At 37.8% G+C, this 72089-nt stretch overlaps 1 protein-coding gene across 1 annotated transcript; it reads left to right on the top strand.

Annotated features, from left to right (window-relative positions):
• Positions 1-696: 696 nt before the first annotated feature.
• On the top strand, positions 697-50137 carry OLFM3 (olfactomedin 3). The gene is made up of 6 exons (XM_041483140.1): positions 697-983; positions 37675-37821; positions 40206-40361; positions 43434-43653; positions 47343-47449; positions 48791-50137. The coding sequence occupies exons 1-6, from the start codon at positions 915-917 to the stop codon at positions 49466-49468; spliced, it is 1377 nt and encodes a 458-aa protein (XP_041339074.1). The 5' UTR covers positions 697-914; the 3' UTR covers positions 49469-50137.
• The last annotated feature ends 21952 nt before the right edge of the window (positions 50138-72089 follow it).

A 72089-nucleotide genomic window follows, 5' to 3' on the forward strand; every position in this document is an offset into this window, starting at 1 on the left:
AAAGCTCCATTTGTCTTTTAGCAGTGGTCTTAGCTCCTCTAGGCAAACGACACCAATCTTGTAGACTTGGAGACAGAAAATCATGTTCTGTTCACATTTGCCCTAACACCCTCTCAAACTTGGGATTTTGTTTTGTCTGGAGTTTGGTGCTTTAACACTAAAGTTTTGCTTTTTTAAGGATATTCCCTGCACAGGCGGACAGCAGCCAAGCCAGAGCCCTGCCTGGCGAAACAGCACTGTCTTGACTGCAAAGATGCTGGCTGATGTAGGGAAAAGGAAAACTCCTGATTGCCCTTGGGAAGGCCTTCAAGGGTTCCTCTCAGCAAATGAACTCCACCTGCTGCATCTGCTCAGGCTTTCCCACCTCAGCTCACAGGCCAAGCCAAAGAGACACGATGGTCCTTTGCTGCCCATGGGCCAGCTGGAAAGCACAGGTGGCTTTACCCTCACCAGAGCTCAGCCAAGCCCTAACTTGACTTTCTAGACGGAGATGCGAAAGGGATTCCCCTGAGGAAAAGCCTCGTCCCGCAGCTCCACACATCAACCCACCCTTGCCATGGTGCCAGGCGCTCGTTTCGGGACAGCGGCTCCTCCCCGTTTACAGCTGCGCTCCACAGAGGAGCGGGCCTCCTCCGGCCACTGCCGGGGCGATAACCCACTGGCCGGGGGGAGGGGAGGGGCGGGGTGGGACGGGGCCGTGGTGCCGCTCCGCCAGCTCGGGCAGCGCCGTCCTCGCCCGCCCTCCCCGCGCCGAGGCTGCCCACGGAATGAGCGTCCCCGGGGCGGCTGCCGCTGCCGCCTCCACTCGGGCTCCGGCGGGCGGGCAGAGAGCGCGGCTGCCGGCGCGGTCGCTGCGGCGGGAGCGGAGTGAATGACCGAGAGGAGCGGCGCGGAGAGGCAGCCCCGGGATCAGGATGCGGGCGCCCGCCAGCATCCTCAACCTCCTGCTGCTGTCCTTGCTGGCCGGGCTCGATCCCTCCAAGGTAGGAGCCGGCCGGGCGGCAAGTTCGCAGCGGCGGAGCCTGCCCGCGCACGGCTTCTGCGGTAGCGGGCGATGCGCCGGATGGCTCCGGGGAGAGGCGGGTGGTGTCCTTGGCTGCCCGAACGGCCGGGAGGGAGAGGGAGCCGGTGTCGGGAGCGGCTGGCCCCGGTTCCCGGCGCGGGCGCGGTGCCCGCCGTCAGCGGGGCCCTGGGCCCGGGCGCGCAGGGCAGGGCAGGGCAGCCCGCGGCCCCGGCACAGCCCCGCTCGCAGGAGCGCGCTGTGCCCGCCGCAGGGGGACGGGGCTGCCGAGCCCGGCCGCTGTCCAAGGCCGGTCGCTGTCCAGCGCAAGCCAGCGGCGATCCATCCCGCTCCAGGCAAAGAGGCATTTATAGTGCTGGGGGACTGCAGCAGTTCTGGGGAAGCAGCGAGGCGCTGGAAGCAGGGATCGGCAGCCTCCGACTGGAAATGCATTTGTTTAGAGTGAAACTGGAGGCGTCACGTGAAGAAGACACAATTTAGTACTACGGCCACGCTTCGGGCTGCTGCAGTTCTGTTATTTACAAACGTATTCGAGTCACCAAGAGATCACAGCTGAAATTGAAATAATGCTAAAAGTGAACAGATTTTAGCCGCACAGCCTGGCTGGTGAAGGAGATTTCAGATGAAGTCGTTTAGAAAACCGGAACTGCACTCTACCACTTACAAGCAGTAATGACTGAAAGCCCCCGGGTCTGCAGATGTCTGTAGTGCTGTATTTTATAGATGTAGAACTTGTCTCATTTGTCGGGGTTTTTTTGTGGCATACAGTCTTGTAATTGTGAGCATTATAAAAATGTGACACGAGAAAACATTGCTATAGCATTGCAGTCCGTTACCAGCAGCACTCCATGCCGTGTTGCCACAATTTACATTGCATGGCGGTGAATGTCATATTAATGGTACCAGTGAGGTACCAGACAAAGGTGTGAGGCAATGCTCAGCTCTTCTGGCAGGTTTTCCATTTGAAATAAAGATACCAATCTGTACATATACTAATATGTACTGAATAGCCAACAATATGGAAGGGATGCTCCTCTTTGAAAACAAAAACAGAACCTAAAAAGCAATTCAGTGGAAATCTGATTTACAGCTGCAGGATTCTGACTGCTTTTCAATCAGTAAGATATAGTGACAACTTAAAAAGGCAGGAGGTGATAGAGGATTAATAACATTAACTAAGAAATTAGTTCTATCAGCTCTATTAAATAAGAGCTATTTGGAAGTCAGGTATTGCCTGTAAGGAGACTCATCAGGCAATGCACACACAGGAGTTTCACATCTGTGTGAACAGCAGCACATGGTCTCATCGTAAGTACAGGTTTCTACACACTGTTACACTTAGCAAGATCTAATAAAGAGACTGCATAAAAGCAGGAAAATCAAATTTATATCCTTCTCTGTCCACAAGAAAAGAGTACAAGAGTAAAACCACTAATGAAGCCAACAGATCTGCCAGAACAATTCTTTTTAGTTCAGACCCCAAAATAACACTGGGAAAAAATGTTCCATTTTCTGTCTGTCACCATCCAGCACTGAAAAACAGGATGAAGCACTGGAATGAAATGACACAAATGAACTTTGGAAACTGTGCTTCTAGCCCTTTTTGCTGTGCCATGCTGTGCAAAGGGCATGAAAATGGCCTTTTATTCATCACTCTGTGTGACATTTTCAGAGATATTCAGATGCATTTTCCAGGCTCTTTTAACTTTGTCAAGGGTCAGGAATAAAACAGCTCAAAAGTTCTTAAGATTACATTAAAATTGGAAATCTGTTTTTTATCAGAGCTCATTGGGTTTTCAGAAATTAAAAAAAAAGTGAGATCAAGTAGATCCTACACCACATTAAACATAAAAAGGTGTCACATGACAAACAGTAATTTTTGTTTACTATGAACAATATATTTCATATTTCTGTGGAAAATTATGTATGTAAAAATTGTAACATTTTTCTAGCAGAAAAGTACAAGTTCTGACTGAACACACTTCAGAAATGAAACTAGTGCTGAATTATTTATCTTGCTTTATGCTAAATTGAAGTAAAATAATAGTTTTCTGCCCTGCAGTTTGGGAAGCAAATCTATGATATGAACCTAATTAGAGGAAACAAGAGAATGGTAAACTCTTTCTTTTCCACAAAGAATTGTGCAGTATGCTCATGCCTAGAAAGAGAACTTTCTACCTGCCCTTGACACTCACAATCTACTTAGCTTATGGAGATGAATCACAACAGATATTTCTGGTATACACAATACATTTCTAGTCATGTCCTACACAATTTTCAGGTTTTGTTGATCAACTATTTTAAAATAATGCCTTGGGGAGAAAAAAAAATCTTTAATTTAGTACCAGGCTATCACTGAGTCAAGATTGCTGTCTTCAGGCACTCATATTATGACAGAGATGTTGTGCTCAACTTACTCAGTTATTTACTGATAGTAAAGTGTTTAAGTATCGCCATCTTATGGTAAAATATGTAACAAAAATTTATGTATTGTTTATTTCCCAGTCTCTGAAACATCAAGATTTTGTTTCAACCATAGTAATTTATTGTCCATGCTCTTGAATTCTTTCTTTAAAACTTGATATAAAATATTGATCACCTTTAGAAGTTCTTCTTTAACAACTGGAAGACAGCTCACTAATGATAAATTTTAACACAGTGCTAATTACTGAATTTCAGTTTAAGATACTTATTAAATGTTATATTTGTTGACTTTATTCTATTTTTTCTCTGTATTTACATAGGATTTTCTTTAATTATGCAAGATAATATATTTCATTAAAGATTTATTTCCAACAGGGTTGCTAGACATTCAGCAGAAAGCCAGCTACAGTGAAAGGATTTTGATAGAAAAATCTTCCTTTCTCCTACTCATAAGTGCAGTGTCTTGAAAGAAGGAAGTATCCATAGGATACTAGAAAATTTCTAAGAGTTACTGCTAGATGGCATCTCTGTGCTGCTTTTCTCCACCTGGAGTTTTCTGTAATGACCTTCATAGTATGTAAAGTGGACTTCTTTTATAAGGGTTGCTTTGCTTATCATTTGATAATCACAGTGGTACAACCAAGTAAGCATTTTGTAGTGTGATAAAGCTGCTCCACATAGAAATCAAGCTCAGCATTTTTTGAAGTCTAGATGGCATTTTGTAAGTTTAATTTTATAAGTCTAAATAGATCTGATAAATATCTTCATGTTCCAGTGCAGTTAATGACCTTTAGGCCTTTACATTTTATAATGGCTTTATATCCTACATCTATTTATTTTCTATTGTTTGAATTTTGCAAAAAATATTTCATAAAATGACTGCCAAGTACAATCCCAGACAGAAACTAAGTACAGTATTATTAAGGACAGTTACAGAAATGAACTGTGATTTATATTCATTGCATGGAATAATAGATGGTTGGGAATATTAACATTAAAAAACAAAAGCGGGTTTGAAAGTAGTCATCTGTTTTTGAATGCTTAAACTTTGCATCTTTGGAATGGCTGTGTTTCTAGATTTTAAAAACCTATGATCTTCACACATAATCAGACTATACAAATAGCCACTAAAATCTTTATTTCTCCTGGATTTCAATAACTTGTCAGTAAAAAGAGTGCATGGCTTTAATGCTGATTAGCAACACAAATTAATTTATCCCTATTGCAAGAATTTACGAAAATACTATATACAGCAAAAGGTTACCACAATAAACTGTTTTACTGAAAATATGACTCATAGAACTACAATACACTGCTAAATTAAATTTTGTTACCTACTTGGAAATTAATTTACTTTGTTTCCTACAGTATTAGTAGTTAGTCAGTATGAAAATCATTCCTATTTATTTAACCTCCAAGGTTTAAGAATGCTCTAAATCATTAATTGCTGACTGTGGTCAAGTCTCACTTGGTGTCTGCTTTACTGTTTCAGAGGAGCCTGACTAGATAGCCATTGAAGAACATCCTATTACTGTCAATATGCCCTGGACACTCTCCCAGGTGTCATTCCACACAGGTATTCACTACATCATTTTAAGTAACATATATTAAGGCATTGGAAGACAATATGCAAAAGCGCACGTTAGTGACATCTGCATGAGTGCTAACTCCTCTGTTGCTATCAGATACCACATGGTCTTTAAGGGCTTTTTAAAACTGTTGATGGGAAGAGGTCTTTTTTTTTCCTCTCTGGTTAAAAACCAATTCCTCTGTTGCTCGTGGCTATTATGACTTTTACTCATTTGAATGCACTCAAAACCAATTATATGTTATAAAAAATCTCCAAAATAATTGTATATGTATACATATACACAGACATATCCTCACAGGAAACAATTATTTCTCCAGTAGAGGCATACTGCCTTCAGGTAACCAGGCTTCCTCCTTTCTTCTATATTTGGCCAAGTCATGAGCCAGGGAAACAGAATCAATTCACTAAGTCTGCAAAGAGGAAAAAGGTGAAGCAGAGAAGGCAACCGTCAGGAACAAGAAATGCAGTCTTGAAGCTATTAAAACAACATCAGCTCTAAAAATGGTGTTTCTAGTTGGCTGTAGATTTAATACAGTTGTGTTAAAAGTGCAAGTTCAAATATGTGAAATCCATAAGGGACCTATTAAGAAATAACAGGGAGTCTTCAGAGAGGCCCCAGTCTGTTTGGGGCACTGAAATCCCCTTTTTCAAAACTGCAGTATGACAGAAATGGTTCAGGGCATCACTTAGGCATTCTTAGTGAATCTTGACTGAAAGCCAGGGAAAATTCAAAAGCATTCTGTAAATCTTTGCAGCAGGAGTGTGGGACAAGTCCTGTCAAGGACCATCTTCAACAAGAACAGCAATCTATCCTACTGCTTCACTCCACAAGGCAGTAGATTTCTTGTCTAGGACCAAACCTAGAGAAGGCAAGGACTTTGTGTGCCTAGGTTTGAGTACAGAATTATTTTCATGAGTGAGAATTCAGAAACAGTGAAAAAGTAACCTTACTTTCAGAATTTCAGAACTTCTTAGATAATTTACATACTGAAAGGTTTATGGTGGAATACTTTCATACTATGCTATGCTGCCTTCAGCTTCATGACAGAGGTTTGCACATCAGAAAAGCTAAAGAAGCAACCAGGTATATTTTTTATAATTCAGTAAACAATCTTAAATTGGAATTTGAGTTATAGTCAAAAGTAGATTGAATACCAGGCATATGGATATAGCATTTTGTAGAGTCCTACCCAGCTACTTCTGCAGCTAAGTCTTTTCAGAAGAAAAACATTTTATGTAATTACTCATAAAATATGCAGTCCTCTTTATTTAAAACATTCTTTTTCCTCAGGAGGAATTAAAAAAACTTTAATATTCTGACCTCTTCTGAGCCTTTTTAAGACTTTTAAATCACTTAAGTAACTAACCTAAAGCAGCCCCAGATAACAGAAATGCAATGTTTTTCATGCTGTGTTCCCCTGAAGAACAGTCATCTGTCTGCTGCACTGCCTTCTAACCAAACAAATCCTTATAGCTGTGATTTAATAATTCTGTTTACTTGTTTCACTGAAAAGCATGTATCAGTCAGCATAGCAACAGCCTAAGCAAATTCTGAGAGCAAGTAGCCCTCTTCACTGCTGTGCTTTTGGGAAATAGTGTATGTACCCTCCTCAAGCTGCAAAGTAACCCATAAGGGGCAAGCAGAACAACTGGAAAAAACTAACTCCATTCTGAGTGAGAACTGAATGAACTCTCTTATTAAGTGCCATTCATAGTAAGGTGAATATTATCCTTAAATTATTGGAGCATGTTATTAAAAGATAGTTTGTAGAGATTTTCATGGATTTGCTTTCTTAGAACCACAGCTAGAGGAATATACTTCAAAATTTGTGTGTCCCTTTGAAGGGCACAGCTAAGCACGTTTGTAGTTTTTCATGTATGAAATTGTAAATGCTATTTGAGTTTGGACTTTGGATTTAAAATCAGATTTACATAAATATGAACTTCATTTAGAAGCATTTAGAATACATTAATACTTGTGATGACAGCAAATATTATTGATCTGAGATCTCATAAACACAAACCTATCACACCCTTCCTTACTCATATTAAATGTGGTTGTTCAGTCTCAGCCTCCCTACTACAATTAGTTTTTTTCTATTCTTTTTGTATAACCTCCTACATATTATTAAAACTATTTTACCTTCTTATAATAAGACTGTTTATTTTCAATATATGGTATTGGGATGTTTTTCCCAAGAAAATTCATAGAAGGCAGTATAGTTTTAACAAACTATTGTACTGAGTAACCATCAGTACACAGAGTAGGTGATGGTGCAAAGAACATAGGTCCAGTCCTGAAACCATGTGTGACAGGTTTCCATTTATAATGAGATCTCAGATCAATATTGTTTGCTGTCATCACTGGTGTTTCTGGGCACCTGCATAAGGAATATAGAGATGCATGTCAGGCAGAGTAGCCTAAATACAAAGATTGCCACTGACCTGTTTTCCATCCTGTCCCTAAATACATCATTTTCAAAACACTAAAAACATACATGTTAACAATCTCCCATGAGAATCAGCTTTAGCCACAAGCAAAGAGGATATTCTGCTGTATTTCTGACTTTCTAAAGCCTCAAGTTAACTTCTGACTCTTTAACCTAGAGGCAAATCCTACTGCCATCTCTGCCTGCCACAAACATGCGGGAATTTACTGACTTCTGGATACATCCTCAGTCTCCAACAAAAATTTTCTGAGTGCTCTTGCTTTTCTTCATGTCTAATATGTTGATATTAAAAAAAAATAGAATTTAGTATTCAACAAGCTCAGTATGTACGTACAGTAACGTGCAATTAGACTAGATATACAAAAATGTAGCTGGAAAGGCAAATGGGTAAACTGGAGGCTATATTCCATATATATCATACAAAACTTAGAGTTTTCAGTCTTACAGAAGTCTCCTGGCCCTGAAAAATACACTGAAACCAGTGTATGCAAAGCTGCAAAGAATAAGACAAGTTCCTCTAAGGTAGGAGCACATGTAAATAGTAGGAGTGGCTGTGTCTTTACCTTCTACTGAACTTTCATTTTAAACCCTTCAATTACATATGTACTGCATAATCCAATATTCTTTGATGTAACAGGTTCACTTATGACATAAAAAAATCTGCCAGCTGTGGCTCATACAAGGTTAAATGCCTGATATGCATTCTAATCCTTTTCAAGAGAAAGTTTATAAAAATAATTTTAATGACCTTCTGCTATACTAATTCTGCAGATACTGCTAAAATAAATACTTCCATATTAGCAGATGATACAGATATATATTTCTACCTTGTTTCCTTCCCATACATCTTGCTGTGATCAGCAGTCTGTCCAGCACAATTCAAGAAGCTCAGATTTCTGTGCTGTAGTGGGTTTTTTTGCTGATCTTTGCCCTCTGGACTTGCTTTCCCATAAAGCCACATATGTCTGCTGTGAATATCCTCACTGTGGTGACAGAGTAAAATAAGTGTATCCAAAGTTCTGGGCCTTGCATGTACATATGGTGCCCTGCTTTAAATGTTTGCTGTTATCCTTAGCTGCAGTGGATGTTGCTTTTACCATTCTGTGAGATCTCACAACACCAGCAATGTTCTGTCCTTTCTTTAAAACAGCAAAATACAACTTTAGCCTACAGAGACATGCATGTATATATAGTTCCCCTCATATCTGTCAGTGAAAAAGAGCATGCATCTGAAAAAAAAATTTGAAGGGAAATATTTACTGAATCAGTGTTCTCAGAATGCCCAATTTATGTAGACTGTGGTGTTTTATCCTTTTTAGAGACAAAGTTCTCCCTCTTTAAGGTGGTCTTTGTCATCTCAAGCACTCAGTAAAAAAACTGTATTGGCTAAAACATTTAGTCATCATTAGAAGTATTTCATGAAGCAGTAATTTGATTTTGTGAGCACCACCAGGGACTAGATTGTGGCATTTTAGGGCAGGCAGAGAAGTAGTTTCTTGTCCCCAAAACACCTTTATTTATACTTCAGTCAGTGCTAGCTTTCCCCCTCTTCCTCCTCCCGCTCTGTGCTTCAGACAGCAGCACATGAGGATGACCACAAATGCCACTCATCTGTTCTTCCAACTCCTTCAACATCATCTGTGTGTGCAGGGATGTACAGGCAGATCTGTTCCTCTACTTGTCAGACCAGACAATGAAATTATCCTGGTGGATATGATGCACAAGGGGAAGGACTGTGTTGGCTCACTTAAAGTTTCTTCCAGCCTGCATGAGAAGTAAAGAAACATTCTTCCTTTGGACATTTCTGGCTTCCCTGATGTCTTTGACAAAGCTACTGTACAAGAAGCCACCAGGCAAGACGGAGAACCTCAAATTTTGATTTTTGAAATCAATTTTGAAGAAAATGAAGGAAAAGAGATTTTCATAGATACGGCAATACTGGCAGTAGTTGAAATAGTCCAATTTGTCCAGCTCTAGATTTGACACGTGTGCAAGCTACACTAATGGTTAAGGTCACCACTGTTGTTTATACAGAAGAAAAATTTCCCCGCATGTTACTGGCATTCATATTACATTCACCAGTGTTTTCAGGAATCAAATTATTGCTATCCCATTTAGAAATAGCACAGAAATTAAGTAAGGTTAAGATGAGTAGGTCAGTGGGTCCATGTCTGTACAAGGGACATGACCCTTGTTCAGACCCTGACAACAGTTCATGTTTTCTCATGTGATTCCCCAAATCACTTTCTAAATGGATGGTAAGAGTGATGCTGATTACTGAAAAATATGCCTGATAGACCCTAACTTCCCAGTTCTTCTGTTAAAGAGACACAAAGTCACATCTTTTCTCCTTCAGAATTCTCCCAAACCACATGCAAGTAGATACCATCCAACACTCACATTCCCGTTCTCGTTGGCATTCTTGGATGCATGCTGTTTGTATTTTGTGATTTTCTGGTTTTAGTAGCCTCTAATACTTAAGTATGACCAATGTTGTTACCTTTTCACTTTCTAGTCCCTCTGGGCCCCTACCTTCAGAAACTATTCTTTTAGGCAAGTATTTTTGTGTTGAATTATCACTCTTTGTTTATCCATTGTCGTAAGTTTCTTACAGTTCTAGTGACTTACTGTATCATGTCATCATTAGTTTCCCAAACTGAGGCAGATTTTATGAAACTAATAAATGGGATATTTTTCTTTTCTAGTATTTCTGCTTCCTCTGCAAAAAATCTGCTATCGTTAGCTAATTTAATACCAAGGTCCTTAGGCTTCTCCTTTCTTCTCTCTCCAAAATGCTGATTGTTATTCTGTACCCACACACTTCTTGTTTGCAATCTTGGAATGCTTTCTGACCAGACATGTCCCTTAGAGATCCCCCTAACAGCTAGGGATTTGTGTTTGCCACACAGTTTTCTTTAGAGGATGGATTCTTTTTCTTGGAATTTTTTGATACTTTTTGGCTTTGAGAGATTGAGAGTTTTGCTGAGTTATGACAGATTCCTTCTATATTATTTCATATGCTGAATTTTGTTTTTTCAATTTTCTTTAATAGTAATTGAAATTATTTCCTCTGAGCAGCAATAAGAGCATGTCAAGTAAAATGCATTGTTTATCTAGGAAAAAAAATGTCCCAGACTTACAACAATTCACATAGTTGTGGTTCATGCCTCATATATGTTTGATTTTACTTAAAAGTACGTAACAGACAGGTCTAGTAACTAATTTATTGGACTGGAAAGACTTTCAGCTATCCATCCAGAGGCATATATCCAAATTCTCAATCAGTTACTCCAATTAGTATCAGCTTAATTACACTGCTTCATGTCAGGCATTGGGCAGGGTGGGAAGTGGAGGCAGGGAGGGTTCTTTACCACATCCTAAAGAAGCCATTTTTTATGTATTTTTTGTTTTGGGAATGCTTTTTGTAACAGAAGTCTGTTTGAACATAATTGACTGTAACACGAGGAACTAATGATCGGTTCACCTACCACCATAAACTTAAACACTAGGTAAAGAAACATTTTTAATAATCTACTTGGTTCTTTCAATTTTTTAAAATAATAATATCCAGTCAGACAAGGCACATTTGGAGATCAGTCATATTACTTCAGAGTCTCTGCATTTTCCACTGAACTCTTTGAATTCAGAACATTTTAAAAGTGGCACATCCTGTTACAGACATCTTCACACCAAACAGCGCATGTCTTCTCCATTTCCAGTAGGGCCCTGCACTTCTGCTTTCATTGGGAGCAGCGTGCTCAGACCCACAGACACTGATGCTTGGGAATTCTTGCCTGACAAAGCGTCAGGGGTGATTCCACAGTATAAGTGAGTGCCATGGTTTCTGTTCATTACAAGTCTCTATTTGGAGATCAACTTCCTTGAAGAGTAACTGGCTGAAAGACCAAAGATAGCACTGGAGGTCATGGGGAGTTCAGAACAAACCCTTAAATGCCTGAGTGTGGATGAGGGCTATGCCACTGCTGAGTGAAAAAAGAGCTCTAAATCCAACTGAAAGCTGCATGCAAGACCCCCTGCACTGTGTTGTCTCTGTTGTCCCTTGAGACAATAACTTCTGTTGTCACATGGCACCAAAATGGTTTGGTTTGAATTGTGTCATTTGGAACATACGTACATTATAAAAATGCACGAGATATGAGCCTCACAGGATAAAATGTGAAATCTATCTCAAATGAACAGGATGTGAAACTGAGTTTGTGATGAAACGAAGGATGAAAGTAATAAGCTAACTAGTGGACACATTGTGAAAAATGTTCAAGGTACTCTGGAAAGAATAGGCTTAGAAAGGGAAGATAACAAGAAATCCAAATGATACAATGTGAGGTTAAAAGAAATAATTCTGCTGGGAGCAGCCTGGAAACATTGAAAATGGGAATATCTGAAAAAACTTGCTAATACCTGAAGACTATTTTGTCTTTCATGAAGGCACTGACCTGTTAATAAAAATAAGCCTAACAGTACCCAAAAAGATTGGGACTGGGATATATTTCATTAAAAAATACACTGCTGAGTGCCTGAAGAAAGCCCTGTGGCTGTATCTCCTGCTGCCCGTCCATCAGTTGTGAGTTAGAGTGTTCCCATACCTTTGCCTGCATCTGCAGGCCTGTGCCCATCACAGATCGTGTGGACAGAAGATTATTGTGAACAAACACATCAGTGCAAGACACCTATGAAGAAAATGAGGATGAAAAAGCAAATCATTCAATATTTGTATTTCCTAACACCCTGCACTCAGTAGATAGGAAAGAAAACAGAAAATCTTCCATAAATAGCTATTCCAATTTTTAAACAAGTGTAGGTTAAAAATTGTTTGTACTACTTTCCTATCAAGCAAAATCAATGACAAAGCAGAATGTTAGGTGAATACTATAATTTTGAATACACATTTATAATTTGTACTTGCATTTGTGTAAGATAACAAATTTTTTGTACTCACTTAAGAAATACCAATATATTTATGGCTTATCAATCCAAAGTTGCTCAAATTTTAGCATTCAGATTTGTGAATTATTCATAAAATAGCTGTGCAGTAGGAATTATTTATAGAAATGCTGCTGAAAATAGCACTCTTTGTAGACTGATTTTAGTAAAAGAGAAAGCTAATTTTGTTAAATTGTTTAGATCAAATTATCTGCTTAGCCTTATTATTGAGAATACAGTGCAGTCTATTTTTAACTACACAGTAGGGCTCTCAGCACTTCTGAGAAGAGTGAGATAGAGCCTAACACATTCCACTGCTGCTGTTCTGGAGGCCTGCTGTGAATATGCAATTATGAATGGTTTCAGTGTATGAATTTGCTTTGAACTGTACTATCTTGTATTGTGTTTCTGGGAACTGTTAAGCCATCCTGTTCTGTTTCTGTTCAGAGTTCTTTCTTTTGAGGATATCATACATTACTGCAGAAGAAATAAAAGAAATCTTCCATAAGAGAAAGGGTAGGCAGAACAAACAACATGACTATTTTTATGGGATTCACAAGGGATTTGTATAGTACAATCTCAAGAAAATAGATTTTCTTATTCTATAGCTAGAAAGAGAATGTGTTGGAGTCTCAGGTACCATTAAAATGTGTTAGGAGCCCTAGGCCAGTGTTTCTGTAGAAGAACCAGTGTAGTTACAAACACTACCTGCACTGCAGCAGGGAAACTGTGGCAAAGGCTGAGGATTGACTTCTGGCCTTATCTCTGGTCTCTGTTTCTAATTGAGAGATGCTGCACCCCTGAGCACTGTCAGAAGTCAAACAAGTTATACCAGTTGAAGAGCTGATCCTAACTAAATTCCCATTAGTAATTTTGTGGTGTTCCTGAGTCTAGTGATGCGGCTGTCCCCAAGCCAGTAATTACTGGCTGTGCCTGGGCCTGACATCAGCACAGCACTAAAAAGTTAGATAAGAGAAAACCTGTCCACCATTATTTAATATCCTAGTCCCCATTTTCTTCCTTCCCTCCTCCTCACTAAAGGAATCCTAAGCTGAAATAACAAGAGACAGTTTTTGCATTATTTCTGTCACCAGCAGTTCTCAAGAGAAGTCTGGCTGAGGACCCATTCTAGTGCTGGAAAGAAGTCTGTTTTTTTGTGTAAGGGAATTCTTAATTGCCTTTTCTCCTCTCCTTGAAACCTTTTTAACAAAGAAAGTCATGCTGCTATTTACTCCCTGTTCATCATTAGCTAAATAAAGTTCATAAATATTTCATTCTGGTAAAATCTTAATATTCAAATAAACTAACATACTCCAGCAAACACATCAATTATTGCAGATAACTCTGACTTGATCAGGCATGTATAAATATTTTTTTCTGCCGTAAACAACAGTTATTTGTGTTTTATGTTTGGGAAGAGAAGAAGATAATACTGAATGTCTTCATTCTGTTTGTCTGGTGAACCAATGAGCAAAAGCAATTTCCAGAGGAAAAAATGGTGATATCCTTAGTGTAGGCACTTCATGACTAGGTACCATACTGAAGACAGTCGCTTCAGGGTTAGTCCTAGATATCAGAAGACACAATGTGCCTCTAATTTTTGAGAAGACAGATACACTTGCATATTACAGTGACTTTTAATGCTTAGAATCATCACTTGCAACCACCTTAACACTCAGCGTTGCATTTCATACACAGAAATGTTTATGGGACTAAGGATCATTTATATTCAGTAAGGATTTTGCTCGTCATTTTTCTATTAGTTATCATGCAGACGCTATTTCATTTTTTGCTAACACCAGGACTGGATATCTACAAAATACAGATATGGTAGTTTGAACTCACACTTCTGGGGGGATTTTTTAGCTCAATTTCCAGTTACTAATTTGAGAACAGTGCAATAGCAGAGTGTGAAAAAGAGAATGGTTCCATTCTTTCTGGGCACAGTGACAGACAATGTCTTTTACCATGCACACTTGTAACCAAGTAATTAAGTTTGGTAAACAGGCAATATGGAACAAAATTCTTAATCCTTATCCTGTCTAACTGAGGAAGAGTTTAGGGATTTAGCTCTTCGTAACAGTTGCTTCACATTATTAATATAAGATTAACTTTACCCTGTGTAATGGTGAGAGAATGTGTTGTTACCTAGTGTTTGGTATTTATTGTACTCTATCTAGAAACAAAATGCATTTATATTCTTCATACATTGTGAAATAACATATAAATGTGCTACTTCCCTGTACACAAGTTATATATTGATTATACCAAATCTGCACCTCACTGGCTAAATTTCACCACCAGTGTATTCAATTACAATCAACAGAGGTCACTTCCAGTTCTTCCTCCCTTGCTGTCACTCCAAGGTTTTAGCAATTTAACTGTAGGTTCATATTCGTGACAAGAACATGCATTCTTCATATCACATAGAAAGCAACAGGATTTTACAATTCATCTTTGTTGCTAGGCTGGACTGAACACATTAAAATATTGAAATTAAATATTAAAATTTGAAACATAATGAAATAGAAAATAATTCAGTCAGACCTGTTCCAGACTTAAATACTTCCTGTGAATTCAAGTTTGGTTGACCAAAGAACCCAAGCTTGGATAACCTAAGATTAGCCCTTATGAAGCAGTTTTGTGGTGTCCCTCTGAGAAGCTCCCATGGCCCTTAGGAGATGGCTGATCAACTGCACTGCTGGGACAGCTTTCCCCTCCATGGAGTTTCCACAGTGTGCCTATGAGGAAAATGTACTAATACCCTACTCTTTACTGACTGAACCTGAAAAGATGAAAGTCCCAAATGACACAAGTTGATCCCTTCTCCTTATTGAAAATTGTGTTCCAAAATCTTCAAGCTTTTTTAGCATGTATAGTTACAACTCATTTCCAGATGAAGTGAGACATTCGTTCTCTGTTTATAAAATTGTAAAGAAAGCCTTTGGAAACCGTATGGGTCATCTATTCCAAATTATGCCCTGGGATACAATTCGCAACGATCATTAGATTGGTTTACTATTATATGAACAGCACGGAGAAAGATTTGTTTCCCCCTTTAATCCCAAAGATGTTAATTATTGCTATTAATAAAAGAAAGTATTTACTATTCTTGTCACACTGCCTCATTTGCAATGGCTTATTATCTTGGGAAGAGAATTGTTTTTGTATTCCTCCCTATTCTGAAATTCTCTATAGCTCCCTGTGGGAAGAACAAAAGAACAGGACTCATTCTTCCTCAGCAGTCACACAGCTGATCTCACAATATGATATTGAGTTCATAATGCTTCCAAGTGTTTACCAAAATAAGAGAGAGAATGATGTTTGTTGTGTTTGACTTCAGATTATGAGATTTCAGGAGTATATACTCCTGTACCAATGAGAGGAAGGAAAGACTGATCCAGAGCTCATTTTGGTTTTTAATGTTCCTTGTTCTTTCCAATCTTATTCCTTCCCCATTTAGAAAAGCAATAATGTGGAAGAAAAAGTATTTGTAAAGGGACACAGGAGGGACCCTTCTTTTGTTCACTCTGACACTTACTTGGCATTTATTTTATCTCATTTTGGCAAAATTACATTGCAGCTGTCTGGAAGTGATATTTAGTCTGTTATGAACCCTGCATGAAGTATTTTTAGATTTGATTTTGGTAAGCCTCCTCTTAGTAAATTATTTCTAATTCACATGAGTTGCATGAACCTGAGAGCTCCATTAACCTTCATTATGCCTTCTCCTCACTTCGTAGTCTGAGCTCACATACAAACACAAAGAAAATATTGAAGAGAAACAGTGTCTTTAAAAAGATTCCAGACTTAAACTACTGATTTAAGGAGGCACAGCTACCTTATCTACGCTAAGATCCCACCATTGTTCTGCTTGACTGCTTTTGGTGGACCAGAGCCCAATCAATAGTTACTGACATTAGCCTCGGTTTCTTGTCAGCTCAGAAGAGCTCACTTTCTGTCACTCTGCTGCCCTCTAAAAGCATTGTTCATTTTAATGGTATTTTGGGGGATCCTATCCCCCCACTTTAATCTCAAATGGAAAGCAAAATAGTCTCTTAGGTACTTCAGAAATTTTTCTCCTTCCCAGTTCACTCCCTCCACCCAGAAACAAATCTTGTGCTCCCTACTTTCTTCAGAACACTCACAGAATCATAGAAGATAAACTAGAAACAGAAGCTTCAAAATGCCTTTAATCCATTCCTCCAAAACAGAACAATTTAGCATACTTGCATCATAAACTCTTAGCCCTGCATCATCCTAGAAATACAGCCAAAATTTCAGTGCTTTATACTGACAGATGATGTCATAAGTGCATTTTCTCAAAAGTAAAATGAACACATTTGTCTAAAACTAAGACTTCATGCCATTTGCTCTAATGTCCAAAATCAGTGAATTAATCATCTGAGCATTACACAGTTTTCACTCCTCCTAACTTGCAACTATGCATGGAGCTGGCTGATGGAATGAGCAGGTGTGATTGAGGAGATCTAAATACTGTGCTATGGAAAAGAAAGGAAAACAGTTGATCAAGTTAGTGCTTGATCAAATGTCACAAATTATATGCAGCCTGTAGTTCAAGAATGTTATTCTAAAGATATCTGGCATTCCTTATGTTCCCCTTTAGGCTTTATATCACTTCCAGTTCATTAACTCCTTTGTTAGTGTTGTCTCAGTTGCAAAAGATGGTAACTTACTTTGTGACTTTTAAAAACATGTTCTAAAGAAGGGTCTTGATCCTGGTTTCCTAGGAAACTTTTTTAGAGCCCTTCTATTTCAAACAACAGGATGCTGCTTGTACTAACACAACCTGAGCCTCCCTCCTTCAGCACTGTGCAAGGTCTGGGTTCAGAAAGTGGGGGTGTTGCTGTCCTCTGGAAGGGCTCTTCTCTTTAGTGCAGCACAGGATGGACTTACCTGGAAACGTTTACCTCAGTCTCCTGTTTCAGAAACTCACTAAACATGGGTATCTGTGAAGTCAATGGTACTTGGTCATGTAACATTGCAGTGAAATGTACTAATTGATTGGAAGTATGACAGAGTTTCACAAGTTCATATTATATAAAACTCTTTAAAAAGCTGCAGTACAGGTTCTTCAAATCAAAGTGTTATTTTCAAAGAATAACCATTAATTTGCATATTACTTCAGAGGCAGAACCCTTGTTCAGAGTCTGGCATGTATTCCTTTAGTTATAGGATATCCATGAATCTGTGTAATAAGTAGGCAAAAAAAGTGCTGAAATAACAATCAGTAAGGTTCCATAAGGTGAAATATGAGGTTTTCTCTCGTAATTTCAGGGATTAAATAGTCAATTTATACAGAAAATTCTGTCCAGTTGTTGATTAGAACAATAGATGTTTCACTGAGCCACAAAAAAATTTATTCATATTTACATACCTTTGTGCTTCAGTAAAACTAAATCAGCCCAGGGTAGTGGGAATCTTCCATGCATAGAATAAAAACCATCAAAAAGCACCACAGTACACAAGATTCTTAGTGATATGTCCACACTCCTTGTCTATTGATAAGGAACTCATGAGAGACAATAACCAGTCCTTTTCCCTTAAATTTGTATCTCAGTACTAGAGGCTGGCATTTCTGCTGCATTTTCCTAAAGATTACAGGTTTGCCTTTCAGGACCCTCTGACATGTATCCAGTGAAAACACCAGAGGAGGACTGACAGGGTCATCAATCACTCGCTACTGCAGCCTGGGCGTTGCCAGGAGTCCCTGCTTATTGCAGCATAACCCGGAGCTGAGTGCAGCCTGTGGTGCCAACAGATGCCTCCAGGAAGACAGTGAGGAAGAGAGAATCATGTAATCCAGAGTTTTCATGCTCAGACATGCCTTCTCAGCCACTGCAGGACAGCTAGAGAGTCCCAAAGCATCCTCACACAAATCAGAAAGCTCCTGTTTCTTGATTTTTGTTAGCCTTCACTCTTACACTTCCATCCTGCTCTCTGAAAGAGCTCAGATTTCAGCTGCGGTAGTTTTCTTTGGCAGACTGTAAGTGTATTACCTGTAGGAGCATCATACTAGACTGAAGAAAAGTCTTAAAAAAGGGTCACGTAGGACAAGGAATAAAGAATATTATCTTGTTCAGTTTAATCTGTTATTTTAATTTGTATTCTTCTTCCCTTCTTTCTTCTTTCATCTTATATTAGCATGTGAAGTATTTTTTTTCTTTTTTCCTCTCTTACAATAGATTGCAGACGACTGTTTGCCAGCCCAGAAGGCTTAAATTACAATATGAATACAGACTGTGAATTGCCTTAGATTCTTCACAATTACCGAAGACTGACTTCGTGCAGCAAAGTAACTGTCTGTATAGAATGCTGAAAGGCTTTTATCCTCATGGTTACATTCAGAATACATAAAACAGTGTACTATTACGTAGTTACAGACAGCTACGTTGCAGTTCTTATGCCTTTGGCATAAGCAACAGTGTTAAGTAATTTGCGAATATCATCAGTCCCTCAACATCTGATAAAGCACATTCTTGTTTAGGGGTGCTTTTCTTTTCTAAGATACTGATATTCCCAACTCAGCCCTTTCAGTGTCCATTGCATTTTTAAAGGGTCTGTGTTGTTATATTAGCCTCTCTATTTTCCTCAGATTGTCTTAGAGATAAATAATATTTCATTATCATCTCTAGAGGCACCTAATATTTAAAATTTTGCATGCAGACTGTAGGGTCAGTTTTCTCTTTTTTTATTATTTGTAAAGTTCCTTGAGAATTCTTTTATCTAATGGAGCAGCACTCTGTGCTCTGAAACAATGTTGTTTCCAATTCATTACATAAGGAGAAATGAGGCATCTTGTGAAGTAAGCATTAGAATATGAAGTCAGAAAGTCTGCACTGCTAAGCCAGATTGGTCTTTGGGGAAATTGATATTTCCACTCCACTAAAAAGCTATTATAATAACATTCTTTTGACTGCCAAGCAAGCTGCACTAGAGACTTCATTTGCTCCCTGCTTAATGTATCTGACTTCTGATACCTCACTTTTGAGTCAAAGCAAGAGATTTTACTTTTTTTTTTTTTTCTGTGAATCTCTTGCACCTGCTGACTCCCAGCCTTCATTCCTATACTGGTTTAATTAGTTTCTAGTATTCTTGCCAAGTCCAGGACAACATAAACTTGCAGCAATACAGGAACAATATCTTCTGAATTAAACACTAATTCCTCCAAGACCCAAAGTGCAAAGAGAAAGAGTAAAAACAATAAATTACGTTTGTATCTAGATAGAATTTGCATTATACATTATACAACCTTGGCTTTCCAGCTTTATCTCTAGTGCACAGTGCTACCGAGGTAAAAGCTGAAGCCTCATCTGCCTTGTAAACCAGGGTTTTATCTCCTCCATTCTGCCTTCGTGCTCTGGTGCATTACCTGATCTTGTTACATTTTGAAAGAAATATTTCCAAATCCAATATATTCTGTCTCTGAGACTGCTGATCAGCTCAAGGGATTTATAGCAGTGACATTTCCTGTACATCTGGGAATTCATAGCAGAAATTAAAGTCTTCAAGGATCTCTGAGATACTAATTTGTGTTTTCCTAGCTGGTCTACATGTAGTGCACAGTCCAAAATTTATTTATAGGTACTTCATTATACCCTCAAGGAACAACGAGGAAAGTCCAAACGAGGAAGGCTTATCACACTAGAAGGATTTAGCAAAGCTAAGTCTACAGCCTGATGCCTCAGTTACTTAATACAGGTACGCTCAAGCTCCAACTCCTAGGAGAGTCTTTGACCCTGCAAGGGAGGATGGAAAATCTGGAGCCAGAGTTCTGCAAAGAGATCTATATCTGTGAATCTCGTCTGAGCTCAATTGTTCTAACCTCAAAAAGCCAACTGTAGCACAGAAAACTAATACACATTAAGGGAGTGTTCCAGGTTCATGTGTGTATATGAGCCAGGTAACATTTTTAGGAAGTTGTATCATTTATTGAACTAACAGATAGAGAAAATGGTTTGCTAAGGGAAAAAATCAGCAATTTATATGGCTTAAGAAACCATAACCAGAAGTTCTGAAGAATCAAAAATATACAAGAGCTGCAAACACCTTCTGTATAGCTCAGACATGTAACTTAACAATAAACAGACATGAAAGACTGCCAACAGCAAAACATGAAGGTAGAAATCAAAATAAAACAAGATTGCTTGAATGTCTCCATTTAGGTGTGTTTTTGTAGCCTGCTTTCCAGGCACTAGAGCATTCCCACAGACTGGGTGTAAGCAACAAAAGCATCAAAATAAATGTATTTCAGGTCTCAGTCAATTTTTCTAAAGAAATAAAGTGCCTAAACTGATATTTATTCTAAATGCTTTAAAAAATAATTTGTTGCTTGGCCAAAAATACTGATTCTTCTTACTAATAAGCCATTGAATTTATGTGAAATAAATTGATTGACATGTTTCTGAGGATCAAAAAGTCATTTACAACCTAAGGACTTGTCTTTCACCTCTTAATAATTTATTGAAAGGAAACATTTTGTTTTGTATCAGTCATTTAATAAAATCCCCAATGATAAATTTAATATTTTAAATTCATCAGAATATTTTTAATTCATACTATGGATGAAAAATGGGCATGTCAAAAACTTTATCTACTGAGTTTCCCTTTAACTCATTAATTTCTCTTTGTCCTGAGTTCACTGAACTATGCATCAAAAATCTCATAGTCCAGAGCAGAGCTTAACAAAGTGAGCAAAGTTACAATGTGCTGTGTAATCTGTCCAAAGCAGGAGGGTTGTGATGGAGCTCTGGTGTAAATCATGCAAGTCACACTCAACCTTTAAAAACTGGTTTTGACTATAATGAGCACAAACTGTCTGCAGAGTGACTGTCATGTAATTAAGTTACTCCAGAGTTTAAATTTAGCACTTTATTTCAAAACTCTCCTTAAACCCCTCCAGGAAAATGTGGTATAAAATCACGTTGAGTTTTGTTGAAGTGCCCTTCAGGAAATTATTTGTATTGTCTGTAAAATGTGTGTGTGGTAGTAAAACAAAAACATCTTCCAACAGGGTTAATTTAGGAAAGTATTATTAACAGTCTTCAGGCTAAGGTTGTCATCCCTTGCATCAGATATAAGACCTGCAGAAGTCTGTTTCCTAAACAGTCTAAAGCAGATGAGAAGCTGCAACAAACTAATGCTTGGTTTCTTGGGGTTTATTTCTTTTGAAAAAGCCAGTGTCTTTTAAATTGTCTGTTACTGCCTGTTCATTGGGAAGCTTTCCTGTTATTCCTGATGATCCCCTGCTGAAATCCTGCATTAATGTGCCTGCCTGCCTTCCCCTTGACCACAGAAGTAGGAACACAGGAGATGTTTCCCTGCTGCAGCCATATTTTCATACTAGAGAATGTATTTTCACCTTCTTTTTTTTCTTCCTTATATGCTACATTAAAAAAAAAAACCAACAACTAATTCTTTCAAATAGCCCTATGGCATTCCATCTGGCCCCAAAGAGAAATATTTTCCCAAGGCACTGGCTGAAGTCGATTCCATCTGGAATCACTTTTCTCCTTGTTTGTGACAGATTGACTCTGTTGTATTCATAACAAAACAAATAACCAATAATTTGTTCCATCAAAAAGTAAATAAAAAAGTATGTGTGAAATACAGTATCTTCAGTTTCCCACTTTTGAGTTCCACAATGTTATCTTCAGCATCTTTCCATTTCTGTCAAACCATCTCTTTTTTTATAGATTTTAAATCATTCTAGTTATAAATCTAAAATGGATTTTCAAAGCTAACAATTATGAGCCTTAGTGCTTTTTTATTGCTATTTAATTGCCTTAACACCACAAGCGCTTTGACAAATTGGCAAAGGTTTTTTTTTCCAGTTTTATGTTGGTAGTTTTTACTGTTATTGTTTAATGTTTTGGTGCTTTTTATAGAAGCAGGAGATGGGAATCTTGGCTAGGAATACATTAATACAAGACAAAAACTCAGAACAGAATTTTTGCTTGGTCAGGACAGAGGGCTATAAAACACAGATGAGAACTTTATAGCCTGAACTGTACAGTGGCTTTGATTGAAATTTCCTGTTCTTGTTTTGTGGTCCTTGATATGAATGTGTGCATGTTTTTAAAATTGTATTTTCAGAATGAAAACACTTTCAGGAGCTCCAGCACAAGTTTTGTGTCCAAAGTTATTTTTTGCCCTTGTACAAACAGCTCTACTTTCTGTAGCACTGCTAGCCAAGCTGCAGAAACTAATTACTAGATTTAGTAGAAATATTTTATTAAATTTCTCTGCCATTTGCTAATAAGTTAGTTAAATCTTCCCGTAAAATTAATATCAAATCTTTAAGGTTATGTAAATGACTTCATTAATCAAAATCTTGGCCCTTTTTTATTAATTAGATCTAAAAGCTTATGTAAAACTTCACCAGCACTGCAGAATTTTATTCTCATAGGCACGTTGCTAAGCCATCCTTTAAAGACTCACTGACTTTGTGATTCTCAATTACTGAATTTCCCCCCATTAAAGCTAGAAAGAATGCCTGCATTGAACTTCCTGTAGACAGAAACGTTTTTCTCTGTAAATGAAATCTTTGCTTCTGAGCTGTTCACTGATGCTCACTCCTCACACATTTCATATTTTTCTCCTGTGAGATAATAGTGGTGTTTTAATTTTGATATTGTAAAGAGAGGATTATGACTGCACATGGGGATTAAGTACTGGAGATGATACAAGAATAGCCTAAAGTGCTGAAGAGACATTTAAAAATATAAGTTATGGAGAGTGTCAGTAAACAGAAGGCTTCTGATGGGGTATCACCTGAGTCTTCATTTATACTCCACTGTTGTCAGCTCACTAAATCCTACAAAACTGCAAAATTCCAGTCATGTCTTAAATTAGGAATTACCTTGTTTCCTTCGGTCAAAAACTGCAACTGTAAAAGAATGACTGTAATGTGACTTGATGTGCATTGTGAAGGTTGTTTTAGAATACATTTTCATCTTCATTTGGAAGACAAAAAGTGAAATTTTTGTGTGTGATAAGTCATTGATTGGTTTGGTGTCAGAACTGCCTACTGAGCTATAACAGCTTTGTTCCCTTCCACTGTCACAGCCTGGAGTATCAGACACTGCTCTGTAGGACTGCAAAGGCACAAAGCCCAGCCATTTCCACCAGCTCCTCAACTGCTGCAGACCTGGTCTCTAGCAGCTGAAAAACCACCCAGTATTAGTCCAAGACCACAACTTCCCAACTCAGAGAACAGGATTCAATTCCTCTTTTACAAGGAGGGGGTAAAGGATAGCACATGACAGGGTGAAGAACCATAGATGTTGAAATTCTTTAAGTACCACCATGCAAGCTATACTTACATTGTGAACATAGTTGTTTAGATTATGTCTCCAGTTTTAATTTTCCACAAGTTTGAAAAAATACCTACATTTATGTCAGTGTTTACTTGGGCTCCCAGTTTTCTGTGCTAGTTTTACAAGAACTTTCAATGTACACCACTTCTTGTAATCAAAAAATTTTGGCCTCTCCCAATAGATCCTAACTGCTGCCTATATGGATTTTTCTGAGCATTGTGCTGATACTAAAAGTCTACAGATTTGTGTGGCAATCACACCTGAGTCAAACCTCTGGTAGGAGTGGAGGAAAGGGAAGTCAGAATTCAGATCACTTCTTTCAAAGCAATGTAGAGATCTCTGGTTTTCCAAAACATTTGCTGAGCCTGAGATCCTGGAATATCATGAGCTGTATGAATGACAGAGCCTTTTTCTCTAAGAAGAGGCAATTAAGAATATTAACCTGTTCAGGATTTTGTAAAGTCTCAAGGAAGAAACTCAACCTTCACACAGCCAGCAGTGTGCCTGAGGTGACAGAATGACCAGGCTGAGGATGGGCACACTACCACGGCTGCCACTGTGCCCATGCATACATACTACATTTAGTTTAAAAGGTGCTTTGAATTGTCTTTTAGGCATCTTTCTTTCTGTATATTCAAGTGACAAGGTAGGAGCAAAGAGGCAGTAATCCCTCATAGCTCACCACTAAATATGTTTTTTCAGAGCTATTTTTTCCCCAATTCTTCCTTCCTACAGCTCTTTCTTCCCTCCTAAGGGTTTTACAAAGTTGTTGTAAACTTTTCATGTTCAGAGTAGATTTTACTATCTTGTTTTGCACCCATATGCAGAAATCTCAATCATCCAAATCAAAGCTTAGAAAATTGGCATTTTGTCATTTCAGGGAAATGGTAGCCAAGATTAAACCACACTTTATTTAGTTTTTTATTTATTTATACAAGCCACTGCTACTGCCTGAGAAATAAGAACACTGATCTTCAGACGATCTGGGACACATTTGGGGTTTTTTTTATACTTATATTTAGCGTTCATTGCTGTGCATTACAGAAATGCATTTCCCACAGTACCACCTTCAGACAACAGCACCAATTTAATAAATTTCTCTTTTTGCTCACAGGGGGCTGGGAACAGAACTTTGGACCTTCAAATTTGACGCTCAAATTCCTCATCCACAAGAAGCTGCAGTTGCTAATAGCATTCTGGCCCTCAGCAGCCCTATGGAGGGCAGCACCCATTCCTTACAAGGATGGATTTAACTCAACCCCTGAGGGTCACACACCCATTTAAATTATTTTAGTAAAAAAAGGGAAAAAATAGCGTAAAGGGGAAGATTAGTAAAAATGAGCAATTGAATCCCTTAAAGAGAAATCTTATTTAAAACTTTTATTTCTGTTCTATAAAACATAAATAGGAAATTAAAAAAGCTGTAAGAAAAACATATGCCATAACTTCAGTAAGGTTTGTGGTATGTCCTCTATTATTTTTCTTCAAGTAATACAGTTTTGCTTCCCAAATAGATGGCTTCAGTTCTTAGAATTATTCAGTTCAGAAACTTCCAGGATTGTTACAGCCTTAGAAAATAGCAAGTGGTTGCTTTCTATACCCTTATTTAAGCATAGAAGTATTTTAAAGCATCTGGGATATGCTTTGTGGCATATCCATCCATTGTTTTACCCACTACTGGAAAGCAGCATGTTTTACTGAGCTGAAACACAGCACCTGGCTCATTGTATTCAAAGCACTACACTGCATTTAGAGCAGGTTAAGTATCCAACTGAAACTGCAAGAAGCATTTGGCTCAACAAAACATAACTACTGGAATTTGGTCATGGCATTTGGATTTACACCTCTCAAGATTGCCCATGGAATTTTCTCAATATTCACTTACACTACTTGTAAGCTTTCATCCCGGTTTAAAAGTAAATGAGGCCTTCCAGGATGGTGTCAAAAAGCAGAATACATTAAGAATAGATTTGCTTGCAATGAGACACGTTCACAAAATCTTGTTATTTTAAGATTTTGCAGGAAATGTGTGGTGCATTCTCAACAGAAATGTAATTTTCTTTCTTGGAATTTCTGCCTATAGAAAAAGACCTTTATATCTCAGGAAGGAAATGTTGTTAATGCCACCATTGTTAGAAAATCCAAACAGGAAGATGCTAGAGCCTTTAAATGCCATTATCAGTGTCATGCTGGTTAAACCTATAAACTTGGTTAGTACTGTAGTCTGTGGGTTGCCAAACCACTGCTCAGCTTTAAACTTCTGAAGAATTTTTCCCTATTTCGTCTCTACAGAGTATGTGACAGAGATATGTTAGAAAAGGGTATCAGCATGATGTGACAGTTTAAGACACTTGCCAAAAGAATGTATGGAAACATGGCGGGATGAAGGGCAAGTCAGCAGGATAACCCTCCCCACCTTACTTTTTATTAGTCAGTCTTGACAATTATCTGCATTGGGAAATATAGCCAAGTGTTTCTGTAATGCAAAGCTGTAAATTTACAAAGAACAGACAAAGACTTGCTTGTCAGAATGCAGCAGAAATCAAACAGTACATGGTTCCTTTGCTCTCGGTTCCAAAGACAGCGCTTGGCCAAATGCAAATACAGCCATACAACATGCAGCTGCTAAATAAAACAGAGAGGAGCTGATTTCTGGGCTCTGAGGGACAGCTCTTTTCCACACAGCAAAACTACTCTTTCCCTCTTGAAATGCTGCATCCGTGTCCAAACCACCCAACTGAATCATGCCCAGGCATAAAAGGAAAAGGTAGTTAGGGTGTGTGGCACCAACAAACACTATGGTTTACTGTGGGCCAGCATTCAACCCCATACCACAACACTTTTGTATTTGTAAATGCAGACACACCCCACTAAGTCTTTTCCCAAAGACAAAATTCCCCTTTGACAGGGAATTTTGTTTTGTAAACCCTTTCCACTTTCTTCATTTCTGTCTTCCCACTTGCAAGGATTCAAGGAGGTTTTAAAAAGGCACTGAACAAATTTACCTGTATCTATTAAATGTGACAGGCAAGCTCCAGTTCAGAGGTCTGTAAGGGCTGACTGCAAAGCTGTAAGCTTGCATTAACCAGAGAAAGGGCCAGTTACACTGCCCATTCTCACAGTCTAAGTGCACTTTGGTTCTAAGTAGCTTAGACTCTGTTTTCAAACATCTAGTTGCAGTCAGGGCCAGCTGAAACCACTTATTTTATTAAATTACTACAGAATTTACTGATTTTCATGGCTCAAGCTCTCCCCAGGATTATATATGATCTAGCTTCATGGGGAATTTCAGTTTCAGCTCCTTTAATTTCTTAAAATTTACTGTCAATGAAAGCCAGCTCACCTACCTCATCCAGCCTCAACAGAAAAATATGTATTTTCAAGATGGAAAAGTAAAATTGTGCATTAAGTATGAGAATTAGTCCCGGAGGAATTCTGTATAAATTCTCATATCCAATCCATAGAGTTTTCAAAAGAAAGCAAAACTGTAACAAATTCCAGTCCCAGAACCATCCAACATTGCATCCTGCCATTCTGTGGGTGCTCAGAGCAAGATAAGGGATCCCAGAACCCTCTAAAAACATACAGATTTCCAGCCTCTGTTAAAAGAAAAAGGACTGTCTGTACAATCTTTAGCATTATCTACTAAATAGATGTCTCCATATATTTTAGAAAATATGCTCTTTCTCCCGTTAGATCCATCATCATATAACACATTCGAGGGAAAAGCTTATGAGGTCCTACTGAGTACCTGATATAAATGTTATTGAAAATTAAAATGGCAGGAAATCAACAGAAGAAGCTTTTCTTTTTATTTCACTTAGTTCTTCCCCACCCATTTGTTTTTCCTAGTTGTTGCAATTAATTGCAGACTTTCCTAAAGCAGACTGCCCATTGTGCTTCCTGTTTCAGTCAATTCCCATAATGAACTAATTCTTCTGTAGAGACACTACTTTGTTATTCTGTACACTTGGGATTTGCTAACAGCAGAACACAAGAGAATAGGTGTGAAAAAAACATGAAAATGTTCTTTAATGTCTTCATTCAAAAGAACCTCCCTGAAGCCTGAAAAATTAACAAGCAGATAGCTAAGACCATTTCAGAAAGGTCACCTCAAGAGCATTAGTACAGAAGAACGTAATGGACAACAGACTAAAAATCCCTTGCTCAATACTTCTCTAAGTGGAGACACCTGACTGCAGAATGTCACTGTATATGCACTGATGAGCTGTGAAAAGAGATTTTCTAGAAAGGGCACATACCTCTCAAACTGCCCTTAAAAAACCTGGCTATTGCTACTCACAAGCTGCACTGCAAAGCCACAGGGTTTTGTAGAACAAAACCAGAGTAAGATGAAGAAGGCGCAGTTCTCTAAATTCAGAGAACTGCAATTGAACTGATAGCACAAGTCTGTGCTTTCTCAGTCCATCTGCAGCTCTATGGATGGTAATTGCCATTCCAGTTCTGAGAACTTTGCTCTGTGCATGCATTAACCTAATGTGAATAAATAATCATGCTCAGGAACATGACTAATGAACTGCCATTTTTTAAACCAATGTACTACTGAGCACAATATATCACATGAAGATAAAGAACTAAATGCACTGCAGAACAACAGTGCAATGGGGGAAGCCTTGGCTTTTCTTCTTGAGCTCACTTTCTAAACTGAACCTGTCAAAGTACAAACTTCCTGAGATTTAAGATTCCTGATTTTGCTCTGCTTCAAAGAAATGTAGTTAAGCCACCTGAGCCATGAGTGTGCAATCACTTCAACATAAAATGCAAGGTTTCAGATGTTTACATGATAGCATTTACCCATGAACAAATTTTGAATTGTAAGATTTTTTTAAGGTAGCATTGTTTTTCACATACATTAAATATGCTGACATCAGGGTTAAGTGGCTATGGCTGAACTTCACAATTTCCTCTTTCTTACAATCAATGCTTTCCTCTGGCCAGGAGGTAATTAGTTTTTGGGGTGGGTGGCTGGGTATATTTTCACATGTTGCTGACTCAGGATATTTGCTCTGTTGCTGTTCCTTATACTGATGTTAATGACTTTTTACAGTACAGAGGTACTACTACTTCAGTTGTAATAAGGTAATGTTGGGATGTATTCTCATTTTCAGTAGTCTTAATCCCTATCAAAATGTAACAGGATCTCGAAGCAAAAGTAAATATCAGAGACTAGAAGAGCCTTTAGACTAATTATTAAATAAGGCTCTTAAATAATACTTTTAATGACCCTAGTAATTTGTAATATAGTAATTGAATACAAGACTAGCATACAGTAACATTAACATTGAAATTGCTACAGATTGACAGACTTTTATGTAAGATCAAAACATGGCATCTGTAGTTATTGTGGAAGGATGCTTCAGCTTTTACTGACTTCAGAAGTTAACTGAAAGAGGAAGTTATCATACCAGCATAAATTTAGTGTAATAAAGAATATTGTTCAGATTTTAGAATTGCTGTTGCATTCTAGCTTTTGTTCAGACCAGTTAGTCATAAACTAGAAATGTGAAATTGCAGCTTTAAAAAAAAAAAAAAAAAAAAAAAAAAAAAAAAAAAAAAAAAAACAGAAAATACAGAGCTGAAATGAAGCACAGATCATAAACTTTTGTTTCTACTTTCTAACAATATAAGAACTACTCTTCAGGTATTCTGTGGCTTCAGGTATGACCTCTGTATATGTGACCTCAGATGTAGTAGTAAAATTTTCTACTCTTTGCCATTTTTTAATTTACCCAATTATTTATGGTAAAATACAGCCAAAATTATTTTAACATTTCATTTCCTTAACAAAAAGACCATTTGAGCACTTACACAGTTCTGGTAAAAACACAAACAAAACATAGTTTCATTAAGTAATCCCACTGTTCAGGAAGGAAACATTTTTAAGACTGTGTTCCCATGCACATCTTCTCTAGCAATAGAAGCAAGGATTGCTCTGGAGCAATACTTGACAAATGGTGCACAAAGTGGGAAATCTCAGATCCCTGGAATATTGACAGTCCCCCAGAGCTGTCCCTGTCTGTGTGAGCACACCCGGGGCTGCCATTACATTTGCAGCTGCCGTGTATTGGCAGCCCTAGAAGAAAGGGGTTTCAGCTTCCCAGGGTGAGCCTCGCTCCTGCAGCCCCTGGGCTCCCAGACACTTGCACAAGCTGCCCTCATCCCTGCACTGCAGCACAAAGGGGCTTTAAAGCCCCTGAGCAGCTACAGCAGATCTGACTTCAGCAGCATGGGGATGCTAGAGCTGGTAATGTTAAATTATATAACCAGCCAAGAGGACTAGAGAATCACCTCCTGCTGAGTTCTGTAAAGATGTATCCAGCAGCAGTACTGGGAATCACATGGCAGCGAGCTTTCTCTTCTGCAGTTAAACCAGCTGCAAGAAAATAAAGTGCTAAACTGCATTCATGAATATTCTGTCACAAGAACCAAAGAACATATCATATGTTAGGAATAATCATAATAACAAACAGCATTCTTTCCAGGAGCTGGCAATACCCTGGATGAAGGATAATCAGTAATTTTTAATCTGGTCATCACAAAAGTCTTTTATTGCCTTTTGAATGTATTTTGTCCAATGTTAAAATTCAGGAGGAGACCAATACCATTCTTCTATAAAACAGCAAATGTTGGAGAGAAGAAAATCAAAAATGTCAAAAGGTGCAATTCAGTGTGGTAAAAAATTATATCATTACATTCAGGACATGTCCTGGAACTGAGGGAATAAGTGTGCTTATTAGACTTCTGAAAGAGGACAGGAGTAGAAAAAGGTGATAAAACTGATGAATTGGAATATTTTTTTTTTTTTTTTTGTATTAAAGACACTTCAGAAGAATCTAATAAAATTGGAAAATTATCCAACATTATGAAATGTTACCTAATCCATATTGGAAGTAATCAGTGGAGGTCCTTGGGAAACTGACAAATTGCCAATGAAATGTGACAGTTCAGCAAAAAGCCTCACTTTTGATGTCAGTCTGGACAGTTCAGTTTGCACTTGTGTTCAGGGGACAGCTTTGAGCCCCTCTCCACAGAAACATTGACTCAGGGAAAGGCTCAAATGCCTCCTTCCACTAAGCCCTTCATCAGGCTTGACTCAGCTCTCAGTCTCAAAAATCATCATACCAAGAATGGACCACAGGGACTCTTTCTACAGAGAAATGTACAAAATTACCACCATCAAGCAATCCAAGTTTACATGAACTTTATCTCCTGAAATACAGAAAATACTCTGAGCAAAACAGCTGTGATCACACAGTCTTTCTCAAATTTGCCATCTATGCACAACTTGTGGCAACAATGTATTTCAGAGTGTTTCACTGTATTCAGATCTCTTCAGTGAATTAATTTTTTTTTTAGTGTTTGAAACATTTCACAGCTCACCATACTGTGTAACTACCACAAGATACTTAATACCTGGATACTCATATTTTCTATATTCTGTTGTTGGGCGATTCCTTAAGTTTATATAATAGCTCTCAATGGGTTTTTCAATTTCTTTTTTTTTTTTAAATAAGTTTACATGTGTCTTCCTTAAACTGCAGAGATTTATGGAAATCATTCTGAATGGATATTGAAAGAGAAATGTCTAGCCTGAATTGGTGCACAGCTCTGAGAATCTGAAAAACTGTTTGCAGAGTTACATTAGCTTTAATAAATACACCCATGTTGACATACACCCATAAATATACATCCCTTCAGTTTCACTGCATGCAGGGTTCCTTCATAGCACTGCCAGAAGTCCTTAAGAAAAAGTAATTTGCTTTTCTGAAGCAAATTCAGAAATTAAGTCCATAAGTGCCCTGGGGAAAATGCAGTAGCCTGTCTCTCAGCAAACTTTATGCAAGTTTTCTCTCAAATAACTGCCATTAGAAGTCCTCGCTCAGCACTTCTTTTACAAATAATTCTTAAAAAGTAAAACTGCCCCTATGGCACAATGATTTCTAGACGGTTTCTTCTGCTTTTCTTCCCCTCCCCCCCCCACCCCAATATATGAGCAAGATAAATTGCAACAGAACCTGCAGCTCATTCTACAACACTAGGGAGCAGTAGATTTAACAGCAAAGCCAAAAGAAGTCTCAAAATGTGGGATCCCCAATTTATCTTCTGTTTGCATCCCAGCACCAATGAAGACATAGTGAGTCTGCCAACCCTGGGAGTAATGCAATAATTCTTATTACAAAAACTTGTAAACTAACAAGAACACTGAGAAATGTGACTCTTCACAGCCTCAATGGTCTTTTATGAACAATAAAGATCTTAATAACAAGCTGTGCAAATGATAAATTCTCTGATATTTGTAATTTATGAGACATCAGCAAATCACAGGAGGTCCAGAAAGGTTTCTGGTGCTTTGATGAGCAGGCTGACAGTTCTGCCCCTTCCCCGTGGACAAGTACAGAACCATATTTACTAACAGACTTGAGCATATTTCTGCCAAAGCACTGATGGGAAGTGGGGGGGTTATTTGTGCTCAGGCTTTTGCATTTCAGACAGGAACACAGTGCTCTGCCTGGACTGAACTAATTAAGGGCTAATTGACTGTCTAGCACCTATAAAGAGATAATTCACCCACGCCATCTCCCACTGGAAACTGCAATAACTATTAGCATAGAAAGGATGGTTTATTTAGTGGTCAGCATAAGACAGTCATAAGTGTTAGTAAGAGCAGAAAGAGGGCAGATGAGGATATGGATGATTTTAATGGATGATTAAATCTGGGTAGCTTGATCTCCTTTCATGCTGTGGCTGTTGTGTGCTGCAGTCACGCCTCTCACTGCCAGCCTGCACTGGGATGATAATCACTCACTATGAAAACTCATTAGCTCCACAGCAATGAGCCCTCCACTGCTGAAGCTTGGTGCTGTTCTTAGTACCATGGCAATGATCTCTAACTGGATGTCCCAAACTCTCCCTTCTCTGGTAGGACTAAATACCACCAGAATAACCACTTCAGATACTCTAGTAAGTAGCTGTTATATGTTGCAAACTATCTTAATGCTGAATTAATATTTAAGTGCCAGCAAAAGCGTTAGTTTCTTGCTTCTTTGTGAATCTCTTTTCTAATCTTCCTATCATCTCTTAATGCATGCTTCTTTTTGGGCATCATAAAACTGCACATTGGTGAGCATGTTGTGGTTCCCTATGAAAGGGAAGGTTTCAAAATAGTATTTTTAAATATGTAAGATCAAATGCCTTCATCTTGGGGATGAAATGCTAAAAAGCAATGTCTTTTCATTTGTCTAGACTGTTCTTCCTATCTTTACTGCTCCAGAAAAATGCACTGTGTTGTTTATAATATTATATCTGGCAGTAGCTTTCTTTTTGAAAATTGGATAATGTTACCTAGTAACTATTCACTACAATATGCAAAGGGTCTGATTCCTTCCTATTTTTCTTTATTGGAATACAGTTAAACAAATAAATAGCTGTTAGAAACAAAATGAAATTGGTACTAGGAGGTTAGATACCAGAATTTTTTAAAGACTGATAATGGCAATAATACAAATGACAGAAATATCACTTTGTATCATTGATGCTTATACACAGCAGCCTCAGTTAATAAAAACCTACAGGAAAGATGTGAATAGAAGCCTACAAAGTCAAGTAACTTTTTACTTTAGAGGGAGCACTATCCTGGTATTCCTAAATTAAATTAGAACATAATTTTCCTAAATGCTTAGTAAAACACTCTTGTTTATGTATCTTTTTGTATAACTGCAATCAGACGTTTACATAATAATAGATTATGTAAAATATAAATGTAATTATTCGCAAAATTCTCAAAACTCAGAATTTTGTAACTAAAAATTATGCATTTACTAACTAAAATGGAATAATTGAATATATGCATGCAGGAAAAATACTACTGCAGAAAATCACTGTATTTAGTTTATAAATATTAATATTACTACTTCAAAGTTAAATATGTTGGAAGAAAAACTGTTATCTTTTAGAGCAGCAAGATGAGAATACAAAGAAAAGCTCTATTTTCCTTAAATGTAATTTCATTTCACTGAGTCACAGTATATACTGCTAGTTCTTGTGGCTGTATTTTATAAGTAACATTTTATAAGTAAAAGTTCCCTATCACATTTACATCCAAGTTTAAAACTGCCACTGTGTAACTTCAAGAGGCACATTAGTTATTATGAGATATATATATATATATATATATAAATTATACACACACAAATATATGTTTGTAATGATCTGTTCAGATTCTAAGTAGAACAAAACTGCCATGCTCCCCTTGGCTACAATAGGGCACTGCTGACAGAAATGCCTTCTAAATAGTATTTCAAGAATGCTCTTTTCACCCATTGAGTTGAGCTATATGCATATTTCTTGTTTTGCTAAGGGTAGCAAGAGTGCCAGTAAAGCTGGGAAAGTGATAACAAAAATTTGATTATCTGAGCTTGGCAACATCTGCCAAATAAAGAAAACATGAATTCCAATCATGTAGGGTTCTTTTTACACAAAACTGAGCACCACAAATCTGGTACCTTTCTCAAAACTGTAGATGTTGCTTGAAAGAGTTTATGCCCCAAGTGCTCAGTAATACCATTTTTGATTTTTGGCTGCCATCCAGAGTTTCCCACTTGCAGCTTCTCCAGTGAACTCTGCAGCATGAGCTCTTCTCCAGAATTTCTCTCCTAGCACAAACACAGCTGATAAATTGTGTGTATTGTACAATGTAAAAAAAGAACAAAACCTCCCAATTTCCTGCCTTAGCTGGAGGAATTGTACAAGGATGTGGGGTCAGGCAAAGGGCCTCCTCATTTGAGCTCTGTTTCAGTACCAGGATTGAAATTGCAAGACAAACCAGAAAATACTGTTTATGTTTAAGCAAACATCCTAAGTAAGGTACTGTCCTTTGACCTGTCACTCTACCAACAACAGAGGCAGCTGTAACAGTTTTGTTAGAATATATGAAAGTGGAAGTGAAAAAAATAAATCTTTCAGAAGTGATCTAAGTCTTTAGTACAGCAGGCTGCCATGGCAGTGTTAATATTGGACTTTAGAGGGACTCATCTGTTTTCCCCAGATTTTCAAGAACTAGTAAAACTTACTATTGTTGTTTCCACTTGTTATTTCTTTTCTTTCTTGTTTACAAAGAAAGCAGGAAGCCTGCATTTGAAAAGTTGATGCAGTAGCTTCTGTAAGGTTTTGATGACTTTTAGCTCTTTTTCTGCACAACAGTTTCTCCTTGAAGTAGGGATTAAATTTCAAACTAAAACAATAATAGAAACACATGCATGTTTTTCTCTTCCATCACTCATATTACCCATCCTAATTAATGAAGGAAGCCTGAAATTCCAAATAGAGGAATGACAGAAAAATTCATTGGACTGTAGCCAAAATTGTGGTACTATATGAGTGGGTATTTATTCACAGGCAGTCAATAACCATGCTCTTGGTTAACCAGTCTCTCACTTTGAGAAATATTTTCCCAAAGAGAAGTTACCTTTTTAATCAGATGTATTTTAGACACCATAAAAATATCTGCTAAGTTAATCATTAAAGTGTTTTTTCTTTCCTTAGATAAAGCCTAGAGAGACACTTAGAACCTCTCTGGCATAAATAAGTACCTTTGAAAATTCAGACTGGATTATACAGCTTTACTATGGGACTGCATGATCCTGGTGTCTCATACATTGTCCACTGTAGAACACTTACTTGAATCCAGTGAAAACAGCTGCCCCCAGTCTAAATGTAGCAGGCATAAGTCTCAAATATAATAATTTTTCATGAACTTATATTAATTACTAAAGGAATTATAATCACAAACTCTGGGTTCCTTAACATGTTCCTGAACTTCCACAAAAAATTAAGTTTCCTTGCTGTTGCATGACCACACTGTTTGGCCAAAAGTTCTACAAACGTGGAAACTACTGGAGTATATATAGCTTACACTTTTCAAGGGTTACAGCTTTCAAAGGCTTCACTTGTTAAAGCCTGCAATTTTAGTAGCTTCTCAAGACCATTTAAAATTGTCTCTGCAGATGTAATTTTATTTAGTTTTTATTGTTCTCCATGTCTTAAGTTAAATTCCCTTTGCTCTGAAAATTAAGGTGCAGAGAATGCTATAGAAGCAGTATAATTTAGTGCTGAACAGTGGTTGTTCCTTTCTAGCAAAAGCTCAGGCAAGATCATCTTTTTACAGGAGAGGGACAATGGGCAAGGTTGGAAGGGACCACAGTGGATCCTGTGGTCCAGCCTCCCTGCTCAAAGTGATCCTAGAGCACTTGGCACAGGGCTGTGTCAGACCATTCTGGAATGTCTCCAGGCAGGGAGACTCCACACCCCCTCTGGTCAGTCAGGTCCAGTGCATGGTCAGCTGCACAGTGAAGAAGTTCTTCCTCGTGCTCAGGTGGAACTCCCTGTGCATCAGTTCCTGCCCATTGCCTCTTGTCCCACTGAGCACAGCCCGGTCCATCCTCTGACACCTCCCTGCATATAGACATTGATGAGGTCCCCTCTCAGTCATCTCTTCTCAAAGCTCATCAGACCAAGCTCCCTCATCTCTTCAAGTCATCTACATTATAGCACTTTGGTTTTCCTTGCAAAACATGGCAATAACACAATTTTGATTTTTCTATTAACTCTGCAGTAGACAGTCACTGCCAACTTCAATTACTTCTTCAGAGGAGTCACTGTTGTGAAAAGCCTGTGCTCTTTTCTTACCTCAGTCCATAGAGATACTGGCACCTCTTCAGAGATGAGGAACTCTGCAACTCCTGCACTAAGCTGCCAGGAAAGCATCAGTATCAAAGCTTCCCAGTTTAAATAATGGCTTTCTCTATTGGCACTGAGTACAATTTTATAATATAAATAGCAACTGATTCCAACTGTGTCCAGACCAAAATTACTTCAATGATATCCATTAGCATCTCTGCCATGAAATTCATCACTCAGTACAATATTAGGAAAAATTAAAGCACAATATTAACTTTAAATTACAGTTTAAAAACAAAGTTCAAAAACTTTTTCTTGCATCTATTAAGTTCCATCACCTGAAGGCTTTCAATCATCTCATTATATTGTTTTCTGTCATTCCTACTATTTCTGTACATCCCATTAAAGAGATACCGAATCCCCCACAAAGATTAAATGCAGTTCAGTGTTAACCCTGTTCTGCAAACAAATGTGATTCCTTTTTTTTTTTTTTTTTTTTTTGCCTTTCTTTCTCAGTCGTGGTTGCTGTAAAAAAGAACAGGTTAGGAATTTCCAGTTTTCTGCCGTCCCAGTGAAGGACATGCAGTGTCTTAATCACTGTGGTTTGCTTGCCATGAGCCCCATTCCCCTGGCCTAACCAGACACTTCCATCCCACCCTGAGCAAGCCTCTGTTCCCTGGCTAAGAGCAGTGGGAGCCCGGGGAGAGCAGTTCCTGTGAGGTGCAGCTTCAAGAGCAAACCTGTCCCCCACCTCCAAGCTGCTGCTGAGCCAGTTCCCACCCGTGAGTCACACACTGCGCTCTCCCCAGGCTCATATGTTTGTTCTTTCCTGTCTTTGTTGTTTCCATTAGTCTAAAGTAAAAGTCATCCAGGCTGAAAGGACGTGTTTGTTCTCTGCTGATGAAAAACTGCAACGTCCCTTTGCAAAGAATTAAATCACCTGATTTGTGCTGAATCACAAGCAGAATACCATTCTCATCCACCCTGGAAATTGTGTGTGCTAAACTCCTCTAGAGAACTATTGCAAAAGTGTGAGATGTGGCAAAACTGGGAAACTACCAAACTAATTAAGGAAGAGTAATAATTGTTGGCTAGTAGGAACCTCATTGCAGACATGTACTGCAAAAATAAAAATATTCTGCTGCAGTGTTTTTTTTCAAACAATAAAAAATCAGTTCCATTCCTTTGATTGTTATTATTTTGTTGTTACAGACTCAGATTAGCCCCAAGGAAGGGTGGCAAGTTTACAGTTCAGCCCAGGATCCTGATGGCCGTTGCATTTGCACTGTTGTTGCACCTGAACAAAACCTATGTTCTAGAGATGCCAAAAGCAGGCAACTCAGACAACTACTAGAGAAGGTAAGTCTTCCCAAAAAATTCCTCCCCTTGGTCATTAAACTTCCCATGGAAATCTACTGCTTTCCTTCTCAGTTAATACATAATCAACTAATGAATGATAAAAATTGTTATTGAACCCTACCTGTGTTCTCATCTCTGATTGTTATTTATCTGTTTTCCTTACATCACACCTTTCCCAACCCAAGTTACATCTTCTCTCTCTCACTCCTCCCAAATTCTTTCCTACATACAAGAGGACAGATTTTTCTGTGTAAAATCAATTACAAATCCCACATCAAACTAGCTCAGGGATTTAAACTACAGCTTCTGCTTCGATCATATGACACTGCTGAACGCCATTTCTTATCTCTTTTCAAAAAATAATGAGAGAGACACCACAGCATCTTGAAAGCAAACTGTGCAGAGCATAAACAGTTTAATTTTTTTCGTTGTTTCTTTTTTCAAGTTTATTTATTCATTTTCTGATGGTGAAAATTTTCCCCAACAGCCCAATTCTTAATTCCAATATTATCCACTACTGCATATATGGTGAAACCAATGAAGCCTTGTTTTGCATGAACAGAAAAATGCTGCAACTATGAAAACACTAACACTCTGCATTCCCTGTTTTAGTAAGCAAGGTTATAGTTACTGTATCACAGCCAGTGGTACAGAACCTGAGGCCTGAGAGAGAGCTTGAACAGCACCAAAAATCAACATAAAATGTAGACTTGAAAATAAATTTTTAGCATACAAATTTTAGTATTTTTCTAGCTCTAGGAAAGTCATTCCAGTGTTGATATAGTGCCAGAGCCCCATAAATTTTTGCTCCTTGTGCTTCCATGAACTTGAGACGGGACAAAGTTTCAAGTTGACAGAGCCCATAACATGAGATGCATGGAGAGGACTTTGATGGGCCACAGAGGGAAAAGGAGCTGCCGCCCTTCATGCTGTCTGTTTACTTAAGAAAGGAACACTCTAGTCTTGGCTCCAGCATATTCCCCGAATACTCAAATATTACTAAAATAGCCCTTTATTTTGAGGTGAGGGCTGGAGGGGTATGATAAGATCACAACAGAGTTTTTGAGCTGTCACAGAACCTAAATCACCAGCCTCTCAAAGCTATTTTCTTATGATTAGGACTGTGGCAATCATGGATGTGTAATGGATATCCATTACATATCCATTACATATAAAGGAGGTATTACTACTTCCCTGAGTCCATACAGTCCTTTAATTAGAGCCTCTATGTGAATGTTTCTTTTGCCAAATGGAAATTCTCAAAGTTCTTCCAGCACCCAAAGGACTTTATTTGCCTGCTTACAACAATTAGATAGCAAAAAAAAAAAAAAGCCTCTGCTTTTTTTATTAAAAGTCCTTTTTCAGAACTGTTAATAGCAACTGTACAATCAGTAATATATACTATTTTTAAGAGTCGTTTCTAAATCCATACATTCTGTAGATCATAATGAGTTAGTTCCAAACATGAATATCCCTTGAAATATTGCATTTCCTTGCAAACTACAGAGTACTGCTGGGTTTGTCTTTCCTTAGGAAGGTACAATATGTCTTGTTTGAACCAAAACTTCAATAAGTGCCAAATACATTTACAACAGTCTAGTTTTCTCATGTTTTAGGAAAACAAAACACTTGATGAAATAGAATAACTACTATTGCTTTCATAACAGAAACTTTTAAAAGTATGTGTAATTTACTCTGGATGACAGTTACTATTGCATCACTGTGGTAAATGTCCTCACAATAGCTACAAAGTCACTTATCTATAAAAGTTACCTAAGCATTCACTACTTTTCATCTGAAAAAAAAAAAAAAAATTGGTTTTCTACCAGTGAGGCAATTGGATAAAATTTCTAATTTAATTTTAACCAAATTATGGGAAAATACTTCTGTAATGATTAACACAGTCCAGCTTATCTCTGGGTAGTCTTATGAATGCCTTATATTGAGTGATTCTATAGATGCTTACTAACAAGGAAAATCCTGCTCCTCATACTGACCAAAATCTCCAAATTTCAGTCCTGTCCCTCCCAAAGTGCCTGGAAGGAAATATATGCTATATGAGCACCTTCTGAACCACAGTCACATCTACTGCAGGTCTCAAAGCAGACTCTATTGCATCACAGCCTTTCCTGAGCCCAAGGAAAATGATGCTTAAAGACTTTATCTCGCTCTTTATCTCTAAGTAGTCCAAACAATTTTTGGCTTCAAGGCCTTGCCCTCTTCCCCACTATTTGTACCATCATGCAGTTACAGAAAGTAGAGCTGTACTGTGGTAGAAATGACTCACAGTGAATTGACAGAAGTGCATTTCATTGTCTGACATTTAACCAGTGAAAAAAACAAAGCAATGAAAAGTGCATTTAGAGAGTGTTCTTCTTTAACAGGTTCAGAATATGTCCCAATCTATTGAAGTTTTAAATCTACGGACTCAGAGGGATTTCCAGTATGTTTTAAAAATGGAAACACAAATGAAAGGGCTGAAGGCCAAGTTCCGGCAGATTGAAGATGATCGGAAGACATTAATGACAAAGCACTTTCAGGTAGGTCCAGTTTTTACAGTAACTCCCAAGCTGCTGGAAACAACGTACTCAGTGGCAATGCATGGCCTGCTAGGGTCTCAGCTGGAAATGCTCCTACAAGGATGCCATTTAAAAGAAAAGCATAATAAATCTTCCTTTATGATGATAATCTTTTGCTCTGTTCAATGTAATTGTAATAGGGAGGAATTATTAAGTCATTAGACAAATGTCACTACAAACAGATTCCTGTTCTTCCTGTATCAATGTGCTTGTATACTGAGAAATTTGTATTCTTTCAAGCTCCAATGCTAAAGGGGGAGATCCAGTGGAATTAACAGCAAACAAGTGAAGTTCTGTGCTCATAGTGTTCCATGACATTTACTGCAGTTGAAGGGAAGAAAGGCTATAATAAATCAGTTTATTGTCATTTTTATCCAGTACAATTAAGATCTAATTTTGTGTCTGAAGATCTGCTGTTTTGAGTTTGGGATGGGGTGGAGGGCAATCACTCCCAGTCATGTTTGTGTGATTAAAAAAAAGACTTCCACTGAATCTTAATGACAACAAAAACTACAAGGCAGTCCTTTTGTGAGGAAGAAGGATTGCAGATATTACTAATAACCATTGTGTATTCTGAAAAAGCTACCTGAAGTACTCTTCAGAAGAAAAATATTTCAAGAGTATATTTAAATTCCTTAAATATAGTCTGATAAATTGATCTTTCGAGACTGTGAGACCACAAAAAAGGTGCTAGAAAATACATTCTGAGGATTACATTATGTTAAGCAAATATATATTTTTTGAAGTGCTTCTGAAAGTTCACATAAAATGAACCCAATATTCCAATTGGTGCTAAAGTTAGATACCTAAATAATTACATAGCCAAGAGGGCTAGGGTTTTTTTTCAGAGCTACTGAATATTGAGTGGGTCTTAATAACATCAGGAATTAAGTACACTAATGATCTGACTACCAAGCTTTAGAAATTATATCATTGTTCTTACTTTACAGCTGTTTGAGCACATTCTTCCAGATTTTTAATTAATAGAAAATATCTCCACCTTTTTTTCCCTTTTATCACTGCTTGCTACAATAACAATACATTTTCATAATTCCATTATATATCCTTTATTCTAATTTCAGTTTTCCTTGGGAATAAAATACCAAAATTTGAATGTCTGATACACAATATCAGAGGTAGAAAAATACTCCAGTGCTCTAGCCTTTTAAATATTCAATATTTCTATTGGCCAGTCATTTACCTTCAGTTTGACAGTTTGCCAGGAGTATAAAACAGAGTTCCAGCCAATCCAATTACAAAATAATTTTAAAAGTCAAAATAATACAATAAGTTGTTCTGAAATTTAGTCTACTCAAATTCCAATGCTTTATCTTTCCTGAGACAAAGAAATCATGTTGGATATAACATAACCTTTCATATCAACTGCCACAAAGTGCCAGAACACATCTACCAACTATCTGTGCTGCAACAGAAATTAGTTCTTGTACCACTCATTGCAGCAACAAGCTCTGGAGTGTCAGCAGAAGCCAATTTTTAAAACGTATTTATCATGAAAACATGAGATTCAACTTTATATGATTTACTGAAGTGAGATATTCTAAATCTGTGTATTCATGCTGACCAGAACCAAGGAGTACAAATTTGGTCCAGATCACACTTAAGCATATACTCAGTCTATACTTCACTTTATGCCAGGCAGGAGGTACCTGATTGCCACAAAAAGTTACAGCAAGTTTGCTCAAATATGATACATCATGTGGGATAAATCCTACCAGGAATATATTACCTTCACTAATTCAAACAGATTTTATCTTCCTGAGTTGGCCATTCACTGTCCCACAGAACTGAAGTCTAAGTTCATAATTTCAAAATGAAGTAACAAAAACTATGGTTTCTGGAACTATTCTTTCTCTGTCACAAAGCCTACTTCCCTTGTCATCAAGGAAAAAATTACTATTCATTTTAGCAGGCATAAAGTAGGTTTAGGTTAAGATTTTATTAAAAACAGCCAAATAAAAATAGTTTTAACTGTAAACAAAAGGACTTCATTTCTTTGTGCCCATTTTGGTAACTGCTGCCATAATGTAATTGGAAGACCCCTTGGGAACAGAATCAACACAAGTAATACTCTGAAATCCATATATAATACAGCTGCCACATTTCAGTAAAGCAAAATCTTTTGACTATAAGGATTCTTTGAGGTTTTCTACACAATAGTAACAAAAAACAACTTCAAGCAATTGGTTTAAATTTAGTAAAGCTTCTATTATTAGTACTTTTAAAAAGAATAATTAAGAAATGAGAGATGGGCAACCAATATATGCTACAGATTAAGACAAATTCTCAAAGCATGAGTCCCAAAAAATTTTGAGAAAAGGGAAGTCTGGGATTTCAAGACGGAGCCTTATTTTCTTCAGTCAGTGTTTAAGAATATGATTGGCAATGCAACAACAACTGCACGTGGCAAAAATACTATTGGTGATATTCCAGAAGAGATGTCAACTGAGCAAGTTCAAAAGCATTTAGTGATGCAGCTAGCTGACAAGTACAAACCACAGTTAAGAACCATGGATTTTTACTTCAGAAAAAAAAGTTTTCTATCACTGTGGCTGGAAAAGAAATAAACACTTTTCAACAGACATTGAGAAAAACAAAGAATTTAGTACTTGTAGCGAATGAAGTAGAGATTACCAGCTCATCAACGCTGTATGACAGCTCTGTAAACCAGGTATGATCTTGAACACTACTGTGAGTTCAGACCCGTTCTTCTTCTGATGAAAGACACTTAGGGGTGGTTTATATCCCCTAGATGGAAAGTCAGTGGGTTTGGTTCAGATAATTTGAAGATAGCTCTTTACTTTCAATAGAAAGACTACTCTCTCATGCATCTCCTGCTTACTACCATTAAGTCTGAAGTGTCTGAGACTTTCACAGTAGACTAATAATAGATTTGTAACTAAAATAATTATTTTCAAGTTGTTTTAATAATCAGGCATAAATATTACATTAAAGAAAATTAGGGGATTGAACTCCTTTAAACATCTTTAATGCACATATGATTGCCTTTAACAGGAGTTGAAAGAAAAGATGGATGAGCTCCTGCCACTGATCCCAGTTCTGGAACAATACAAAACTGATGCCAAGTTGATCACACAGTTCAAGGAGGAAATTAGGAATCTGTCTTCTGTGCTCACTGGGATTCAGGAAGAAATTGGTGCTTATGACTATGAAGAACTACACCAGCGTGTAGTCAATTTAGAAACCAGGCTTCGTGACTGCATGAAAAAGCTCAGTAAGTTAACAAGTTCACGGCAAATTTGGTCCCTTGGCTGTGCATTTTTAGCCGTCTCTCTTTAGAAAGATTAAGGTTTGGGGGGAGGGGGAATTTGTTTGTTTCTTTGATGAAAGACTGCATTATATTCTGATCTATGCTACTCTAATAAAAGACAAAAGTAACTCAACCCAAGGTCAGTTATATCATTCTAAGTACATGACATGATGTAATGCCTTACTGTATACAGGTGGTATTAGATGAAAAATTATAACACATAGCAAATTCAAAATCTGAGGTTTAAACCATTTGGAGAGTTACAAATATTCTTTCAAAAAAGCTTAGACAGACACTGCTACTAGAGTAATCTTTGGGCTGTCAATATGAAAAAAAAAAACCAGTGAAAAGTAGAATGGAATCAGTTTTGAGATGTCCACATCATAACCCTGGCACCTTGCTGTATCACCTGAGAGGCCACTCTGACTGTAATGTCTTTAGCTTGTACCATTAGTGTCAAGGATATCTCCCATTCTCCAATTAGCATTACAATCTAACCAAACTTCACATCTAACTTAAGAGAGCCCAAAGCATGATTTCTGCAGGATGCACAGCAGCAATCCATTGCTACTGCTGCACCAGGTTTACCTCAGGCCACATCCACCTTGGCTGCTCCCATGCTGCCTTTAGAAGTCAAACGTTGAGCATTTTTGAAAATCAGCACTAGCTCAGTACCAGCTACTAAAACTAAGAGACTGAAGGATCAATATCAAGTGTCAGCCTCAGCTTCTATCAGGGATAGGTAACCTGCTTTACAAACACAATGCAGTCTTCCCTCTCCCAGTCTGTCCATGCATTTGGAGATTTCTGAATGGATCACTATTGTAACCTGGATACCTAAGCAAACAATCCAGCCCCGTTATGAAAAATAAACACTTTACAATTTACCTAACACTAAACAATTTACTTAACACTAAACATGAATAAACTTGAAATTCCAAGGTTTAGGCTTGAGACACTGATTAGTGTCTCAGTTATCAAGTGTGGGATGTTTACTTTCAAATGCTACCCAGGACATTAAATATCTTCTTAACTGGATAAGCAGAGACTCCTTATTTTTGTGACACAGTAGAATGAGAAAAATCTAGGTTAAGTTAGCCTCTTAAATAATTTATTCCTTTATTTTATTCTGGAAATAGCACAGTGGTGATGTGCTAAAACACATGAAAGACTTCTTCAAACAGAAATTTCTTATGATACTATTTTCCCCTCAGTACACACACAAAATAGCACATTACTGCACTGACAGAAGGCAGTCAGGAGAAAACAGCTGTGTTGCAATACTGCAGCAAGCAAGAAAATTCTTGTGAATAAACAGTATTTTCTGATAGTGAGTGTTCCAGTAAGTTATTAGATACCAAAAATCATCAGTTTAACAAGTATCTTGTTTTTCTTTGCTTTTACAGCACCTTGTAACAACAGTTAGTGAAGCAGTGAGTGCGAGATATATTTTGTACAATGGAATTACTAGGTGTATTGACATCCTATCTATCCTGAATTCCTGCAACGCATTCTAATCTCTTGATGTACCTAATGAAAAAAAAACCATTAAAATTATGTACATTAGCAGTGGAGAGAAAGTTTTTGTGTAAAATAAATTATTAAGCATAGCCATTAACAAAAGGGAGTGGACCTTCTCAAGATGTAACAGATTCATTCATCCTTATTGGCATTATTCCCTGGTCTTAGACGCTTAAATGACATTTATGGTACCCTACTAATGGACTGGCTGTTTTTCTGGCCTATCCCTGTGTGCCTTTTGAAGTACAAGCAGCCTCAGTTTGGCTTCCTGTAACTGCTGAGAGCTGGGACTGGGTGCTCAGATCAGAGAGCATGAGGGGAAAGCAGCTTTCATGCCAACACCTGCTTTGTGGCCACACTGGCCATGCTGGAGATGACCCAGCTGTGCCTGTCCATGCCAGCCTGGCAGCCAGAAGCCAATGGCCCCAGTGTGCCACAGGATCTGGCTTGAATCTTCACAGATTTTGTTGCATTTCACAATACAATTTTCTAATCAGTGTATGCAATAGCTATTCTCTATTCTTCTCCCCAGCAGGTGTTTTTCAGCAGTATAATGCATTATTTATATTGTCCTGGCCACTTAAAAGGGTTCTTCCATCTGCACTGGCAACACTTTCAACACTCATTGCAGTACAGTAAGCAGTTCTCTTACTCTCACTGAGATTTAATGATTACCACAACAGTTGTGATGACTGAATTTTGCTCCTTCTCTTTGGAATAAGAGAAAATTCAAGATGAAGCTGCTGGGAAATTAGTTGACAAAACTTTTAAAGGGTGCATGCAGCTAAACACATAGAAATAGGGTTCATGTGATTACACACACCCCAAATTCACATGTAATTATGCATGTATGGATCCTTTGCTGATAGTCCTGTAAGTCATGGGTATTTATAAGAGAAGGCAGGTTGCACAGTATGCTTGGAACCCTCCAATTCTTGTCAGGACATGTTTATGGAATAAAACTTCTGTGGGTAGCATTCACAGAAGCCAATACTCTGACATATAATTAGAGTAGATACAGATCAGATTAAGATCTAGGTGCATCTGATTATAATGTAGACTGAATAATATTTTACAGTAACAATTTTTAAAAAAATTCAAAAGTAGAATATTCTATGTATCCAAAGAAGTTCTGTTACATCAGCGGCAGAGGAGCTATTACTGCAGGCATGAGACTATTGATTGCAGTGGTACTTCTACTTCCAAAGCATCCTTCCCTTTGGGATTTGAAGAACTTTACAAATATCATTTAGTATAAAACTGGGTAATAGAGATTTAGATTCTTATCCCTATTTTGTAGATGAAGGAACAAGCAGCCCAAAAGTATAAATGGATTTTCCAAAGATTACACAGCAAATCATGGCACTTATGCAGCAAAATCCAGGGACTTCCTCTCAGCAAACTCTAATAACTATATTATAGTGCTTCCTGGATTCATATTATGCAGGAAAATAGACATACATTCATTAAGAACTAATTCTTCATTCACTGATTTTAGTATGTCATGACAAATTGGACCATAAGCAGAAAAGTGCAAGCAGTAAAACACTTGGAATGCATTTGTGCAAGTGCCAAAAAAAACCTCACTTCATTTTCCCTTATTTATTACCAAAAATAAAACCACCCATAATAACGCTGCTTATGAACACTTCAAGAGAATGTTGTGGTTTTATTTCCCTCGCTAGTCCTTCTATAAATTATACACTCAGTTGCTCTATATGGCAGCTACCAATATCCAGTCACATCACAGAGAATGGGACTATCCACCCATTTCTAGCTATTCCAGAACAGCTCCTCTCCAGCTGCACTATCACAGCCTCCTCCTGATACTTGCTCACTTTAGAGCTTTCCAGACACATTCTGCCTCATGTACTTTCACAGCCTGAAAAGACCATAACTGTGCTTCAAAAGATGTAAATACAAAAATATATATCAATAAAATTTTATGTGTATATTTTTGCATATTTATATTACTCTTCAATACGGCAAAGTTCCTCCTGTGAAGGTGACAATCAAGCTTCAACATAAGCCTGAATCCCCTGGAGTAGTTTGTATGTTGTTTGGAGCATTTAGTCTTGTGTTCTGACATCAAGAAGAGTTGTGCATTAATGCATTTGTTTTTTTCATTTCAGCATGTGGCAAACTGATGAAAATCACAGGCCCCATTACAGTGAAGATATCTGGAACCCGATTTGGAGCCTGGATGACAGATCCATTGGCATCAGAGAAAAATAACAGAGTATGTTAAGGCATTATCTTTGTGTCCTGGAGTCTTACTTGCTTTTTTAAAATCTTTTAAAAGATATTTTCCCCGAGGAAGTTACATTCCTGAGCATGTTTTTCTATTTCAGTCATTTTCACACTCAAACATCTCCAGAGAAAAAGCAACAGTATTTTTGGAAAAATATCAAAAGGAAAAAATTATCTAAGCACTTTCGTGCCATTTAATTCAACTTTTTTAGGGTTGACAATCATCTATCACAACTGACAACCCCATTTTTTTTTTTATTTCCTAACGTATTTAATTGTGCTTAGGTCTTTTAAAAACCAGAGTAATCTACAACAAACATCAACATTTTTACCCATGAACACAACCCATAATGCAGCACAGTTAAAATTGGCAGGATTAGGCCCCATGTAGGCTCTAGTCAGATCATTTGCTCCATCATATCCAAGCTATGTTATTGTTTTGTTATTTGGATCTCCATTAGGATCTCAAATTTCAAATAGTTTTGAGAAGATGCTCTCTTCATCAAAGAGCTTTGGAAGTCAAAACAATAGGTTTCATTTGTAGGAAACCCACAAGATTAATTTTTGAATACTGAAAAAACTAAAGACAACAGAAAAAGCAACAGAAAAGTGACAAAAGATAAAGATTTGTGTGCAGCTCTCCTCTGCCCATTGTGTCCACGCAGGTTTGCTACTGATTCCAGAAATCCCAGTTACCTTTAGGAGAGCAACAAACTCTGAGAAACTAAAAGGAGAAAAAGCAAATTGCATGAAGGAAAAAAATGGGGGAATGGAAGCTGCATAAAGAACATTAAAAAGAAGTAACAATTATTTTTTAAGGGGAAAAAATGGCTTTGAAACCCTAGTGGTTTCATTACTATTGTTTTTGTTTCCTTTACTAAGAAAAGACTTTTTTTCTTTGAATAGAGAATCAGCCGAAAAAAATTTAACCACATTTATTCCTAAGTATAAATTCAAGTTTATCTCACATTCCATTTCCCATCTCTGTCTCTTAGATTATTAGTCTCTAGAAATACCTTTAAGCAAGCACAATATAGCAGAGGCCCAAGCACTGAATAATCCAGTATTAAATTTCTCTGAAAATGCAGACACTGTAGTTAGTAACAGTTGTGTCAAGAGTTCACCTGTACAGGAAAGTTTGATTCAGAAATCCACGAGTTCCTCCTGCTTTTGTGACAGGAATGTGGGTAATGTTGCACTTTCATAGCCTGCTGCACAACTAAAACTTGCTTTCCTTTTTTTTCTGCAAGGTCTCCATCATGCCATATCATGATCACATACCACACACTTTGTTTGAGATGGTCACTCCCAATCTTTGTTTCCTTTCCAGGTCTGGTACATGGATAGTTACACTAACAATAAAATTGTCCGTGAATACAAATCAATCGCAGACTTCGTCAGTGGGGCCGAATCAAGGACATACAACCTTCCATTCAAATGGGCAGGAACCAACCACGTTGTCTACAATGGCTCCCTCTATTTCAACAAGTACCAGAGCAACATCATCATCAAGTACAGCTTCGACACGGGGCGGGTGCTGGCGCAGCGTAGCCTGGAGTACGCTGGCTTCCACAATGTCTACCCTTACACTTGGGGTGGCTTCTCCGATATCGACCTGATGGCGGATGAAATTGGGCTGTGGGCTGTGTATGCCACCAACCAGAATGCAGGCAACATTGTCATCAGCCAGCTGAACCAGGATACGCTGGAGGTGCTGAAGAGCTGGAGCACGGGCTACCCTAAGAGAAGTGCTGGAGAATCTTTCATGATCTGTGGCACCTTGTATGTCACTAACTCGCACTTAACGGGAGCCAAGGTCTACTATTCCTACTCCACAAAAACCTCCACTTATGAGTACACAGACATTCCTTTCCATAATCAGTATTTTCATATATCCATGCTTGACTACAATGCAAGAGATAGAGCTCTCTATGCCTGGAATAATGGACATCAAGTCCTGTTTAATGTCACACTTTTCCACATCATTAAAACTGAGGATGACACATAATTTTATTTCCCTTACCCCTCCCTCCCTCAAAGCAGTCTCATTTGTGATTAACTCTAAAAGCATCCATTTCTCTCAGTTCCTTTTAATTTACATTTCTTTCTTCATTAAACAAAAGCAACATTTTCTTCTATGTAATGCATCTCAAATATGGCTGAACCTGTCAAAAATGATCTGTCAGAAATAAAAAGCATCTTAACTCATGATTCTGCAAGGTCTGTCAAGACCTTGTCTTGAAAAGCACTAAAGAGGATTTAAATGGCTAAAGAGAGTTTTTAAAAGATTATGATCTGCCTTATTTTAGAGTCAGAGACTAATGGTGGCTTAAATGCATGAATGTCTTTTTTTACCTCATTTTTTGTTTTAATATATTGCTTAACTTCAGGAAATATTTCAGTAGTGTCAGACACATATTGCACATTGTATTTTTTTATTTATTCAGAAAAAAAAATTAGTAGGAACTTAATTTTCTTAGACAAAACATATGATTCATTTTGCCATCATCCAATTTCAGATGTGGTGCTGTACAGTATGTTTTTAAATCTCTTGCAAACATTTTATCAACAGTATGTATTTCTACCATTGTAACCACCATTGTGCAATTGTATCTCTTCACTTATGTGAAAGTAAACTAAGACTATTTTTTATAAAATATATTGAAGCTTAATTGCAGTTCTGGCTATGAGTCAATTGAAAGTGGTAAAAATCTGATAGAAAGTTGTTATTTCTGAGAAAGACCAGTAGCTTCTCAGATGCATGATTTCTATTTTCAGCTTTGCTTCCTAGATCCCCTCTTCTCCCGCAGTGCTTAGTGGCATATTTGCAATTTTGAAGCTTCATACTAGTTCCAGCTTCACAATTGTTTGCTCTGCCCAGTTTTTATCTCCTGCTCCTGGCTTCTCTCTCTCTCTTAGTCTTTTTCTCCTACTTTCTTCCCTTCCACCACTTGACTGCCCTTGTTTATGCTTATCCCTGCTGTGCATTTTACAAGCCAGAAGCTGGAAGGAGCTGGTGCCCACCAGATGAGAGTGGGAGTGCATCCCATGTTTGTGCTGCTCTGGGGCACTGAGGAGCAGTGGTACGAACAGAGATGCTCTCCATCTGCCTGTCTTCTTATTCATAATAGGAGAACATTAATCTGTTGACAAAACTCCTCTCTGGGATGACAGTAACCACAGAAAACACAACAGGGAAGGTGCAAAGCCCAGATGATCAGTGTGGCCCCTGGTATTCCCCAAAATTCTTGTTAGGGAACAACACTGAGGCCAAGCTCTTGCCAAGAGGTTTGGGGCTTGCTGGCAGTAGAATTGCTACACCCAAACTGATGCCTTCAGGAAACAAATTTTTCTGAAAACTGTGTGGGTTGCTGTACTATCTCATTAGAAACTGAGGGGCAGGGAGAGGTGTGCATAGTTGAGAAAAAATGGAACAGGGCACTGTGTATCTCTTCTGGCAAAAATAGAAATTAACATTAAGCACTAGTAATCAAACTTTTTTAATAGCTGGGCTCTAACATAATGGTAGAAGACAGGTATCTGAAAAAAATCAGTGAAAGCTGTGTTCCTCACACTGAGCTTCTATTTTTATATCCTTTGAAATTGAAAAGCCAGATTTTTTTTTTTTTTTTTTTTTGCTGGTTCTTCTAATGTACCAGCTGAGTTCACATAAAGTCTCATTAATGGTTTTCATTCTTATAAATATGTGTGTCTATATATGTTCACAAGTATGCTTTATAATACAAGCCCATGTGAAGCTGTACAGATTGCCTTATTTTTCATACCAGTTGCAAAACAAAAAATGCTAATAAGTTTTCAAAAACTGATAAAGGAGGCAAAAAAACCTGAAAAACAAACAACTAATTACATTACAACATGACCAGAGAAAAGTTACTTTCTCGCTTCCATCTCCCCTCGCCCGTCTAGATCAAATAGTAGCTATTATCCCATGCAATCAGTTACACAGAATTTGGACAAACTCAGTTCAGCTAAATAGACAAATTAATCACTTCCCTCCTGTAACCAACTTTCCTGTATTGACAATGAAACCTCCTCTGTGACATGTGAAAATGTATATGACTGTTCATTAAAAAAGGTATTTTATGTTATACAGGGATGTTTTATGAAAATGGAGTATGTTCAGATTTTTATCAAAAGCCATAAAAACCCCCAACCTTTTCCCTGTAATTTCAACAAAATAGAAGTTTTTTTAACCAGTATAGCATTTGTAAAAACATTAGTCATTAAATTGAGAAATTAAACTTTCTACTCTGTCATCATAAACTTGAAGAATAGTCACAATCACTGAAAACAATGATTACTACCATATTTCTTTATAAGAATTTCATACTGTGTAATTAGCATACATACAGGTTGATAACAGTTCTTACACTAAGATTACTCTCACCTGATTTCAATACCATTTACAAGGTAATACACCTGTTAGTGAAAGGAAAGAAAGAAACACTACTACAGGGTGCTAGAGATGGATGGAAAAGAGGGCTAGGAAAAGCACCTTTGTAAAGTGGTTTGTTGAACCAAGATAAATCCTGTCCTTCTAAATTAGTAACAACAGGTTGGATTCCAATATTTAAACATGAAATAACAGCTTCCATACAATCAACACAAAACATGGTGAGACATTATCAAGTAACACTGCTTTCTGCTAAGGAACACTTGTTTTTCTGTGAATGTGTTGATCACCTGGTCTTTTCAAAATTGTAAATACCAAAGTAACATTCCCATAAGGCTGAAAGCACCATGCCTCAATATAAGCAGATTTCTGTTACAAGCTTTGCCTTCACAACTGGGCAGCACAAGCAGAAAATCTTCATAATGTAGAAGCAATCTACAAGTTTTACAGGTGAAGCATATGCTTTTTATTATGAGAATTATGATAATGGGATACCAGTAGTATGTAGGGGAAAAAAACATCTCCCTAAACATGAGGAATTTAATTGTAAAGTCTGTTTCAGTATCTTAATGACCTCCTGTTTCAAGGAATAAACACAAAAAAGGACCATGTCACTCCTCCACCCAAAACAGGATACCTAAATTTCACCAAGCTGTGCTGGCAGCAGAGGGGAATGCAGACAACCCCAAATCTACTGCAGGAACACAAGTCTGCCAATCCTGCAGGCATCCTGGCCTGAAGGAGCCTAAGGAACATGAACGATGCACACCACAAAGGCCATAGCACTCTCCCTGGAATGGACTGACTACTCCCCAGGACAAAATGGGCAGAACAAACCTTCCCAGAGAAAGCTTCCTGCACAGTAATAATCTTCTGTAGTTCCTTCTGGCAATTTGTGCCAGCTGGTAGCTTCCAAGTCTGTTGTTACTCACAAAGGCTGTGCAGCGTGCCCTGGCTGTCACAGCGTGCCAAGCAGAGCCCTGGAAGGGTGATGTGGAGCCTCCCCAGCACTGTAATCACTGCTAGCAAAAGATGGGATTCAATTTGAAAATTTAAAAGAAAATGGCTGAGTAAGATGGAATGATACAAGGTTTTAATCACAGATTGCTTATATCTAAGAATCCTCCTTTTCAGACAAGCCCAGGGGCACTAGCTGTCACTCAGCCCAGCAGGCTGGATCCACAGCAAAGGCTGTTTGTTTCAAAGCACAGCCTAAACAAACCTGTTACCTGGTAATTTGTCATAATCAATTGCTTAGAAAATGCCAGAGTAGAGATGAACAACCATTCACAGCAAATTACTCATCCAGTAAATTGTATCCTGCTCCAGTTCAAGAATTGCCAGGGAACAGTCTTGATACATACTGATGTTTGTGCCAATGAAAATATTTTTTGGAAATCATTTGAATAAGCACCTCTTCCTGTAAATCACCCGAGCATTCCCTGCTGTGCATCTTATATCCTTGACATGCAGAAGGCAATGCTAAGCATTTGGGCATCTTTTCCACAAAAGGCAAATGAGGGCTGCAGCTGCAGATCTGTGGGGCAGAGCTGCATCACAGCCTGCTGTGCTGACAAGATCCCCACACCACTAATTCTCAGGAGAACAACTCCTGCACCACAACAGTGTCACAAATACATCCCACCAGAAGCTCACACCCAAAGGAACTCAAGCATGCAAACTACCTTCCACAGACCATAAAGCCAAATCCTGAAACTCACTTCCCCACCAAGAACAGAGACCACCTTACTTCCAGAACTGAAAGCAAAGCCTGTTTTCTAAGCTAAACTTTCCTCAGTAATTCTCCAAACACATGATCACATACATGGACATCAACATGCAAGCAAATTAAATTAACTATAAAATAATTCTAGAATTATAAAATAATGGGGGTTTTTTTTCTACAGAAAAGACCATTTAGATTATGCAAAGATCATTTTTCTGAGCATTTCTGCATTCACTTAATGGGAAACTGAGGAAAGACAGTTACCCAGCACCAAGCTGTGGAAATTATACAAAAAAAAATGACTGCTTTGTATAGTATGGCTTTTTCCTGGCCCTAGAAAACAGAGAGTCTATATTGATGCAGTAGTTATGACCACAGATTCACTAAACTGTGGTGTGCAGTTTTCTCAAAACTGCAAACACATCATCCGCCTGAATGTTCTGGTATTATGATTAATTACCATTCTTATAATCTGTGGAATCCTGTAGACTTCTAGCTGTGGTCAATCAGTATATTTAGTAAGCATTTCAAGATAATTTCTACAGTGCTACATCTCTCTCTTTTTCCTCAGAAGCCTCTGACACATGTAGCACACATTGTCTCAGGTCATGAGGCTCACCAACACAAGGGATACATCTTTTCTGCAGCTCTCATTACTCAGGAGGGATGATTCATAAATATGGATATTGACCCCTTATATCAAAACTCTGTTTCCTCCAATACCATCCTCTAGAGGAAATCCTCACTCTTAAAATACAAATCATTTTTATTGATTTAATATGGAGTTGCACCAGCTTTTCATAAAAATGTCTAACCTCTTAAAGACCGAGGATATTTGTCCTTGAAATACAGGCTGAGCAGAAAATTCATATTTTCTTAGAATCAGAAATTTCTACTCAACTTGTACACTTCTTACCAGCTGAGCATCAGCAGAAGAGCCTGTGGACTTTTCCTGTATCTACTGCTTCAGAACATTCAATTAATTACATTGCAGAAACATTTTAGCAGTCCAAGTGAAACAAAGCTTCCTCAGGATTTTGTTTCGAAAAATGGCAGAATTTTAAACACAGCTCACTATAAATGAACACAATATTTAGATCAGCTGCATTCTGGCTCCACCTCTGCATCCACTGTACAGAAGTACCATTTTCCCTAGAAATTGTGTGACTGATATACCATGGCAGCACACGGAAGTATATGAAGACAGATGAAAATGACAGCTAACAGCTCAGATTTGGCATCTCAAAACATAATCTATTTTACTGTGCCTTTTGTGCAGAACTTTGAATTACAATTTACCCAGTTCTTATAGTGAACATAAACAGGAAGAACCCACTGGGCCGGAAATGCCCATTTTTCCCTCACATATTATCAGCCACATGCACAAACCAACCCAGCTTAATGTTTTTTGTATTTTTTCTTCTTTTTTTTTGGTTCTAATCATCTTGATCTTCACTTAAACCTGCTCCAACCCCTCTCATCTTGTAGTATGTTTAATGAATGGCTGTTCAGATAGAACTCAAACTGCACAGAAGATTTATAGTACAGCAAGTTTCATCTGGAGAAGGTATAAAATTATTTTTCCAGTTTAGCTCTAGCTAGCCCATAAAACTGCCTACAAGCAATACTGACTGCATACCATGGATTGCTCTACAGAAATAATTTAAATCAGATTCAAGATAACTTTCATCCCTTTTATTTATTTTAAAGTAAATATTTTGTTTCATATCTGCCATGGCAAGAAATTCATTCAAATTAAATTCATCATTGTCCCCAGCAGGTTTAGACATCCATTTCTTTCTGGATGACAGCCTCAAGGTGGTCAGCAGCACTTCCAACTCCAGGAAAGCAGGCCTCACAGTAATTAAGTGTGCACGCTGTCAAAGGTCCTTACGCCTTTCGAGTTAAGCTCCAGGTGTGTGTCACACCATGCAAACAGGCCATTTATTCAGGCTTCCCTCATCTTGCTAAATTTGGCTTGCTGTCACCTCGAAGGACGTCCCAACTGATGAGGCTCAGGGCTGTCCCTGTCGGTGCAGCATGGGGACAGACAGGTACCCTGGGGAGGTGAAGGGAGCAGGAGAGCCGCGGTTACTCATTACCGCTGCTCTGGCAGTCACTCGTTCCTGGGGAAGAGCACACAGCACATGCCACTCCTGCAGCAGCCACCTCCTCGGGACTGCCAGGTTATTTACAGACACTAATTCACACAGCTTCCATCAGGAAAGACAGGACATTTTATATATATGTCTTTGTTGACGCTGGGCACCTTGGACACAGAAGTGCTCAGCTTAAGCCCAGCAGAGCTTCTTTGGCTCACCAGCATTGGGTGTTAGATTTTCAGTTCTCAAGTCAGCGTATTACTCATTAGCTCGCTTCTGCTGAGACAAATGTGTGTCCAAAGGTTCAGTTCCCACACTCTTACACTGATTTTTTAATGCTTTGCCTGTTTCATTTTTGGTCTAGTAAGGACGCCTGTGTCCATTGGTAAAGTGGCAGGTTAATTCACAGTCACGGTATGCCTGCCACGGGTGAGCCCTTCCAGTAATTTCTGAGGAAGAAAATGTCACTTTATATGGAGTTACTTTGGTCCCTGTATGGAGGAGGAGTCCAAAGGTTGCTCCCACAGCAGGCAGTGTCAGGGATGGGCATTACCTTGGGGACAGAGCTCTGTGCCCAAGGTAATGCCCATCCCTGGGCATCAGACCCACAGCACAGCCCAGCCATGATCAAAAGGAGCAGCAGGTCCCTGCCCAAACACATTTTAGGCTCTTATGTCTCTGGATTAGCTCTTCTCATAGCACAAATCTCATCAAAGTATTTACAAAAGCAGTTCTGCACACCAGGCCAAATGAGGGAGGAAAACATGACAATTTTTATATGCTTTGACACTTATTTGGGAGATTCACCAGCCTCATCCTGGCCCTGTGCCCAGGAATGAATTACACTCTAATACTAAACTGCACTCTTATGGCAAATGCTAAAATGCTGTTATTCTAATAGCAAAGCAATATCATGATAGAGAGCAGAAAAATGACACACAGCAGAGCTCCTAATCTGAAAGACAATAACACTGTAAAATATAACACATTAAAAAAAATTATCCCTATTAGTGTTTCCCAATATACACTCTAGCTTAATAACACTCATAGCTTTTCAACAGAATACACCAAATACCAGCTCAGTTGATTTTATTGGTATTACTGAATAATAATATGCATTACATGACTAGGTAATTATGGAATTGAATATTTATGTACCATCTAAAAATTAATACTTACATCATTCAACAGACTCAAAAAAAATTTAAAATCCTGTAATTATGAGCATGGAACACTGCTCATTTGCCATATTAAATTAGAACAAGAAAATACATTTAAATAGAAATATTTTATGCCACAGTGTAGGATGATATTTCTATTAAAGATAAAAATTAGAAATCAGTGTATACAGTGCATCAAATACATATGGATGAAAGAGCTATATAAATTTCAGTTTTGCGTTTTCCTTTCTAAACCGCACTTAGAAAAAGCACAAAATCAATTTTTCAGATAATACAGACAGATGCAGATGTAAATAAAGACACATGACTGTACCTGGGTTGTACATGATATTTACAACCATGCCTGGGGAGAATATAGCATGTGTGGGCACACACTGACTGAAGAAATAACAGCCAGAAAACAATCCAATATGCAATATAAGAAAACTACTCCCCTGTTAGCCAGACTTCCCAAAATGGAGATATATCTTCTACCTGGAACAAAATTAGTCATGCCTTGCAGAGGCTGCAGCCAGCCAAAGAGACTGGGACAACCACAGCCACCAGCGTGCAGGCAGCTGCCACACCATGCAGTGCAAACAGCAATATATGCATCCTGGGGAAACTGGGAAGCTCTCAGCAGGTAGTCCTGAGAAATCCTAATGTTCCACATAATGGTCACCCAAATAATCAAGGAAGTAATGAAGTCAAGCAGACTGTACAGTGAGAGGCTTTGTAAGAAAACAATCTTAGTCTAAACAGCTTCTAAGTTATTTGCAAAGCTTTGTGCCACTGTCTAGCTAGTCCACTCGGCAGCACAGGCTCAGGAACATTTTGTCCATGATTGCCACCTGGCCACCCAGGAATTAGGAGAGAAAGACTGGGGTGATTTATTAGATTACAGAAATTCTGATAAATAAGCAGATAGCTACAGCAAGTCTAGAAATGCTAATTAGGGTTTTTACAACTTTTTTTCTGATTTGTATTCATTTGGAATGCTTTAGCCCTCTGCTACTAATAGGGATTCCTCTGACCTGCCAAATAACCCATTTTAAATAGCCTACACTTATATATATTGAAATAGAAATTGGCCCCATTGTCATGCCTCAGTGTCTTGTCTGTGTGAACGCATCTATCAATATTAACAACTAAATTATCTTTCACTGACACCACTGGGCCCAGTCCTGTAAAATTTCAGAGCCCTTTTAAAAGGTGTTTCACTAAGTTACAGAAAAGGGCCTTTGGCATTTCAAGTAATTAATTAGAAAACTCTTCAACAAATACTCTTCTGTTTCCCTTCTACATAAACAATGCTGTCTATTAACTTTAAAAGAGGCATTAAGAAACCATATCTGAAAATATTTTTGTACCAATAAGAGCTGAAAGAGAACTGACTGAATTATTTGTGTACCCAGTGATGCTGAGGATGTGTGAATGGTGGGAAGTTTCACCTCCGTTTTGCTTCAGTCAATCCCAAACTATTGGACTCAACAAAGAACCAATACTGGAGTCAATTTTGGAGAAGTGTAATAGTCTGTGAAATAGGAAAGGTCAGATTAGGTAATGCATTATTCAGTATAGATTTACACTCTGACTGTATGAATCTCTGACAGATTTAGATCTAAAGCGTTTATCAGCACTTTTGAGTGCATTCTTCCATTCAGATTTATTAAGACTGAATAAACCCACAGCAATGCTTCAAGAAACATAAAAAGGTCAACATTTAAAAATTGTCCCATCGATTGGGACTTTCCTACCCGTACGGAAATTACTGATCTAGAAAGTCTCATGAAAGTTGTTATGAGTAACCCTTTGTGAGTTTTTGCTTCAAAAAGTCAGATAATGCTAAATAATGGTTACTTTGGGCTGTCTTTTGGCAATATATGTGAGATAACCAGCATTTAATCAATTTTAACAATTGTCATTAACATAAAAATTAGACTGTGAGTATATTGGATAAGTGATTTACTTGTAAATGTTGTAGAATGATTTCTGGTTTTTCCAATGGCTGTTACATACTTGCCAGGAATCAAGACTAATCACAAGCTTTTAAAGAGTATAGTTCTACACTTCATTTCAGTAGTAGTAAATCCAGTTAAAGAGCTTCCTTTTTTTCACCTCCTGTCTGTTTCCAGCTCCCTGCTACTTCTCAGAGCCTCTTTGAGCTGATACAACTATGTGGGATCCTGTGCAATTGACAAATGGAATAATCTAAAGTTTAATAGAGAAAAACCCCAAAAATGGCAGGGGCTATACAGAACATAGACAACTAGATAGATATTGCCACAGACACAAAAACAGCCGTGTCTCATGCCCAATAAAAGTGGCACTCATTGATTTGGTTTACAAATTCAGTTAAACAGAAAAGGAAGATTTTGGGACATGATTACAACCATGAATTATAGATTATTCCAGGCCTCTATCTTGACTATAGTAAATTTAACATGGCACATGGAATATAAATGTTAAACCAAGAACCCCAACAGTGGGATGCAACAGATGGACTTTCTCTTTCTTGGAAGAAATTTAAGAAAACTGCCTTTAAAAAAAATAAAAAAAGATGTTACAATAGCTATGTAGGACAAGATCATGGGTGATGGTGAGCTATTGATGGATTAGGCGAGAAAACCTCTAAACCTCTTTGGGTCAGGAGAGAAGCATTACAGGGACTGTCTGAACTCCACCAGTCCCCACAGTAGTGAATCTCCTGAGTGGATCTGCTCTGCCTCAGTACCTGTCCAACAGAAAAAGGAAATCCCAGGCAGGGGACTCACCCTGTCCCAGCAGGGCTTACAGAAACCCAAAGAGACTGAAATAACCACAAGCCAGATAATCTTGGTAAGTATTATACACAAGATAACCTGACCCTTACTTCTACACATTTATGCCTGGCTTTTTAATCACTATGGTTTGTGCCTGAATGATACTTGCTGATAACAGCCACCTTTCCTAACCACCACCTTTCATTTTACAAACACACAGGAGGCCTCTATATTTCCATTTAATTTTAGTATCAAAGACAGAAACCCAATTATTTTAAATTTTTTATTTGTTTTCATCCTTGAAGATGCAATAGTCCAATAAGAATATTTCCTTTGTCTACTCAGCTTCCAAGGCACTACATTAAAATGTTATGGGTAGAAATACTTCTAAGAGAATGTATGAAGATACTAGTTTCACCTTTCTATTTTTTTTGTGATATCTGAGTTTTCTTCTTTCTAAAAGAGCTATCACTTCTTCAGGTATTATTTTCTAGAATAAATGATCCAGGCCCATCCGTCTCATTTCAGCAGAAAAGGCTGAAATAAATACCTTTCACACTATATTACAAAATTACATGGACTATAATTTAGCAAATAACCATGAATTCATACAAAACATCTATATGAAAAAGTCACTTTATTAGACAATTTTCTGGCCCAGTAAACCATCTTCAAGACTCCTCAAACCTGTACCAAGTAACCAATTGTTGCTGTGTCACTGACTCATGACAGGCAGCTTTTACTGCATTAATATGCTAAAGATTCTTCCATTATTTCAATTTTACAGAGCCCATTCATCAGTATCACTTACAAAAATACTAAGATGCTATCCAAGCATTCAGCTACAATTCCCAGAGGTGCTAAATAGCTTTTCTCTCGTTAATAATTCATTACAGAAGCTGAAGTTGCCAGGCCATATCAGTCATGTTGTTCACAACCATCGAAGCCAAGGCCTTTTTGGGGGAAAAAATGTTCTACCAGCTTCACAACTACCTTGTGGAAGCAAAAACCTGTATAAATAGTCCATTTTCCAGCTAAATTTCTATCTGTGCTGTCACACCAGGGTGAAGCAGCTGTGTCAAACCTGTCACTCCCGGAGAGTGGAAGACATTCTCAGGATAACAACTACCACCTTATGGAGGGGTCTGAGGAGGAGTGCCCAGCTGGTGCTGGTTACTTCATCCCCCTGTATCATTGACCAGTTGTGGGAAATTTCATTCTTTTTTTTACTATTTTGGGACCAAGCATAAATAAAAAGACTATTAAATATAGTCAACAAGAACAGGCAATTCAAAGCCTTAAAAAAAATAATCCCATGATTTATGTTCATGAGCTTAGTATCAGCTTCTATAAAGGTCTACATTTTAATACAGTAATACTTTGATGGGACTTAATTTTCTTCTTGAGAGCTGGATCTCTATTTTGTATACTTTAAAGTATCTAAATGCTTAAAAAATGTCTTTGGGAAAGAAAACTCCCACTAGAACGTGCATATTAAGTTAAGCTTTTCTACTGAGAATATTATTAAATCCCACTAAATCCTATTTCCATTCAGCCATCAGTAGCTCTGTGCATAAATACATAGAAAGAATGTTATAAAGGATTATGTTTGTGAAAGTATATCAGCCAGCATTCTTGGCTTGTTCCTCAGCAACAAAATAATGATGATCCCTAAAAAAATTAGTTTTAATTTCCCTAAATCAAGAAGTTACCGATAATACCATTTTAAATCGCTTAAGTACTTTTAAGAACCTTAGAAAGATCAAACCATGAGAACAACTCCTGGAGATGAACACTTTCTGTAACTTGCATAATGGCCAGGAATACGGAATAAGGGATTATACCAGATTTGCCCCTAAATACTCTGAAAATTAAAGATGTCATTACACATATGGAATGATGTATGAAAAAAACCTTTTATATTTGTTTAATACAGAGTGAACTTATCCAGCAGGGAAAGAAATTTCTTCTGGAACACTTCTGACAGGTGAAGAAAGAAGATGCAAGTCGTAAAATACTCCAATACCTTACTCTAGAAAGAAAGTATTGGGTTGGGTGCTATTCTTTCTTTTCTCTATGGTTACTTCAGCATCCTTAGAAAGTGTTCAATTCATTACTAACACTGAAACAGCATTTTCTTTTAAATAATGTCCTGGTGGTGGCTGCACAAGCAGCCTACCTTTGCTGCAGGAGTAAAGACAAGCATGTGGAGCCAAATGTATTTCCTGTTTCCAGAGACTGCAGGTTAAGAAAAACTCTGGATGCACATTTAACCAGTCTAGTGTAAGTCCTCAGCTTTCTGAGGAATTTCTTTATGGCATTTCCTACGCTGATTTTTCCGTGATTAAGTTTTATATTTTACATGTTTAATGTACCTTTGGAGTTTCATTTTGATAGCCGATACTGTCTTTTCCTACATTCTGTAGCAATTCCAAATACTCTTTGTGTATGGCCATATTTAGATTCAAACAAATGAATCCAGTTTATTCACACTGGCTAGCAGCAAGTATTTCACTTACTGTTTGGGGGACCTTTAGGGGGCTTTCTGGCTGCATTGATGAAACAGAAATAGTGGAATTTTTGCTTTTTTCGAATTCACGTGACACATGACTGAAAATTACAATACAAGCGAGCACATCATACCACACAGGAACACCGTGTAAAACAATAAATCAGATCATTCAAGCAGCATCAAATCATCAAACCTGAATTGAAGCCAATGTTACTTGTTTAGCCCAGATAACAAGTCAATGTGTCATTGGAGCTATGACCCTGAAGGAAAGGGAGGTTTTGGCTCTAAAACACAAAATGAGAAAGAGATGTGTCTCTGTGTGTGACTTCAAGAGCAGCCCTCATAATCTTGTGTTTGTCTTGTAATGTTCTAGAGGCACCTGGATTTAAAACAATTCCTTCAGCAGTTTCCAAATTCATACTACTAAAAACCAGAAGTGCAGCAGCTGACAAGATGATTGAGTGACAAGATACAGTAAAGTGTGTAGTCTACAGACTGTTTCAGAGTTCCATACCTTGGCCATCACCGATCATGAGGATAAATAAGACAAGCAGATTAAATGTGCACTCTAATGTCAGTTATATTCATAAAATGAAAAGTGCAGTGAAGGTTAACTAACACTGAAGCCCATTCATTCACTTCAGTGCATTGCAAAATCATCAGTTATGATTACTTTAATAGAGCTCATTTACCCTACAAGGTGTTTGGTTAAATTAAATAACATTATCAAAATATATAGTTAAACTGTAGTTGACTGAATCTAGATTTAATTTTCCAGTGCTTTAGCTCAGACAAATGGTTTTAATCCTCTCCTTCTAAAGCTGTGGCATTTTTGTATTCTGACCTTTATCTAGCATGTATGATGGATAGACACTGCATTGGCAGTACAACCATACATAAATTTAAACTGCCACAGTAGGAAGAAAAAACAATGTGTTAAGAGTAGTCAGAAAAGACTGCCAAGTACTGTACCTATTCTTTTCCCTTCATTGAACTAGAAAAACCTGTGGCTGATGCACTAAAATACCTTTCTTTAAAAGATGACATGGAAAATATTCTGAAAAGCAAAGTGTCACTTTTTTTTATCATCTTTGGAAAAGCAAAAGGGAAATTTACAGCATCTATATGAGTAGATAGAGACACAAACTATTGGGTTTTTTCTGCAAGAAATACTAAATATTATTGAAAAATGTGTTATTTTGCTATATAATACATGGCAAAAGACAACATCTATTGTTCAAATTGCAAGGAGAAATATTTGGCAGCATTTCTATTAATTCATTTTTATTTATCCAGTAGTTAGTGTTGTATGTCAAACAAAAAAAAATCCAAAAAAACTAATAGAATAAATCCAGAATCAATGGTCCTATAACAAAATCCATTTCTAATTAATGAGACTTTCCTGCACTCTAGACTGCCAGAACTAATTTGGCTTTTTTCACCTGCAAAGTGTCTTTCCTGCATTACGGTACTTTGATACAGAGTGGCAACAGAGTCTCAGGCAGTTTAAAATCCACTTCTGGAAAACAGCAAAGAGAAGAACGAGTACCTGGTTGAGCCGTGGAACAAGGAGTGCTTTGCAATCTTGTCCTCACACAGCAAAGGACATTGGGCAAGTCACCCTCTGTCCCTTCTTCCCTCATGACCCCCAGGCTACTCCCAAGTGCTGTTGTTTTCCCCAAACCCGTGGGAACCTCTCTAGGACAGGACTCCTTGCACACAGTGAGCAGCAGAGTATGTGTGTGGTGAACATTGCACCCTGGAACTCCCATGCCATTGCAGAGAAAAAAGGGATAAGAGGATGAAAATAGAGAGATAAATGCTGCCTTCAATTCCCATTTATACACAGAAGCTGAGTGGTACAAAAGGCAAAACAGATTATCTAAAGGAAGGAGAACCAGACACCACATACATGTGGCACACCATCCCTCCTCCCAGTGACACCGCCTCCCGCTCCTCCTGTCCCCTGAGCACTGCGGGCCCGACTCAGCTTTGCCTCACTGTCGCTCCACTTATTTCAGGAGATCAATAAAGCCACTAAAAGACTCTTTCTTCCCTTCTTCCCTGCAGCCAAACATGGGTTTACAGTCACTAGAGAAGTTCTGTCAGCCTCAGTGCATGTCTCTGGTTCGACATGATAAGAGCACTTTTTATAGATAGTGAAAGATTTAGTTATGCTGCATCAAACACTGTGGAGTTGTTGGTAGTCTCTGAAACACAGCACGTTGTTAAGCATAGATTAAAAATAAACAAGTGGCAGATTTGGGAAATGCTTACCTGTTTTCCAGGTATTTTAATTATATTTACATTTGACAGCTGTGGCTGTAGAGGATGTATGTGCTTACTAACTTTTGGGATATGCTGTACAGATTATCTTTTGTTCACAGAAACAGATCTGTCAAAACAGTCACAGCTTATTATAATTGTATATCACTAACGTAAGTTTTCTTGCAGCAGCTAGTAATTATTAAAGTTATATTGCATAAGTCAATGAAAGTGCTGCTCCTGAGCAGACAGTGGCAAGAAAATTGCACTATTTTTCTAATAAAATAAAAAACAGATAATATGATTTTCTGATTTCCTTATGGAGGAGAATAGATTTCATTCTTGCTCTCAATTTACCTGCTACATTTCACAGACTAATATTTCAAACTCACAGCATCTCAAATGCACATTTCAAATATGTAGACATATGTTTATTGAGGCGTAGACTGAAATTAATATCTAGGTTTAAAAAAAAAAAGTAGTTAGGCATTACAAAAGCTTATTATTCATCCAGTTCACATCTGAGAGATAACAGAAAAGCAGTCCATGACAAATTAACAAAAAATTCAATTCTGTTCCATCCCCATCAGCATTTGGGAAAAAAGGGAGAGTTCAAAATACTCTTTGGATATTCTTGGCTGATATCTGTTGTCTACTTCCACAGGCATTTGAAATGTTTAGAAAATTCAAAGCCACTAACCATATCTGCCAGCCTGTTGGCAGACTCAGGCTGGATATTTGATAAAAGACCTGCTCCACAGCAGCTCCCTGAGAACTCCTGCTTTGCCCTTTCAGCTAGCACTGCAGGTGTGTGCTGCAATACCTGCATATCAGTTCAAGCACAGCTCCAAGGGAAACAAGCCTTTTACTATGCATCTGCAGGAGACAGGGGTGCTCTAATCAGACCATAAACTTCATCCTCAGGTCTGCCTGCTCCAGCTACAACCTTTTAAGCATCGCTAACAGATCCACTGGTCAAAGACTGCCCCACTCTTGGAAGAGCAGAGATGCCTGAAGAGAAGTATTCCATGTCAAATCTCTTAAACCCCTCACTTAAGCATCAGAGGGGTTTTTTTCCAGTTGGCAGACCTTATTTCTGAAAATCAAACACTGTTACAAGCCACAGTAAATTACGACTTCATAAAAGAATTTTCAGATATGTATTGAAACAGTACAGAACTGACTCCCTAAGGTGGGATGGTTACCATGCAAAGAAATCAGAGCCATGAAAAACAGGTATAAAAACCCACTGCTTTGGTATCTCTGGAAAAGCCCCTCTGCTACTGCACATACCTGTGCATACTCACCCTATTCTTGTCATTGTTCAAATCTAACACCATGTGAAACAATAACATTAGTATTCCTACAATAGACATAAGAATTTCTGTAGATAAAAAATATCATACATAAATACTTTCAAATAACACTAAGAAGTAACATTTTAACAAGTAGTTTACCAGCTTACAATCCTTCAAGAGTATCTCTGAAATAATAATTCAACAGAGGAAATACAAGGGTCCAAGGAAAGTGCCAGTGTTTTATTACAACAACATAGCTTTTTGAAGAAACAAAACAACTTAATAATTCATTAATTTAAATAGGTCATTAGCTTTTCCATGGAGGGAAAAAAAATCTATTAGCACTAGGAATGTAAAGCGCACTTAAGGGTAAGGGATGTCTGCCATCGCACTGTTAGCAAACAGCTGAAACCTCTATTTAGGGCTCTCTCAAATTTTCCCATTCGTGCCTCAGCTATGCATATATGCCAACAGTAATTATTCCAGCAACATACAGTGTCTCCTGTGTGCCTGACAAAACACAAAATACCCATTCTCATTCTTAATCAATGTTTATTCATTTCGTCTCCATTTGCATAGTTGAATGAAATGTTAGTTCTAAGCATAACATAAAGAACTGCTCCAAACCTCCAGACAAAAATCTGGCTGTAAGTACAAAGTAAAGGATGCAAGGTGTCTGCTCGTGGCTGTGTTTTGGGGACAGGCCCCTTGAAAGGTACTGTGGAACTACTGAAAACATCAAGAAAGTGTGAAAATGAGAACAGTTCACACTCAGGACACTATGTATTTTGCTACTCATAAAAGGAATACAATTATCAGAGAATGAAAGAAAAATAAACAGAGTTCAAAATTTGCCTGAACTATCAGTTATCAAGAGCCACCAAACTGTCTTACACTTACATGACTTTCCTTTCACCCAAGCTCAGAAACAGTTTAGGCACACAATATCCATGCCATTGTGCCCAAGGAACAAAACCTCCCTAATGCAGACACAGCCATTTTGATGCCTCAGCTCTAACCTTATTTGCACTATAAAATGCTTCTTCTATTCTTGTGGGGGGAGGGAGAAAGTATGAAATATAAGCAATATAATGTAATAAATGTGAGGATTAGGTATTTTCAGTCTACTATGAAAACAAAGGATAGTGATAGCAGTTCTGAAAGAAGTTTATAGTGTTATTCTACAGCTGAAAAAAAAAATAAAACTCCCCTGCTGTGAAAAAAAAATTAATCAACTGCACTAATGTGCATGTTGATACAAGTCACATAGATGTAGAGATGTTAGACAAATAAGTGAAGCAAATCTTACAAGCTCTGGGAACTCAGCACATGGGATTTAATACTGTATCTAATTTGCAGCATCCTGTTCAAGAAGATGAGAAATAACAGGGCAAAGTCCAGATCATCACATCGTCTGAAATCTGGCGTCTTCTTCAAAGAATTTGGTTTCTTTACTGTATGGGAGAGTAAAAACTTCAGGGGTCAGATGCTGATAGGTGATTTTGAGACTGCAGTGAAGGAGACAAAAGTAAACTCTGCTCCATGTTCATTGTGGGAAGGACAAGTAACAACCTCAAACTGCAATAGAAGAGTCAGGCTATGGAAAATATTCTCATTAAGCAGACAAGCTGCTTCAACTCCCAATCCTCATCTTTCTGTTATTTGAATAAATTAAGTATGTGGTAAACTCTTACATGTTTTGAAGTGAATGAGTTAATTAAAAAAACCTATTAGGCACGAAAAACCTACATAGTTCACTAAAGACAGCAGCAAAAAATTCCATCAACTTTTATAGTTTTAGGATCTTGCCCCTTAAGAAGTTTCAATGCTGATATAGTTGCTTCCCATTTGATAATGTGCAAAAAGAGAGTAAAAATATTTTAGTGAGTTCATGATCTCCACAGCAGAAATAAATGTTGCTAGAAGTAGTTGCAGAATATATATATATATTTTTTTTTTTTTTTTTGTTTTTGCCAATAGTACATCAAAAGTGATTCTGCAGTGCTTGGAACAAATATATTAATTTTTTTTCTAAAATTAGAGCCACGTGTATTTTTGAAACATATAAAAGGCAATTATTATACTGTTTGATAGGTTTCTCATGGATTATGCTACTTTTTCATACACCTCCTTTTCCTGATACTAAAAAAAATTTAAAATAGCAGAACCTTCATGAGACAGCAAGTGCTAAGCCGATAATTTATGGTTTTGAAGGCCGATAACCCTGTGCTGGTAGAGTGGTTTTTCCCTTTATGGTTCATCTTACATAAAATCCAATTTTATTCAGTTTTCTTAAGTGCCCAAAAAGCAATATCCTGGTAAAAACATTGTTGAAAGCAGTAATTGAGTGAAACAGCTATGAATCCTAGCCCTGCACTTATCTAGAAAATACAGGGCATTACAGAATAATTGTCTTCACTTTGCAGTTACCCCAAAAACAATATTTTACAGATAAATGCAAAAAACAGGAAAAAAACACCTTTATTCTTCAGCATTACTTGGTCAAGAGCTCAAACAATGCTCTGTAGGCTTTTAACAATTTTGCCCCCAGTTCTGTACATTTGCTATCAGACAGTTTCAAATCAAATCAGGCTGAAAGTTTGTACCTGGGCTATCAGCTCTAAAGTGATGGGATTTTTGTTACAAAAGGTTTTCAATTACTTTCTGAATTTATAAGGAGAAAAGCTCCTCCATCTTGGGAGCATATTTAGATGTGCCTTGCCAAAAGTACTTGGATTGGATTTTTTTATAGATATGTATTTTATTTTGAAAGCATAAAGAATTCTTGGATAATAAATTAACTAACACCAAGATGGGAGGTTCTCAAAAAGCCAGTAACAAATGACAGCTAAAGATGAACATTAACAATTTATTATAGAATATGTCACAGCTAGATATTTGATAAAGCACTCAAAAAGATCAGCAATATGCTGGAACATTGTGACTGTGTAATGCAACTTGGTAAATGAAGAAATGGTTTCTATTTACACCTATTTTATTATATTTGGGTTGAATTAAAATAGATTGAACTGATAGTATTTCTGTATTTAATCCACTGTTGCTATTCAGAAAGCAGACATATTGGTACAATCAAGGCAGAGGTGGATTCTGACCCATCCTTTCCTCCTAAATGTTCCTAAGGGCACGGTGCTGTGGCAGCTGCTGAGGCAGTGGCCAGATCTGAAGGGGGTGAACGGAGACAATATCCAGGAGTGCCCATGGGTCTGCATTCAGAGCAAGTGCAGATTCCAGAGTTCAGGCACTCCTACAAGCCTCTGCAGCACTGGGGCTGCAGCTCCAATCTTGCCCCTCCACCCCAGTTATGGTGTTCTTATACCACCTTCAGGTTACGCTGCTCTGTAGTGGTGAGCAAGTGCTGATTCTGTGTTATGTACAGGGATTACAAAGAGCACATTCAAATGCTAAACAAGCACAAGAGAATGATGCTTGCAGATGTTCTAAAAGCATACCACACACCTTTTAGGTTCACATTTAGGTCTTCTGGATATCTTGACAATTACTGCTGAGAACTAGGCTTAATCAAATTTCAGATTAACATATGCTTCTGTCTGCTTCTATATAACAAAGGCTCCCAGATAACAAGTGGTTTTAATTGAAAGTTCAATATTAAAATTCTTGTGGGGTGTTTGTTCCCTCTGCCACCACTCTGTCTGTAAAATAGGACAATGCTCGTTAGCACTTCCACTCTTTTGCAAAGCTTAGATTCTGCCTGTCTGAAATTATCTGAGCTTACAGAATTTTACTGGACAGGCTTCTTAATTTTGAGAACCTAAACATTGCATCTTCAAACATTTCTTCAGGAAGCATCACTTCTCATTAATTTCAATACAGTATGCTGTACACTGATTACACTTGTTTATATATTCTGGCAAGGACAGGGCCAAACTTTTTCATTTAGAAGAGATATCCTTCTGAAAAAAACATTTTAATGAATGTTGCTAAAATAGTCTACCCATTCCCTTGAATTCAGGCAATAAAATTGTTTACTATACTAAGCATTTCATTAGGTCTTCAGTATAGATTGCCTGCTTCTTCAATCAATAAAATGCAGACACATGGGGCCACTCTATTAAATTTATTTAAATTCAAGATCCTTTTGATTCAAAGTTGTTTGAATTTCTATAGTTACATATCATTTATCCAGTTTCTATATATAGTCTGTAGACCATCTCCTTACTGAGGTGCAATTTCATTACTGTATGTTAGAAATAATTAGTGCTGCAATGTTGTTATAGCAACACACACATACTTGACACCAATGGATTTGTTTTCACTGCTTTTGGGTGTCTCTCTACATGATGACAGCTTTATTCTTCAACTGAATCCAAACTATGAATCAGTTCTAGTAGCAAGTACACAATGCATTTATTTCTAATGAGGTGTTTAATCGAAATATGTTTGATGTCTTAGCTGTGGAAAGTAGTACTGAATATAATGCAAGCACAGAATCGATGAGCCAGAAAATACCCTCGCTCTTCCTCCTGAAATGATTAGGAAGCAATAATTTCAGACCATGAAAAGACATCTCTAACTTGCAATCCCAACCCTAGAACTTTAAAATAACATTTAAATAAACAATAAATTAAATTATACCACAAATAAACTGAAGTACCAGTCAGGTTGTATTACACACCCAAACAATTTTGAGTTCAAAAATTGGAGGACGTCGTAAGAACTTCAGAACTGCAGAAGCAACACAAAGTCCAAGATGTTAGAGCTGTGTTTGTTGTCTTAGGAATATATTTTCTGAGTTAGTAATATACTGGCACAATATTCTGCACAGTTATCTCCAGGGTCAGAGAGGTCTCCATAAAGGGAGAAAGAGAAAGGTTATCTGTTTCTAAGGTAACAATGCCTCCCTCTGCAATGAAGTGGCCTGACAGGAGAGCACGAGGCTGTACCAGACCTGTGTGCACACCAGCTGTGAGCAGGGGGTTTGACAGGAGCTGGACCAGGATGAGAAGCCTTAGAGTCATCTGGGCTCCCATTTACATATTCCCATGCAGGCAGGATGAGAATTGGCAGATAACTGGTGGGAGGGCACAATGCTGCTGCCTGGCTCCTCTCTATTTTCATTTTGGACAAACTGAAAGGAGGAAAGTATGAAGAAAACACAAAACTTCCACTGCAGTCTACAGAGTTTATTTCAGTTCACCCTAACTGCACAAGCTTGAAAGAAAAGGAGCAGATTGCTATGGGATTTTAACAAAGGCAGATCTCTGACAAACTGAGAATAAGAAGGATGAGAAACTCCTAATTCTACACTCAGTTAAGTGGACAACACCATATCTCCACATTTGCTAAAAGCAGTTACAGATCTGCACTAGGGGTAGGGGTTCCTTGGCCTTTTAGGTTCCTCCCAGCATAGCAGGTAGATATATGAGCAGGTGTAAGAGTCAGGTTCTGTGTGTTCTCCAGACCCTGACTGCCTCAGCTGCCTTTAATTCAGCAGCATTTGGCTGTTAACAATGCTTCTCAATCAAATGTTGCAAAATGGCACTAAAGTATGATTTTAAATGCCCTACAATATGCCCCCAGATTTCTTAACTTATGGTCCTTTATAACACCATTTGTATAGCTGATCAAATAATGTTAATGACTTTACTTATTAAATGGTGTAAAAATATTATAAAAGTAGATGGTATATTAGACCTTGTTATAGCATATGTCAAAGAAAAGTTGATTCAGTTCTTCAGCATAACATACTGTGAATATTGTTTCCATTATACCATTATTGTTTCCATTATAAAAAGCTGCTGAGAGATTGGTCAGCCCAATGTCTCATTCTAGACAGACGAAGATGAGAGTATATCTCATCTCTTCAACACACAAGTTTTTCCAAGCTCTGCAGCTTTTTCTTTCTCTGGATGCCCTGCACAAGTGGAGCGAATGAAGACACCCAAGACTAATTGCTTGTTCAATAGTTAATTTTCCATGAATACTGCAGGCACAGAAATGGATGGAAAGGCAGGGGCAACTCAACATGACTAACAGCAGCCTAATGTTGATAAAAATACTTGTTTACAAGCAAATAGAAGTAGAAAAACACTTTCACACAACATCAGCAGAAACCTGCAAATAATGGATTTCTAATGTGGTGTTTGACATTCTTCAGAATGATACAAAGATTACAGAATTTTAAAATGTGCTAAAAATATGAAGTTGGCAAAAAGAGAAACCACTTGGCATGAAAATACTGTAGATGTTTTCAGCTACAATGCTTTACAAACAGATTAATAGGGACAGCAGATATGATCAGATATGTTGTCTGTTGGCTTTTTCTCCTTTCACTACTTCTCTTTGCTGAAACAAAACCATTCAGCAGTCCATGTGCTTTATGGCATAATCTGTCCAAAATTAATAGGGCTA

Source organism: Pyrgilauda ruficollis, unplaced genomic scaffold (assembly GCF_017590135.1).
Source record: "Pyrgilauda ruficollis isolate IOZ18807 unplaced genomic scaffold, ASM1759013v1 scaffold6, whole genome shotgun sequence".
NCBI classification, from domain to species: domain Eukaryota; kingdom Metazoa; phylum Chordata; class Aves; order Passeriformes; family Passeridae; genus Pyrgilauda; species Pyrgilauda ruficollis.

What these genes read in the sequence shown, in the direction of transcription:
- OLFM3 (XM_041483140.1), top strand. Translation starts at nt 915, where the DNA reads ATGCGGGCGCCCGCCAGCATCCTCAACCTCCTGCTGCTGTCCTTGCTG. An exon ending in TCAGACAACTACTAGAGAAG is followed by an intron (nt 37,822 to 40,205) that starts GTAAGTCTTCCC and finishes CTTCTTTAACAG; the next exon opens with GTTCAGAATATGTCCCAATC. An exon ending in TGACTGCATGAAAAAGCTCA is followed by an intron (nt 43,654 to 47,342) that starts GTAAGTTAACAA and finishes TTTTCATTTCAG; the next exon opens with CATGTGGCAAACTGATGAAA.